The sequence below is a fragment of the Saccostrea cucullata genome, unplaced genomic scaffold, assembly GCF_032062105.1.
Source record: "Saccostrea cucullata isolate Sc308-1 unplaced genomic scaffold, CSIRO_AGI_Scuc_v1 ctg1702, whole genome shotgun sequence".
NCBI classification, from domain to species: domain Eukaryota; kingdom Metazoa; phylum Mollusca; class Bivalvia; order Ostreida; family Ostreidae; genus Saccostrea; species Saccostrea cuccullata.
Window position 1 is genome coordinate 859 of NW_026939103.1, and position 72089 is coordinate 72947.

At 32.7% G+C, this 72089-nt stretch overlaps 2 protein-coding genes across 3 annotated transcripts; one reads left to right on the forward strand and one right to left on the reverse strand.

Moving 5' to 3' along the window:
- Positions 1-5310: 5310 nt before the first annotated feature.
- Positions 5311-29633, reverse strand: LOC134252233 (beta-1,3-galactosyltransferase 5-like). Its single transcript, XM_062734657.1, has 2 exons — positions 29519-29633; positions 5311-6615 (listed from the first exon to the last, which is right to left on the reverse strand). Exon 2 carries the CDS (start codon positions 6613-6615, stop codon positions 5599-5601), a length of 1017 nt encoding a protein of 338 aa, XP_062590641.1. The 5' UTR covers positions 29519-29633; the 3' UTR covers positions 5311-5598.
- A 30665-nt stretch (positions 29634-60298) lies between these two features.
- LOC134252232 (uncharacterized) lies at positions 60299-69404 on the forward strand. Of its 2 annotated transcripts, none has more exons than XM_062734654.1 (2): positions 60299-60450; positions 68205-69404. In XM_062734654.1, the coding sequence occupies exons 1-2, from the start codon at positions 60422-60424 to the stop codon at positions 69277-69279; spliced, it is 1104 nt and encodes a 367-aa protein (XP_062590638.1). In that variant the 5' UTR covers positions 60299-60421; the 3' UTR covers positions 69280-69404. The 2 variants fall into 2 exon arrangements, with proteins under 2 accessions (XP_062590638.1, XP_062590640.1); XM_062734656.1 differs by lacking the exon at positions 60299-60450 and adding an exon at positions 65188-65376.
- Positions 69405-72089: the final 2685 nt, after the last annotated feature.

Here is a 72089-nt window from a genome sequence, read left to right on the forward strand (position 1 = left end):
CAAGTGTATAATTATGATTAGCAATGGTGCCTCTTTCAAAATTTTGAATTTCATGGCCTCTGGTTTAAAACACACATGTACACCAAGTTAAATTGTTGGAAAGTTTTTACATGATAATCAGGTGACCTATAAGGGTCGTGGGCTTCATGTCTTTAAAGGTTGCAGAGGACATCAATTTTCAGTGGAATTTTCTTTCAGAGAATATACACGGCCACCGTCGCCCAAAAAGATTTTGATATACGAGAGGTGATCAAAAAGTTCGCGAACTAATTGAATAACTTCCATAAAAGAAACCATATTTGGTTTCAGTGTTGATTATATTTTAAATTAGTCTTCTCCAATTTTAATGCACATCAGTCACCGTTCTGCGCATGTGCGAATCACCTGATGTTGGCGGTCACGTGACCACCTCCGTAGCGTTCTGTCACAAAAACTGAAAAAAATTTCTGAGTGTTATGTTTCTTTCCATGTACGTTAATTTTCATAACAAGAACCGTTCATCCGAAGGCTCAAGTGAGCTTTTCTGATCACATTTTGTCCGGCGTCTGTCTGTCTGTAAACTTTTTACATTGTCGACTTCTTTTCAAGAACCGCTAAGCAAATTTCAACCAAACTTCCCACAAAGCATCCTTGGGTGAAGGGGATTCAAAGTTGTTCAAATGAAGGGCCAAGCCCTCATTCAAGGGGAGATAATTGGAAATAAATGAAAATTTGGTGGCATGTTTTTAAGGTGGCATGCTTCTCAAGAATAACAAAGCCAAAATTGATCATATTTATGTCTTCAAATGCTCGGCAGGCTCACCACAGCTAGTTTTTGCTTAGTTTGCTAAAGATTAACTCAAACACATTCACAGGGATGAATATGTAAATGACGATTTAAAGAAATTACTTTATACAAAATAATGGGGATCAGACTCACAAGCACCGATTGAAATTACGTAAAATATGAAAAATGTCTGATCCCCAAAAAATGACTAGAAAAAAATTTCTATAAAACAATAAGATCAAACATTTTAAGAAAAATATAGCAAACAGATGGCACATCAAAACAAAAGGGGTGACACATCAAAACCCTTAATACAATTTATCAAAATGCAAGAGGTAGGATTGCAGGGGCGGTGGCGGGTCTTTAAAATATACGTGATTCCAAAATTACTGTGGACAGCGTGGGAATAAAAATACAAGTGATCCGCTCAGCTGCCCACGTGATCATAGCCCGCTAATCATTGGCTGGAATTTCGCATACCACCGGCGTAAAATCCCAGCCTGCAATATATATTACATAAACCATCACACCCATGTAAATACAACGTATTTAATACATAAAGAACGCATTTAATACATAAATTCAATTATAATCATAATTGCTGTTTTATATGGAAGCATTCTCAGGTAGTGTAGATTCAAGTTTGTTCAAATCATGACCCCCGGGGATCTGTCGGGGCCACAATGGCCGACCAAATTTTTAAATATAAATAGATAGGAAAATTCTTCAAAAATTTTTCTATCAAGAATAATAAAGCCATAATTGATCATATTTATCTGGAACCATCCTCAGATAGTGAAGATTCAAAATTGTTCAAATCATGACCCCCCGGGGGTAGGGCGGGGTCACAATGGCCGACCAAAGTTTTACAAAGAAATATAAAGGAAAATTCTTTAAAAATCTTTTTCTCAAGAAAAACAAAGGCCATAATTGATCATATTTATCTGGAAACATCCTCAGATAGTGAAGATTCAAATTTGTTCAAATCATGACCCCCAGGGGAGGGCGGGGCCACAATTGCCGACCAAAGTTTTAATAGGCATATAATAATAGGTAAATTCTTTAAAAAATCATCTCAAGAATAGCATAGCCATAATTGGTCATATTTATATGGAAGCATTTTGATGTAGTATAGATTCAAGTTTGTTTAAATCATGACCCACGAGGGTAGGGCGGGGCCAAAATGGCCGACCAAAGTTTTATATTTCCACAACGGTCCTACTTCATGCCGTATTCTTTAATGATTTATCATATTCATCTACTCAACTTTTGTTAAAGCCAATAAGGCCCAAGCCGTACCTTCTTCTTATATATATATTAGGCATATATGAAAATAATAATTATTTTCTCTCATACATGTACCTTTTTAATTCTCATTAGCAAACATACTGAAGGATTGCTTTTAAAATCAGAATATCAAATTGTTTTCTGTTCTTGTAAAATAATACGCATCCATCAATAAGAGTTATCTTTCCATTATCGCACTTGAATTTTTTTTTATGAAACAAAAGTTGATTACATGTTTATAAACAATTCTGCATCTGGAATTTCTGTAACAATTAAATGACTTATACTATTAGAGATAGAAATACCTCAATTTATACCGTTTAAAGGAACTAAGTATAAATGTAAACTATATTAAGTAATTGAGGGGATTATTGGTGATGAAAAATAAAAATCAACATCTGTACGGTGAAAGAGATTCGATTGAAATGACCATGGAATTGTCCTTAGAACTGAAATCTGTAATATTTTACATGACAATTCATTGAATTTCATGCAAAATGTCTTCAGAAAATTATCTCTCTTATCAGATGGATATTACACCTGAAAGTCATAATTTCGTAAGTTCTATGGTCGATACAATGACCTTGTCCGTAAATAACAATTTATCATTGAGTTAAATTGACGTTTTTCATACTAATTGTTAGTCCATTATTTATACACTGAATTGTCGACGGATTTTTCCGCTATTTCCCGATCATGACAAGGAGCACACGGCGGGTGTGACCGGTCGGCAGGGGATGCTCACTCATCCACGGCACCTGATTTGTTATAGATAGTTTTGAATTTCTTAAATTGCAAAACTTTTATGTAACATATTCATGATTTGTTTCGGCAATGCTTTTGTCCACGAAATTAGGTATCCTCGAAAATGTCTGTTTTACAAAATCCATGAAAATTGATGTCAACAAAAATTGTTGAAACCACAGTATTTTATATTTTTATGGACATTGATATTAAATACTGTTCGTTATCTCCATATCCTTTATCCTTTAAGTTCGTGTATTATACTAGGGTGTATTATACGTGTAAATCAGATCGCGTTATCTGACGTTAGGTCGGACCAAGACCAAAGAGCAAGCATTATGTTTGGATGACTCTTGCTCTGCCATTGTGTGCATAATTATTGAGCAAATCATTGCCAATAACATGAATAATAGGTTAGAATCTTGGACATATGGCAAGGTCACCAGGCAATAAATGTTGAACCTGATGTGCTGCATAATCAAAAAATCTACAAAGCTAAATAAACTAGTGAGGGAAAAAAGACTTCTTTCTTATACCTGTCTTTCTTTCTTAACTATTCAACTTTAGCCAAAATTAAAACATGAAAAAACAAGAAAACATTGATGTAACCATCAAATGTCGCCCGGGAAATATATAAAGTAAACAATGGAAATGAGTCTTGATCATCAACCCGCTTCGATATTTGTGAAAAGGCATGCGTCTAATTGATGGAGACGATAGTCGCGAATACTTTGAAATCTTGTAGTCGGATAAAAATCAAACAAAAACGATACCATTTTAAAACTTGATCAATTCCTCAAGTAAATGTTGGCTGCATAAAATATAAATTGAAGTTAAACACATACATCACCTATATTTCAAAAACGTGTTTAATTTACAATTTTAGAATATAAATTACAAACTATGCATAGTACGTTTTTATGCGTGAAGAAAAATTCGATATTCTAAAAAAAGGGACCTGTCGTTTTTTTGATAGTATATGATAAGCAACTTTACATATTAAATATGAAAAACATAAATATTTTTACAGATTCACTTTATGGAAGTAAATATACTATTTATCTCGTAATTTATAAAGGGAAAGAACATTCTCATTAACAAACTTTTCAATGTTTAGAAAACCTTTAATTCTGAATAACTACTCCCACCCCAATCCCCATACACCTACACTTAAACTTCTATGTATAGAGCAGCCCGGTCCTCCGGGCTGCAATAAAGTTAATGAAATTAAAATAAAAAATAAAACGGAAATTTAAAAAAAAGGTTTTATTATAGATTAAATATTTAAGATTTATCATTTACATTGGTACTTAAACATGAATTATATCTCATTGTGAAATGAGTTCAATAAAAGCATACTAGCCATTTCAGTCTTAACAAAGAGGGCGTACAAGCCGTGGACAACCCCCCGCTCTGAGATAATGTTTCACAATTTTCAAAATCACGGAAAAGTTATATTTTTCTAAAATCATGTTCCCAGTCATGTCATCCTCAAAACAATTTATTATTTTATTTTACAATCTTTATTTCAAAGTTAACAGTTAAGCACATTTAGTGGAAAATGGGTTTATTAGAGCCATACAAAAAAGAATTGTGAACATGAATGGGTCAAGTCTCCATTCTTCGTTAACGCTTAAATGATGGAAAGGTAAATGTCAAATCTATTTCATTTGTCCAAAAAATGGAATCTGAACCCATTCTATATGAAAATTGAACATTTCTGAAAAAAGTACGCTTCAACAAATCCGTTCATTTAAATCACAGACTGACATCGATAATACATATACATGTACTTCTTAGCGTAGTGGTTAACTCGGTGGGTCTTGCGCCATAATTAAACTGCGCTATGGAAAGAGTTCGCATCAAACGTGCAGCCTTTTGTTGTTTTCACATGTCTTAAAAATATGAATGAAAAATAAATTATTAATATAAAAAATATTTAAACAATGAACTACAGAATTAAGTGTGTAAAAGATAATATTAACCATATGATTTTTAAAAATATAGCTTTTTATGAATTTTTAGACTTGAGAAATGTTTTTTCTCTCGGAAGGGGGAGTGTCCTCGCCGTGTACGCCTCCTGTCTTTGATTTTTTTTTAAAGTTCAAATACACATGAACAGTCCCATATCGCTTAAGTAGACTAGTGTACATTTCTATTCTACCATTAATCTTTTTGTGTCTGTTTTTCGTTTTCTGGAATTCTTAGCTATGCATTAGAGACGACCTATTCAACATGACATCGGCTTTCCAATATCCTCCTGAATTTTCATTTGGATCGCAGTAACGTGTTCACTGAAGTTCTTTGCGGAGTTAAAAAATGATAGATCAAAACCAAAATGTTTTGACTTTTATTTAATGAATAAAAATTGAAATATCAAATTATTTTTGGACCATTTAAGTTTACAAAGTTAACAAAATTACCGTATTATTAATCCTCGTACTGTCCACAACACAAATTTCAGATAATTTATCCTCGTATTTTGCTAAGATACATAGTTGTGCACTCTTAAAAAAACACTAAATGGAAACTTTACTGAGAATTATATTTCCCCACAATGCAATAAATTCAACAGGTTTTTCATTGGTTACTTATTTTATTAGAATACAGGATATAAACGATATATTTTTTATGTCATACGACAAACAGGAATGTTACAAATATTGCTTTGATAGTAAAATTCTTTGGGGTTTCTCCATTTGTTGGTGTCCCTAGCATTTTTAGTGTTTGGCAAAGTTGGTCACTTGGTACGAATCATCTTTGTCATTTTAAAAATATGAGTTGAATAGGTTAAATAAGTATTAATTCACTACATCAAAAGCATATGAAACCCAGTAGTTATCAATCAAGCGACAGTCTGACCATCTGTTGTTTAGTTCTTTCCACATCCGGACAAGTTCATCCGGGTAATAATGATTTCCGGTTATAGCGTACCGGAAATTTGAACCACACGGTCCTTTATCACGGTACCCGCAGCTAAAACCCGGATGTCCGACAGCCTCAGCCTTTATATATTCCCTACACAACCCCGTTATATATTTATCCTCGGTAGTAATATTTGAAACATGATGTGTTGCCATGTACATTTTTGAGATTATGTCCCCAGTGATAAGATAAGCTGAACTCTTGACATAGACAGGCTGTTTGCTGCGATCAAATTGTGCAAAAGATACAAGTCTAAATACAGAGTTCAGAATAGTTTTTGAATCATCCACTCTGCAACCAATAACTGCATTTTTTTTATGCGTATGCTGAAGGTCTTTAATTAAGAGATGGATATTGAGGAAGACATCATCATTGATTTTCAATACGTATTGAACCTTTGCACAATTCTTATGTACCCAACCCAACATTGCTATAGATTTGTTGGTTTCATTTTCATCTGTGTCTTCCATATCCATTTGAATTATATCATTAAATATGTTCCCTTCTGTATTTGCAATCTCATTATAAAACGCTGTTTTACTTCGCCCTATAATAAAAAAATGGCGTATTCTTTTATCAGAACTCAACAGGGAAATCCAGGACTCTCTTAAAGCTGTTCTTCTATCAAAATGTGTAGGTCTGCTAGAAATCATAACAAGTAAATTTAGTGGTGTTTTCTGTGGGTCTTGGCATAAGGGTTGTGTTGATTTGAATTGAAATAACCCATTGTCCACGTATGCCTGAACCAAACGGTATGACTTCACTTTCTTTCCCTCATTGCAGTAGACAAACCTATTCAATATTTTGTTGATAAGGACCACACAGATAAACACACAAACTACCAACAAAGGTTTTCGTCCTTTCAATCTGGTAAAGTATTGGCAAACTTTCATCTGAAAGTGAAACAAAGGAAGATATTGTAAAAGGGAAACACTGCGATAGTTGTAATTTCATTATGTGCGCGATCACATAATATTTCGCTAACATTAGGCCATCGTTAATATCGACATATCATTAAAGATTCAATTCCAAACCCTAAGACAGCAACTCCCCATTTAAATAAAATGCCAGACAGGTCACCAACTACAGTCGTTTAAATCTAGTTTTGTACAATATTAAATATTGTTCACCAAATTTGTTTTTGGGATAAATTTTAAAATTACAAATAAATAATGAAAAAAAAAAAAATTAGTGACCATGAAATTAAAACAACCTTATAATAGACTATACAGAAAATCTTGAATTATTGAACACGTGGAATTAGACTTAAATATAATTTTGCTTTAGTTTCTTTCAAAATCAATAAGTCGTTTGAATGTCAAAGTTGCAAATTTACAATCTCATTTGCAAAGTATAAAAAAATCTAGGTAAATAAATTATAATTTAAATGACGCAAAAATAATGCCTTTTCAACTTTTTCAAGTTTATACATGTATCTGGTATCACCTTAACTATGAAATCAAAATCATTGTTACCGGAAGAATTGTTGTCTCCCGTTTGAAAAGTGGGGGATATTAATTTGGGTCTGTCTGTCCGCCCGTCTAGCTGTCCGTCCGTCCGTATTTCTGTCTGTCTGTAACGCTTTCGTTTTCACACGATATCTCGAGAACCCTATGAGCTTCCGCAATGAAATTTTGTATATCAACTCCCTATAAACTAAAGAAGAACTCTTTTGATTTTGAGGTCAAGGTCAAGGTCATAAATTCGCAAATTCTGTCTGTTTTAAACACTTTCGTTTCCGCGCGATATCTTGAGAACCCTTTTAGCTTTTGCAATGAAATTTTACATAACAACTCCCTGTGGCCCAAAAAAGACCCATTTAATTTGAGGTCAAAAGGTCAAAGTTCAAGGTCGTAAATTTATACATTATGTCTATGTGTAACACTATCCTTCCCGTCGATATTTCAAGAGGAATTTGAGCTATTGCAATGTAATTTTATACCAAAAGTCCCTAATACCTCTCTCACCCCTCTCAAAGTGTCCCGCCTTGTTTGTTTTATTAGCTCTACTGGTCAGAGACCAGAAGAGCTTATGCGATAGTAATGCGTCCGTCGTCCGTCCGTCTGTCTGTCCGTCTGTCTGTAAACAATTTTTCAAAATGCTACTCCTCCTACAGTTTTGCTCTGATTTCAATATTACTTGGCACACAAGTAGATTATACTAAGATACATAATTCTGTGTATCGGTTTTTGATTTCGATAAACGGTGTTGCCGTGGTAACTAAAAATAGAAATTTCTGTGAAATTCTTTCAAAATGCTACTTCTCCTACAGTTTTGGTCTGATTTCAATATAATTTGACACACAAGTAGACTACACTAAGATACATAATTCTGTGTATCGGTTTTTGGTTTCGATAAACGGTGTTGCCGTGGTAACTAAAAATAGAAATTTCTGTGAAATTTCTTTTAAAATGCTACTCCTCCTACAGTTTTGGTCTGATTTCAATATAACTTGGCAAACAAGTAGATTACACTAAGATACATAATTCTGTGTATCGGTTTTTGATTTCGAAAAACGATGTTGCCGTGGTTACTAAAAATAGAAATTGCTGTGAAATTCTTTCAAAATGCTCCTACTCCTCCTACAGTTTTGCTCTGATTTCAGAATAACTTGGCACACAAGTAAACTACACTAAGATACATAATTCTGTGTATCGATTTTTGATTTCGATAAACGGTGTTGTCGTGGTTACTAAAAATAGAAATTTCTGTAAAATTCATTCAAAATGCTACTTCTCCTACAGTTTTGGTCTGATTTCAATATAACTTGGCACACAAGTAGACTACACTAAGATACATAATTCTTTATATCGGTTTTTAATTTCGATAAAAGGTGTTGCCGTGGTAACTAAAAATAGAAATTTCAAATGCTACTCCTCCTACAGTTTTGGTCTGATTTCAATATAACTTGGCACACAAGTCGATTACACTAAGATACATAATTCTGTGTATCGGTTTTTATACGCCCGTCTTAAGACAGGACGTATTATGTTATAGGCTTCGTGTCCGTCCGTCTGTCAGTCTGTCCATTCCTGTCCGGCTCATAACTTGAATACTATTAGGCCTAGGATAATCAAACTTTGTCAACTTATACTTCTTGGGTAGACGGTGTGTTGCTCACATAAAGTAGGTCGCTCTGACCTTTAATAAAGATGCTATAGCCAAATATGGAAAAATCCTGTCCGGCTCATAACTAGAAAACTATTAGACCTAGAGCTTTCAAACTTGACAAAAGTATACATCTAAAGTAGAAGATGTGTCGGGGCCTATTTCAAGGTCACTGTGACCTTTAATTACATTGAATTTTTTAAAAAACTAAGTCTTTTAAATTCTAAATTTCATAATCCTAAAAAATGTAAAAATATAGTTATATGTTTATTAAAAAACATTAAATTATGTAAAAAGTTGTTTTTTCATTATATACTTTACAGCAATCTGTAACAAATGTTTATGCTTTGAGAGGAATTCAGTTTGTCCCATGGGCTTAATTATCAAGCACTGGTCAAGAAGAATTTTGATAGCAGAAATTTGCATGTCAAATTAGAGAGAAATTAATGAGTTTATTGTCAGGAGCTAAGAGCATCTCTAGATCTGGTGCAGATGCTATCTTAATTTATCTCTTGGGAGTTGGGCAAAAAGAAATGGCCTCATAGTTGCTTTTGCTAATTAAGAGTTCATGATGGCTAGTCCAGATAAAGATCTTTCAATAGGTGTAATGAAATTAAAACAAATTGATGTTTTAGTGTATGATTAAAACTAAATTAGTATTGTATAATATGATTAAAACTAATTATATATGTGTTCATTTAAAAAAAGAAAAATTATATTTCAATTTTTATATATTTGCAGCAAAGATGCTATAGCAAAATATGGAAAAATCCTGTCCGGCTCATAACCAGAAAACTATTAGACCTAGAGCTTTCAAACTTGGCAAAAGTATACATGAAAAGTAAAAGGTGTGTCACGGCCTATTTCAAGGTCACTGTGACCTATAATTAAAATGATTTTTTTTAAAAACTATGTCTTTTAAATTCTAAATTTCATAATCCTAAAAAATGTAAAAATATAGTTGTATCCTTATTAAAAAACGTTAAATTAAGTAAAAACTTTTTTTTTCATTATATACTTTACAGTTATCTGTAACAAATGTTTATGCTTTGAGAGGAATTCAGTTTGTCCAATGGGCTTAATCATCAAGCACTGGTCAAGAAGAATTTTGATAGCAGAGATTTGCATGTCAAATTAGAGAGAAATTAATGAGTTTATTGTCAGGAGCTAAGAGCATCTCTAGATCTGGTGCAGATGCTATCTTAATTTATCTCTTGGGAGTTGGGCAAAAAGAAATGGCCTCATAGTTGTTGTGTTAATTAAGAGTTCTTGATGGCTAGTCCAGATAAAGATCTTTCAATTGGTGTAATTAATTAAAACAAATTGATGTTTTAGTGTATGATTAAAACTAAATTGGTATTGTACAATATGATTAAAACTAATTATACCTGTGTTAATTAAAAAAAAACACATTATATTTCAATTTTTATATATTTGCGACAAATTACAGTCATGTCTCACTAGTATTATTTGTTATAATCAATCCCTACACTGTAAGTCTCTTAGAGATGTATAATAAGAAATGGAAAATAGATAATTGAAATCTGTGTCAATCTGTTAATCAAGGCTACCTGATTTTCTTGCATCCTAACCAATTTATGATTATTGAACAATATTTGACGGGCGTATCATGCTGTGGCGGGGCACTTTATTAATTTCCATGAACGCTGTTGTCATGGTTACTAAAAATAGAAATTTCATTAAAATGGTTTCAAAATGCTACTCCTCCTACAGTTTTGGTTTGATTTCAGTATAACTTGGCACATAAGTAGACTGCACCAAGATACATAATTAGATGTATCGGTTTTTGATTTCCTTGAAAGGTGTTGTCGTGGTTACTAAAAATAGAAATTTCTGTAAAATTGTTTCAAAATGCTACTCCTCCTACAGTTTTGGTCTGATTTCAATATAACTTGGCACACAAGTAGACTGCACTAAGATACATAATTAGCTTCATCGGTTTTTGATTTCCATGAACGGTGTTGCCGTGGTTACTAAAAATAGAAATTTTTGTAAAATTGTTTCGAAATGCTACTCCTCCTACAGTTTTGGTCTGGTTTCAATATAACTTGGCACACAAGTAGACTACACTAAGAACATAAAGAGACTTTATCAAGGATCATTATTCTATTTATTGCTGTTGTAAAGTTTCAATTCCCAATTGCTTAAGTACTTTTCTCTTCCTTTGCTATAAGTACAAACCAGTAGAGCTTCAGTCTCGACAGAGACTTCTGGTTAGTATTTATTGCATTACATGTCGCTATTTTTAGCACAGGGGCATGAGAAGAGTTATTACGTATGAAACAGGTTCTCGGCGGACTTTATATTCTTATTACATTAGATCTGTTTAATAAAGGTTAAATTAGACACCATGCATTGTGTAAAATTTTGACAATATCAAACGTGAATATATAAATACACTGTACATGCCATGTAAGTGACTTCATCTTTGCATATAATTTTCGCCAGTGGAAAGTAGTTCCGTGGTCTAGTGGTATGTCTCTCGCTTCACATGTGAGAGGTCCGGGGTTTGAATCCCGGATGATCCATTTTCTTTATTTTTCGAAATACTTTTTTAGCTCACCTGAGCCGAAGGCTCAAGTGAGCTTTTCTGATCACATTTTGTCCGTCCGTCTGTCTGTCCGTCTGTAAACTTTTCACATTTTCGACTTCTTCTCAAGAACCACTGTGCCAATTTTGACCAAACTTAGTACAAAGCATCCTTGGGTGAAGGGGATTTTAAATTGTTAAAATGAAGGGACATATCCCCTCGCAAGGGGAGATAATCAAGAAAAGACCAAAATAGGGTGGGGTCATTAAAAAATCTTCTTCTCAAGAACCCTGGGCCAGAAAAACTGAAACTTATGTGAAAGCATCCTAGGGTAGTGTAGATATTAAATTATTCAAATCATGACCCCCGGGGGAAGGGCGGGGCCACAATGGGGAATCAAAGTTTTACATAGAAATATATAGGAAAAATCTTTGAAAATCTTCTTCTCAAGAACTACTGGGCCAGAAAAGCTGAAACTTATGTGAAAGCATCATAGGGCAGTGTAGATATTAAATTGTTCAAATCATGACCCCCGGGGGAAGGGCGGGGCCACAATAGGGAATCAAAGTTTTACATAGAAATATATAGGAAAATTCTTTGAAAATCTTCTTCTCAAGAACCACTGGGCCAGAAAAGCTGAAACTTAAGTGGAAGCATCCTGGTATAGTGTAGATTCTAAATTAAATCATGACCCCCGGGGGAAGGGTGGGGCCAGAATTGATATTCAAAGTTTTACATAGAAATATATTGGAAAAATCTTTGAAAATCTTCTTCTCAAGAACCACCGGGCCAGAAAAGTTGAAACTTATGTGGAAGCATTCTTGGGTAATGTAGATTTTAAATTGTTTAAATCATGACCCCCAGGGGAAGGGTGGAGCCACAAAGGGGGATCAAAGTTTTACATAAAAATATATAGGAAAATTCTTTGAAAATCTTCTTCTCAAGAACCACTGGGCCAGAAAAGCTGAAACTTATTTGCACATGGAAGGATCCTGGGGTAGTTGATTTCAAAATGTCTTAATTATGATCAGTGGGGTAGGGTGGGGATACATAATGTATTACAAGGGGGAAATCTGGTAAAGAACAGAATGGTCAAAGCTTCTCAGGTGAGCTATGTGGCCCATGGGCCTCTTGTTTTTTTCCCAGCTTGAAAATTGGGGGATATTAATTTGGGTTTGTCCGTCCGTCTTTCTGTCTGTCTGTAACGTTTTCATTTCCACACGATATCTCGAGAACCCTTTGAGTTTTTGCAATGAAATTTCGCATAGCAACTCCCTATGGACTAAAGAAAAACCCTATTGATTTTGAGGTCAAAAAGTCAAAGGTCAAGGTCATAAAAAAGCAAATTCTGTCTGAGGAAGACCCCTATTGATTTTGAGGTCAAAAGGTCAAAGTTCAAGGTCGTAAATTTATACATTCTGTCTGTTTGTAACAATCATTTCCGGGCGATATTTCAAGAAGATTTTGAGCTTATGCAATGTAATTTTATACCAAAACTCCCTAGGACCTCTCTCATCCATCTCAAAGTGCCCCGCCCCGTTTGTTTTATCAGTACTTATAGTATTACATGTCGCTATTTTTAGAACAGGGGCCGGCATGAGGAGAGTTATTGCTTATAAAACAGGTTCTCGGCGGACTCTATGTTCTTATTACATGTAAATCTATTAGAACTGTTTAATAAAGGCTAAATAAATCAAACACCATGGATTGTGTAAAATTTTGACAATACCGAACATGAATATATACATGTATGTGACTTCACTTCTGCATATACTTGGCTCCACGTGAAGCGATTCCGTGGTCTAGTGGTATGACTCTCGCTTCGCATGCGAAAGGTTCCGGGATCGAATCTCGGACGATCCTTCTTTTCTTTTTTAAATACTTTTCTTCTTTTTTTACTAAATGATAGTTTTTAGCATGTGAAATGAAAAATTTATGAGGTTACAAAATCATCATTACAGTGTGATAAATATTCCATATAAAAAGAATCTTCTATACACATAATAAAGAATAAGCAATCAAATCTTTATATGCATATTGACATACATGTATTTTATTTGCTTCAGTATACATATATACATTTAATATTCTACAAATTCAGTCAGGGGGGTCCGACTTTTTCCCTAAGCGGAGGACACGAATTCTCTGAATTAGCTTGTTTACTAAATGATAGTATTCAGCATGTGAAATGAAAAATTTACGAGGTCTGGCTTGTACAAACTCGATCATGAAATCATTATTACAGTGTGATAAATATTCCATATAAAAAGAATCTTCTATACACATAATAAAGAATAAGCAACCAAATCTTTATTTGCATAGCGACATACATGTATACATTTAATAATTCTACAACTACAGTCAGGGGATCCGACTTTTTCCCTAAGCGGGGGACACGAATTCTCTGAATTGGCTTGTTCTTGGATTTATCAAGGATTGAAATATAACGTGGTCTTATTTATACGTACTGCAGCCGTTTATTTACTTGAATCCAAAGGGTGAAGGACCTCCCGGCTTATGATTTTAGTTTTTTTTTTCCTTGTCAATTTCACATTTATCGAAAGTTCGCTTGAAAATGAGACAAGTTCAAAGAACAGATGAAAAAGAGTTTTAGGTCGTTTTAACTAATGACTAGTGAGGTTATTCAAGTTCAAAATCTGTGGAACTTTTAACAGAATGTAATTAACATAATTATCTCATGTATTTCTACACTTCTCGTTTTATTATTTTTTTCAGCTCTGAACAGCATACATGTACATGTATTAATCTTTAAAATTTCACAGTAATTTCACAGGTCCCTGTAACTCCGATATAAGCGAGTTTTAATTTATCATTTTAATATTGTACATAGGTATATTTTTAACTTACAATTCATTTGTACTTTAAAGAGAGTTTGTTCCAATACATAAGTAACCAGGAGTCTCTGTCGAGACTGTAGCTCAACTGGTTAATACTTAAAACAAAGGAAGAGAATAAAGTAACAATTAAAACTTTAAAACAGCTATAAATAGGAAAATGATCCTTGCCGCTCATCAAAATAAAAACCGATGCACAGAATTATGTATCTTAGTATAGTCTACTTGTGTGCCAAGTTATATTGAAATCGGAGCAAATTAAAACTGTAGGAGGAGTAGCATTTTGAAAGAATTTCACAAAAAATTCTATTTTTAGTAACCACGGCAACTCCGTTCATCGAAATCAAAAACCGATGCATAGAATTATGTATCTTAATGTAGTCTTCTTGTGTGCCAGGTTATACTGAAATCGGACCAAACCTGTAGGAGGAGTAGCATTTTGAAAGAATTTCACAGAAATTTCTATTTTTAGTAACTACGGCATCACCGTTCATTGAAATCAAAAACCGATGCTTAGAATTATATTTCAGAAAACATCATAAAATATATCATTGCAATGCCTTCAAATTTAGCTCAAAAATCAGCTGTTTAAAGTGACCACCCCTATGAAAGTTTTTTAGACTCGTCCATTTACAGGTGAATGACACACCTGAGTGACCACTAAACAATGCTTTGAATTTTAGCTCTACAAGTGAGTGGACGTAAGTTTATCGCTCCACGTTTCGCATGTTTTATAGGCATTGCGGACGTTTAGAATTGCGCAAAGTCAGCTTTTCTCCCCAGATGCCTTAGGGAGAAGAACACCGTCTTCAGATAGACTGCAGGTTACGAGCATATTTCCGACGATGCAGAAAGTGATTATGAGCAAACGCCATTTCAGGGCAATAAAGACAAAAACACGCCAATAAGGGGCACAAGATATACGCCGATACGGGGCACTAACAATGCTGGTACGCCGATTCAGGGCACTAATGAAGAACCTCACTCTGATGAGGGTTCGGAAAGAGAATGGAGAAACGAACGAGTTAATGCATCCAAAAGTGAAAGTAGAAAGAGAAAGTGTGAGGAGAGCGATAGTGATTCAGAAGAATCAAGTTCAGATGTACTAGTAGTTCAAATGATTCCGAGTCAGATTCAGATATACATTGTATTCAATCCTTCACAGGTTTTGAAGATGAAGGGAAGTGAGAAATTACCAAAGAAAATAACGAAATACATTGAGAAGTATGCTAACAATGGCATTACCAAAGCTACTCCACAAGAAATAACAAAGAACTGTAAAAACACCAAACACAAAAAGATTAAAATCAAAAGAAACTGACAGATTCATTAAAAACTTGTTAGGAAAACACCGTTCATCGAAATCAAAAACCGATGCTACTCCTCCTACAGTTTAAGTCCGATTTCAATATGACTTGGCACATAAGTATACCTCACCCACTAGTGATAAACAACTCACTCCAGTTAGTCGGATGGGTTGTCTCAGGAGATCCATGCAAACAATGCACTTATCGCAAGAGACTGAAGATCTCATCTGTAACTCATGGGGAAAGGGCACAACATCTTACAATTCAGCCTGGAAAAAGTGGGTTAGCTGGTGTGTCAGAAGGGAGGTTGATCCATTTTCATCCCCTATAAGCTTTGTATTAGATTTTTTAAGCTATTTGTATTATGAGGGGTTTCAATAAAGAACAATCAATGTTCACAAATCTGCTCTTTCCTTTGTGATGCCTCATGTCAATAATTTGCCCATTGGTCAGCATTCCATGGTAAAACTTCTAATGAGAGGTATTTTAAGAGGAAATCCCCCTTTACCAAGATATAAAGAGACATGGGATGTAGATGAGGTTTTGAATTATTTTATTTCTCTCCCAAGTAATGAAGAACTCTCTCTAAAACTTTTGTCAAAAAAGTTGGCTATGCTTTTAGCTATTGCTGCCCCCAAAAGAGTTTCAGAAATAGCAAGATTAGATAAGGGTTTCATGCAAGTTATACCACCAGGTGTTAAATTTCTTTTGTCAGGGTTGTCAAAGACGCAAAGAGATTGCCGTTCAAAAGAAGTGTTTTATGCACGTTTTCCAGATCATAAAAAACTGTGTGTAGTTGAATGTTTACTTGAGTATTTACACAAAACAAAGACGTTTAGGACTCTTAATGAGCATTCAGGTGATCAAATAGTACGGTCGGTTATTAAGCCACATAAAGGTTTAACAGCTAATACAGTTTCAAATTGGATAAGGGATGTTATGGCCATGGCAGGTATTGATACTGCTAAATTTAAGCCTCATTCAGCTCGTAGTACATCAACCAGTAAGGCCTTTAAAAAAGGTACATCTGTAAATGAGGTATTAGAAATGGCAGACTGGTCACATGCAGAAACCTTTTATAAATTTTATTGTAGGTCTACATGCTTAGATAAATCAGATTGATTTTCCAAAGCAGTTTTGACTTTAGGTTAGTTTGAGCTTTGAACCTGCAATGTTATATCTTATGATGTTTTCTGAAATATAATTGAAAGATTTTTGAGGGCATATTGCCCGAAATGAAATTGATTATATGAAGAAAACTCATAAGATATAACTTTGCAATCCCTCCACAACCCACCCATAATCAGATTTTTTATAATACAAAGAAAAAGAAAAAAAATTATTTTGACTTTAATTCATGCATTTTTCTTTTACTGAGTTACACTGATATATAATTATAATTCTAATATATTTCAGAGTGAAGAGACCCTGTGAGACAGAGAGCTGCACAGAAATGTCCTGGAAAAAATGATATACCAGTATTAAAATTATGAAAGGATTGAAATAAGTAATATTGTGTTGTTATAAATCACAATTGCAAATTTGAAAGCATTGTTTAGTGGTCACTCAGGTGTGTCATTCACCTGTAAATGGACGAGTCTAAAAAACTTTCAAAGGGGTGGTCACTTTAAACAGCTGATTTTTGAGCTAAAGTTGAAGACATTGAAATGTTATATCTTATAAGTTTTCTTCATATAATCAATATTTCATTTCGGGCAATATGCCCTCTTAAACTCTTCAATTATGTACCTTAATGTAGTCTTCTTGTATGGCAGGTTATACTGAAATCGGACCAAAACTGTAGGAGGAGTAGCATTTTGAAAGAATTTTACAGAAATTTTTATTTTTAGTAACCGCGGTAACACCGTTCATTGAAATCAAAAATCAATGCACAGAATTATGTATCTTAGCGTAGTCTACATGTGTGCCAAGTCATACTGAAATCGGACTTAAACTGTAGGAGGAGTAGCATTTTGAAAGCATTTCACAGAAATTTCTATTTTTAGTAACCATGGCAACACCGTTCATTGAAATAAAAAACCGATGCACAGAAATATGTTTCTTAGTATAGTCTACTTGTGTGCCAAGTTATATTGACATTGGACTTAAACTGTAGAAGGAGTGGCATTTTGAAAACATTTCACAGAAATTTCTATTTTTATTAATCATGGCAACAACGTTCATCGAAATCAAAAACCGATGCACAGAATTATGTATGTTAGTGTAATCTATTTGTGTGCCAAGTTATATTGAAATCGGATTAAAACTGTAGGAGGAGTAGCATTTTGAAAAATTGTTTACAGACAGACGGACAGCTAGACAGACGGACGGACGCCGGACGCATTACTATCGCATAAGCTCTTCTGGTCTCTGACCAGTAGAGCTAAAAATCATATCTCATTTCATAAATTTAATTTACTTTTATCTTATGTGGAATCATCCTCAGGTGGTGTAGATTCTACATTGTAGTTTGTGCAAATCTCGACCACCGGCGGTCGGTTGGGTGAGGCAACAATGGACAATCGGAATTTTACATAGGAATGTAAAGGAAAAATCTTTAAAGATGTTCTTCTCAAGAACCACTGAACCAGGAGAGATGAAACTCATGTTGAATCTTTCTCAGGTGGGAGGATTCCAGTTCGTTCAAATCATGACACCGGGGTCGAGTAGGATCACAATGGACGATCAGAGTTTTACAAAGGTTTTAAAAAATATATTTAGAAAAATCTCCTCAAGAACAGTAAATTTTGGAAGCATCCTCGGATATAATGTAGATTCAAGATTGTTCAAATCGGATCTCCGGGGGGTAAGGTGGGGACACAATGAAGGATCAATTTTAACATGGAAATAGGAATTCAAATGTATATACTAAACGATCTTATAAAAATTTCTGGAGATCTTTTAAATAGAAATAATTGAAGCATCCCCAGGTGGTTTAAATTTAGGTTTGTTCTCATAACCCAAGGTAATGGTGTGGCCACAATGAGGAATCAAAGTTTTACATAAGTTGCATTCTTTTCTGTGGTTATCATTGGTGTTAAATGAAAATGTTTATTAATGGTGGTTTGGCTCACCTTAAATTAGCTTTTCTGATCACCTTTTAACAATCTAACCGTCTGTCCGTCCCTCTGTAAACTTTTAACATTGGAACCACTGGACTAGTTTAAAACAAAGTTTGTACAAAGCATCCTTGGGTTAAAGGGAGTTAATATTGTGAAAGGGAAGGGCCAGGCTCCTTTCCTAGGGGAGACAATTAAGAACCACAGGGGAAGAATAGCTGAAACTTATATGTAGGTATCCTGGGGTTTGTTGTTGTTGAACATCTCGAGAGAGAGGTCTCACTCATATGGAGATGCCACCATTCACCGATGGAGGGTTTCAAATTTTGATCTTTGGATAGGACAAAAATTACAGGACAAAATTTGTAGCCCTCCACCGCCTCCATATGAGTGAAAAATTCTCGAGAGGGACGTTAAACAACGTACAATCAATAAATCAATCTATGGTCTTTACTAAATTTTTATGTAAAAGTTTGACTTTGACTTTTAAATGATTGGATCAAGGTCATAAATTTTGCTGACATTTACCTGTCCTCTATGTGTCCTCTGCATGTTCCAAGTTTGAAGTCTAAATATCAAAGATTCTCAAGTTATGATCAAATCATTTTTTTTTTCTCTATTTGTCCCTAGCCTGAACAAAGACAGGGGTCAATGTCAAAGATTTAGTGCAGTGCATCTTGTACTTAATGTATTCTTTCTCTGTTACAAGTTTGATTGATTGATTATTGATTGATTATTGTTTTTTAACGCCGAGTCGGGAATATTTCAGCCATATTTCGGCGGGTTACAAGTTTGAAGTTCAAATATTAAAGGGTACTTAAGCTACGGGTGTTGCTAAAACGCGGAACGGAAAACTTAAACGGAATATATTATTTCAGATTAAATCACTTTAAATACACAAATTTTGTCATAAGTAATATATTTTAAACACTTAGATCCCCGATTATCAAAAATAAGTTGATTTAGTCATGTTAAGCCTCTTTTTTTATTAACAAACAAGCTGATGCAACAAGAATATCATTAGTCTCGTTTAAAGTCATCATTTCGTAAGTTCTATGGTCGATACAATGACTTTATCAGCAAATACAATTTATCATTGAGTCAAATGCTGACTGACGTTTTTCATACTAATTGTTGCATGTAGTTCATTATCTATACACTGAATTGACGACGGATTTCCCCGATCATGACAAAGAGCACACGGCGGCCGTGACCGGTCACAGGAGATGGCATCTGATCCCCATCTGATGTTTTGGAGGTCCGTGTTTGCTCTCTTCATAATATTTTGTATTGTTTATAGACATTTGATATTGAATACTGTTCGTTATCTCCATATTATTCATTCACTAAAATTGCTGACGTACGTAGCAGTGACATAGAATTGAATTTGAAAGTTTTTGTGTGCGTGTATGTATGTGTGTGGGGGGGGGGGTTAAACTTATCTGAAAAGAACTTGTCAAGCGAAAAAACCCACAAATTTATGATTCGGGAGGGGGAATCAGTTCCTACTCCAATGCCTTTCAATACATTTTTTGTACACTTGCTTACTACTTACTACTATTTAACAAAGTGTTGAGTTTTCAATAAACATTTCTATAGTAAAAAGGTTATGTCTGAAAGGGGGGATATTTGAAATATAGACGTACCATGTTTATAGAGAATGAAAATGTTTAAAAAAAAATTCCTAAGATTACGATTAGAGCAGACCTTTCCGGTAAGCTCGGATAAACACCTCTAATATGTTAAGTTCGTTTGTTCTTTAAATTTTATACAAAATCTTCCTATATATTAAAATTCTGGATAAATATAGTTGGAAAACTTTTCTGTGTTAAAATTGTAGGATCTTTACATTTTGTGAAGTTATAGTCATACGTGTTGGTGATACAGGCCGTTGGATAAACTTATGCTTTATCAACGGGTAGATGCTTTATCAATAGCACTTCCGGTTTTGACACGATCCCTCGCTTCAAGATTCAATTTTATTGAAATTTTTATTTGTGAAAATTGTTGCCCTTATAAAATGAATGATAAAGGGCAATAATATCGTTAAAAGCAAAAAAATACTGGTATATGTCAAAGAAATGTCTTATTTTATCAAGGAACCTGTATTGGCTACTTGATGACAGATGTTACCCCCCCCCCCTCCCTTAAATCGTTTTCGGAGAAAGTAAAGTCTACCAGTAAAGTTGACGTTATAAGACTCCTTTGACATCTTCAACAATGTTTCTTATATTATACTACGTATGCCTGCCTAGTAATGTAGGTGTAATTTACCATGGATCGGCAATGAATCTAGACAACTATAGGCCCCTAGCCTTGCCTATATAAACACGTTTTGTACTTCCATCGCAAAAAGAGTTGATTTTCACGATCCCCATATTCCTAACAACTTTCAGTCAGAAGTTCGTTTGATGTAAAGCTCCAGCATTTGTCACATGATGTTTTTAAAGACGCAGAAAGCAAAAATTCTAAATTTTGAACAGATCTACTTTCTTTCGAGGAATGTAAACATCAACGGTGCTACGTCATCAAGTTTACGTCATCAATTTGAATTAGCAATCATTCATGTAGTTTCGCAGGGGAAGTCTACAAGTTTTGTTAAAACGAAAGCCGTATGAGATAAATAAAACATCTATAAATGTGTGATTTGAATCGCCTCGCGAATATATACACCATTTCAACTCGTTGGATAAAGCCAATATCAAATCACACAATATAGATATCCTCTATATATCTTATTCTTAGAAGCTTTAATGAAACTTTGTCCGTAAGTAAATTTTGCTTTATCTCCGCGTCCAAGGTGTCAGCAAATCTAGCCATTTTTTCCTGTTTGTATATTTGACTTCAACGACGAGCCTATTGTGACGTCACATTGTTTTTGGAGTTGTAATCGATTATAATCTGGTTTGAGCCAGTTTACACTTTTTTATAATCCGCTTAGAGTCATTCCTTATAATTTAATTTTACAATAATTAAACAACTGTGGGTGTAAAATTGTGCAGTTCAAATTTGCCGCTCAATAATACATTCCTAGTAACGGAAGTGATATGAAACAAGGGGAGGTAATAACTGAAACACAGATCTAGCAGCCATGATGTTTGTTTACACGAGGAAAGATCGAGATAATGTTTGAAGTTAAAGGTACATTTATTAAATCTCGAATTTTCATGAATCCCAAGGACTGGAAATGAGGGGATTGCATGGATACAGATGATTCAGCTGGTTGTCAAGGGGATGTGTCCCCATACCAAACCAGGTTATTGAGAAATATTTTGCGTTCCTTTTTGGAAATCAACCAATGAGAGACTAGAATACAAACAAAATTAAATTATAATGAATTTAACAGAAAAGGTGGGAATATTCCCTATGCATTATTCCTAGCCAGTAATTAGAGAAAAAAATATTGACGGTCAATATTTTTCGGGTGAACTAATATTTCAATTATCTACTATTCGTCTATATAGAGTTATATACTGAGAATATCTCACTGAATAAAACAATACAAAATATTTACCGTTAAAGAGTTTAAGATGAAAAACTTTTGACCCCTCTTAGCCCCTAATTTGAGAGATCAGCCCCCTTTTTTTATATCAAATGTAATTACTTGTGATTTTGAAGAACACATTTTGTTCAACATCTATTCTGAGATTTTTTTTCCTTGTGAAATATGATGAATGGAAATATTTATGGGCCACCCTTAAAAGTCCCTTACTAAATTTAAAGTATGCATATTGTTTCGAACATTATTCTGACCATCTTTTGTTCAAATACAGTAACTGCTTATCAAAATAGCCCCCCTTTTCGAGACATTAAGCGTCAAAGTTTTAGCTTTCTGGCCACTTCTGACCCCTATATATACGAAACATAGGATCTAAATTCTTTAATGTATATTTATATATTGTTGCAAATCGTTTAGATAAAGATTTTTGCTTCAGTAATATATATAAAATATTGATTATTAAAGAGATAATTATGAACGACGTTTGGCTCCTCTGGGCCCCTAATTTGAGGGAATAGCCCCTTTTTTCATGATATCACATAAAAGCTCTTTTCATTCTGCACAACTTTTTTCCCTATGCTTAAACAAATTATGAAGAGGTACGAAGATATGAAATAAAAGGTGTCAAATTTTGTGAAATGTTTCGGAGACATGTTTTCGGGCCCAACCGAGCTTCGGCGCCTTTTGCGCTAGAAAGATTTGGACACCTGCTTGCAACTCAGCAAACCTTCCTTTACTCTCACTTAAAATCTTGGCTCAGTATCTTAAGTCATTTTGGGGGAGCCGACCCTCTGAAAATCAGAAAATCGTCCATATCTAACGACCGAAACTGACCTAATTAAAAAACCTTTAACAGTATGACATTTAACTCTTGACACGACATAGTCTAGACTTTTTACTACCATTTCTAATTATGATAACCAAAATATTTTTATATCACTTGGTGGGATTTCTTAGCAGTATTCCAGGGTCTTATGTTGGACTCAAGAACATCTCTACTACTAAAGATATGAAGTCCTAAAACTCAGAATCCCATGGGAGAATGGTGGGATTTTCAGTCCCACCAACTATCCCACCATTCTCCCATGGGAGAAAAAATGTCAGACGGGATATTTTCTCCTAGGGGATTTTTTCTCCCATGAATTTGTTCAAATGGGATAAATCCCACGGATATTGACATTCAATGAATTTCTCCCATACATTGTGAAACATGGAATATATCCCATACATTATGACGATGACAAATTTCTCATCATAATGTATAGAATATATTCCATGTTTCACAATGTATAGGAGAAATTCAATGAATTATGACGATGACAAATTTCTCAACATAATATATAGAATATATTCCATGTTTCACAATATATAGGAGAAATTCAGTGAATGTCAATATCCGTGGGATTTATCCCATTTGAACAAATTCATGGGAGAAAAAATCCCCTAGGAGAAAATATCCCATCTGACATTTTTTCTCCCATACCTTTTACATCTGAAAGTTTTATATTAATCGGTCAAATTGTTTCTGAGTAATCGCTTGTACAAAATCGGTTTACGTTGGAAGAAAAGTAATAATAATAGGGAAAAAGAAATCTAACAAAACAATAAAGTCTTCCGTTTGAAACGAAAGGCCTTAATAAGAAAATCGACAAAAACAATATGTCTTCCTTGGAAGGGGAGACATAAATATATAGTACCAGAGGTCTCTGACGAGACTATATCGGTTTATACTTATATCGAGGGAAAAGAAAGTTAGCATTTGAAATTGAAATTTTGCAACAGCGATAAATTGAAAATTCATCATTATACCCCACGCAACTAGTTGCGGGAGGTATAATGTTTTTGACTGGTCCGTCCGTCAGTCAGTCCGTCAGTCAGTCCTCTTTTTTTGTCAGCGCAACTCCTCATAAACCGCTGCACAGAATTTCGTCAAACTTTGCAGGTATTTAGGACACAATGTGTAGATGTGCATATTACCAGGAAATTCCGATTCCTTTATTTTTTCCGGGAATTTCCGCACTTTTTAACTTAGGCATTTGGCCATACCTTGAATATAGAGATGAACAGTTTGTCAGCACAACTCCTCATAAACCGCTGCACAGAATTTCGTCAAACTTTGCAGGTATTAAGAACACAATGTGAAGATATGCATATTACCAGGAAATTCCGATTCCATTATTTTTTCCGGGAATTTCCACACTTTTAACTTAGGCATTTGGCCATACCTTGAATATAGAGATGAACAGTTTGTCAGCGCAACTCCTCATAAACCGCTGCACAGAATTTCGTCAAACTTTGCAGATATTTAGGACACAATGTGTAGATGTGCATATTACTAGGAAATTCCGATTCCTTTATTTTTCCGGGAATTTCCGCACTTTTAACTTAGGCATTTGGCCATACCTTGAATATAGAGATGAACAGTTTGTCAGCGCAACTCCTAATACACCGCTGCACAGAATTTCGTCAAACTTTGCAGATATTTAGGACACAATGTGTAGATGTGCATATTACCAGGAAATTCCGATTCCTTTATTTTTTCGGGAATTTCCGCACTTTTAACTTAGGCATTTGACCATACCTTGAATACAGAGATGAACAGTTTGTCAGCACAACTCCTCATAAACCGCTGCATAGAATTTTGTCAAACTTTGCAGGTATTTAGGACACAATGTGTAGATGTGCATATTACCAGGAAATTCCGATTCCATTATTTTTTCCGGGAATTTCCGCACTTTTAACTTAGGCATTTGGCCATACCTTGAATATAGAGATGAACAATTTGTCAGCGCAACTCCTCATAAACCGCTGCACAGAATTTCGTCAAATTTTGCAGATATTTAGGACACAATGTGTAGATGTGCATATTACCAGGAAATTCCGATTCTTTTATTTTTCCGGGAATTTCCGCACCTTTAACTTAGGCATTTGGCCATACCTTGAATATAGAGATGAACAGTTTGTCAGCGCAACTCCTCATAAACGGCTGCACAGAATTTCGTTAAACTTTGCAGATATTTAGGACACAATGTGTAGATGTGCATATTACCAGGAAATTCCGATTCCTTTATTTTTCCGGGAATTTCCACACTTTTCAACTTAGACTTTTTTGCCATATTTTGAATATAGAGATGAACAGTTTGTTAGCACCACTCCTCTTAAACTGTTGTACATAGTTTCGTCAACCTATGCTGATATTTAAGACATATTCCATTATTTTATCCCAAAGAGTTTTGCCTATTATTCAAGAAAATTTCTCACCCCTCTCCCCCCACTTCAAATTAATGTGTGGATTTGTATATTTTCAAGAAATTTTGATTCCATAATTTATCTAGAAACTTCATTCCACATTTAAATGTCCTCATATGCAAGACATTTTGATGTGAAGATTTTTTGCAATTATTGCTCTTTTTGATCTATACTATGTACATGTATTTAAAGTGCACTGTGCCTTTCATTAAATGTGTTTCACCGTCAAGTTATGGGGGAGCGTGGGGTATGTGAGCTAGCTCACTTTTTCTTTTTTCATTTTAGTCATTTCCTGGCAAGTTTCATTGAAATCAGAACAAAACTGTAGGTGGAGAACTACAGGTATTTGGAAAATATATCTAAGAAATATTTATTTTCAGTAACCATGGTTGCATCGTTCATCGAAATCAAACACCAATATACAGAATTATGTATCAGAGTGTAGTCTACTTGTGTGCCAAAGTATACATTGAAATCAGACCAAGTTGTACATTGTAAAAGCATTTTGAAAATATTTCAAAGAAATTACTATTTTAAGTAAAAATGGCCACAACCTTCATCGAAATAAAAAACGGATTCACAGAATCTTGTATGATTGTGTAGTCTACTAGTGTGTTACGCTGAATTCGGACCAAAACTCTAAGATTTGTTACTAAAGTATTTTGAAAATATTTCAGAGAAATGTATTTTTTTAATAACGATTACATCGCTCAACGAAGTAAAAAAAACAAGCTAATTCAGAGAATTCGTGTCCCCCGCTTAGGGAAAAAGTCGGCTCCCCCTGACTGAATTTGTAGAATTATTAAATGTATACATGTATACTGAAGCAAATAAAATACATGTATGTCAATATGCATATAAAGATTTGATTGCTTATTCTTTATTATGTGTATAGAAGATTTTTTTATATGGAATATTTATCACACTGTAATGATGATTTTATAACCTCATAAATTTTTCATTTCACATGCTGAATACTATCATTTAGTAAAAAAAAAAGTATTTAAAAAAAAAAAAAAAAAGAAAGGGTCGGCCGAGATTCGATCCCGGGACCTCTCACATTTGAAGCGAGAGACATAACCACAAGACCACGGAGTCGCTTTACTCGGAGTGAAGTATATGCAGAACTGAAGTCACATACTATTAGTTATCCAGGTCCAATCAAGGGTGTACGGGGATTTACCCCGGGTTTTATTCCATACACCGACTTTGTAACCAATCAAAGCTCGTGTTACAAGCTAGATAGGAAATAAATATATATATTCATGTTTTCATGTTCGGTATTCTCAAAATTTTACACAATCCATGGTGTTTGATTTATTTAGCCTTTATTAAACACTTCTAATAGATGTAATAAGAACATAAAGTCCGCCGAGAACCTGTTTTATACGCAATAACTCTCCTCATGCCCCTGCGCTAAAAATAGCGACATGTAATACTATAAATACTAATAAACCAAACGGGGCGGGGCACTTTGAGAGGGGCGAGAGACGTCCTAGGGAGTTTTGGTATAAAATTACATTGCATAAGCTCAAAATCTTCTTGAAATATCGCCCGGAAATGATAGTGTTACACACAGACAGAATGTATAAATTTACGACCTTGAACTTTGACCTTTTGACCTCAAAATCAATAGGGGTGTTCTTTAGGTCACAGGGAGTTGTTATGTAAAATTTCATTGCGATAGCTCAAATGGTTCTAGAGATATCGTGTGGAAACGAAAGTGTTTTAACAGACAGAATTTGCTTATTTATGACCTTGACCTTTGACCTTTTGACCTCAAAATCAATAGGGGTCTTCTTTAGTCCATAGGGAGTTGCTATGCTAAATTTCATTGCAAAAGCTCAAAGGGTTCGCGAGATATCGTGTGGAAACGAAAGCGTTACAGACAGACAGAAAGACGGACGGACGGACGGACGGACAAACCCAAATTAATATCCCCCACTTTACAAGCGGGGGACAAAAAACATATACATAATATAAGAGAATTGTGTAACATATAGTGTGTCTACTAGTGTTCCAATTTATTCATTTGTTCATTTTGCATAGAAAAATACTATAAATTTTAGTTTTGAACTGAAAGTCCAAAATATCAACGAAAATAGACATCCGATTTAGAAGAAATCATGAAAAACACTACTTTCATAAACACTGTTTATCAAGGGAGATAATTTAACACTGGTTTTAAAACCCCATGTTGTCCTTTAAATAGGTCACAGGTATCCAATGATAAAAAAGATAGTTGTTCCATGTACATTTTAAAAAAAATCTTTGATGAGTAAAACAATATGCGTTTCTTTTTTTGTTGAGTAAATATAAAGACACGGTGAACTGCAAGCGTGAGATAAACAAATTTACGATGACCAAATATATTATTCAATCATTTTATATTTCATTTTGCATTATTCGTTCTTAAGTTATTTTTTTGGTCGGACTTTGAAAATCTCTTATTATATAAATTGTTTCTTATATTTTAACCACTCTAATTATCTTCTTTTCTTTTATATTATTGGATGAAACAGCACGCGAGCGAACATTAATTTACGGTAAATACACACAGAAAAATACACCCCTTCGTTTATTAAGGGAGAGCTGAGACAAAAATAAGGAAGAATAGATACATGTATTTGTTGGAACAAAAGTTTGACAAGGAAAAGAAGGAAACTAATCCAAACTGGAAAAAAAATCGATCATGTAGGAGGAGGGGGTCAATTCAATCTATTTTGACTAGAAAAATGAAACATTAATTAACAGGTACACTGTACATGTATTAATTAAGGTTTGTATAAACATATCATAAAACCGTAAGGAAAGGATTTTGAAAAACATTTTTCAAACACACCCTCCCGGTACTACTGCATGACATGTATAATATGTAATTCTGAATTTCACTCTAAAGGCTGCATAAATATTCAAACTTACTTATCGATAATTAAATACATGTCGTGTACAAATACAAGTACATGTCATATGCAATTTCTATACACTTCAAAAACAGTTGGAATGATAGAAACTTATACCGGGTACTTTAAACAAGGAATCATTCTTTCTTTTAAGAAATATTACAAGATTGGAAAATGAAATCCCAACTCTTTGGCTATATAATATGTATACATACTTCTTCGTTGCATTATCACATTCGAAGGATTTTTCAGAGTTTATTGTCATGTTGTTAAGAAGATGGGGGAACAAGGCGTGCAGAATGCCTACAGCTTCAGATATTAAGAAATCACATTCATTTTATGAATTAAGTATTTAATTTAAGTTTGCATTATTAAAATTTATGACAAAAAAAGTTTTCCGAGAAAAACTCCATCCGCGTGTCATGTAAATTCTTACAAATTCCTGTTGAACTATTTAGTCATCAACTTACAAAATGTTAGTGTGTGTTTGACAGAGACTTGCTGTAACAGTGAAAGACAATAGAAAGATACCGGGTATATACACATTTGAAAAAAGTCTCTCTTTTGAAAAAGAGATTTAGAAAACGATGAAGATCAAGAAATCTAAAAAAAGGAATATAAAAAATATTGCAATGCTCGCCTAACCGCTTTACACATACAGAAACTGTTGTGCAATCTGATTTATTATACCTCTACTAATGTATTCCTATATAAAAGTAAGGCAGTAAAATGTGAATAATTCCATAAAAATCTCAGTGAATGGACTAATTCCCCGTGCTTTAGTTAAATGAGCTAATTCTTGCTTCGGAAGCTAATTCCCCGGTTATCCGTAACCATCTATATATTACTTTTGTGTTTATCTAATAAGTTAATAAAATTAATTACCCGTGCTTTTAGTCTTGAAGCTAATTCGTAATCCTCTATTTGTATCGGTATAATATAACAGTTAAAAAGTATATCATTGAGGGAGTTAGCAAGATTCCAGTTCCCCTAGACCAGGACTATTTCCCTCGGCGAGCTTCGTCTCAATTGGGGAACTGGAATCTTGCTAACTCCCTCAATGATACATGTATACCCAGTACTTTAATTGTATATTGTTAACAGTATTGTAGGAAAAATGTTATACAATGTATATATTGAAAAATACTTTTACTATGAAGCAGAATCGATCATTAATCAAAACGTGCAACGACAATTTAAAATAAAAAGTTAACGAGAGTAAGATGAGTAAGAATCTCGTAAGATGAGTAAGATTAAGAGATTACCTTCACTGCTCTGAAAGTTTTCCTGGCTATCTGTTCACGTAAATTAGAATGGCTCAAACGGAGAATCTCAGAATTTCTTGGAAATAACCAGAAAGTAAAGTCCACAAGAATTTTTTTTTTATCTTAGCAGTAAAATGTCCCGAATGTTTTCACTTTTTCATATCAGTAATATTTAAAACCTCAATTTGTCCATGTATGATATCAAAGTTTCGTAGGCTTAAAAGCAGACGCATAACTGGATGTATGATAAGAAATTTTAAACCGTCAAGTGTCTGCAGTAACCTGTCTTCATTGATTTTATTTTTTTAAATAAAGATTAAGATGGATACGGAAGAGCATTTCAGTTCAAAACATATTCAAACAATACAAACCATACTGACCTCCAAAAACATCAGAAGATCAGGTACCATGGTGGAGTAACCATCCACCGTCGACTGATTTTTGTGTAAACGAAAATATCTGAATAAATTTCAGTGTGTAAAATAATGACCTTACAATAAGTATTTACTAGATGATACCTCGCGCAAGTGCGGGAAAAAATAGTTTCTATTTTTTTTTAAAATACGAACTGGATTTATTCCAAAGAGCATCTTTCAGTGTCTACCGACACTTTTAAAAATATACGTCAGGTTTATAGCATGACGAATAAACACCGCAGTTAGTTTAAGAAACAGGAATAAAGAATTGTAAGATATGTACACTCATTTATTTACCTTAACCTTAAAAATTGGCATTTTCTCCTTACAAGTTATAAATCACATTTATTTTAACATCTGTTGTACTATGTTTTACATCATGTACTATACTGCTGTTCATTGACATTTTTTGTTTACATATTCAAAAATTTACTTAATATCTGTAAAACTATTTTATTGCCTTTTTTACTTAGGATACTCTGTTTAAAGAATATCAAAGATAAAAGAAGCAAACGTGCACATTCGTTTTTCAGCATTTAAAAAAAAAAAAGAAAGAAAGAGGGCGTACGAGGCGTGGAATACCAATGCTCTGAGATATTCAATATATTCATGGAAGAGTTATATTTTTCTAAAATAATTATAATGTTCTCAGTATTGTCATCCTCAAAACATTTTATTATTTAATTTTACTGAACGACTTATCATTTGACAATCTTTTTCAGAGTTGACAGTTACAAATGTAAGCATATTTAGTGGAAAATGGGTTTATTTGAGCCATAAAAATGAATTTTTAACATAAATGGGTCAAATCTCCATTTTTCGGTAACGCTTAAGGAGGCTCATTACACCACGTTTTGATGACGTACAACACACAAAAAAAAGTTTCATTGTTTCCACCGTTTTTCTCTGGGGACGAGTTGTAAAGGCACCTTTATAATGATGACCCTGACCTTAAAACGCTTTTAAAAAATAGACGAAACATGCGATGGTTGTTAACAGTGAAAACAATCTAACGGATTCATTATGCATAAACCAAGATGGATTGCTTTTAAGCATGCACAGAAACAAAAGAAAACAACAGCCAAATCTTCGCCAAACAAGTAACTTGCTATATCATTAGCAAAACAGTGAGCTCTATCAATCAATGACATGTTTGTATTGAGGAAATTCGAGTTCAAATCTACAACCTTGTTTAAATAAAATAAATGTTATTTACTTGGAATGCACTATTTACTGTGCTGGTGTTGATTTATATACTTGCTTTATTGATTTAAACATATACTCTTGAAATTTAAAGCTTTCTTCTGAATTTTAGATGTAATGTTCAAACGTTCCTTAGTGTTTTGAGGCCTGGGTAATTATGAAGGATAACTGTTGAAAGTGGACTTGTTTACCAAATATTTTTTTAAATTGGAATTATCATTTCGTTAAAACATTCTTCATTTAATTTCTCGCACGCAATTCATTGAAATACATTCCTTGTCTCTTTAGAGCTCATTTTCCTAATATTTTATGCACCGATTAAAAAGATAATGACATTTATTGTTTTTTTTTTTTGTTTTTTTTGGAGAAAACTTTTTTCTAATAAAATCAATTTTAGGTATTAGATGTTCATCATTTGACACTAACTAAAGTTCTGAAATTCTGAAAATAATAAACTTGAAATAAAACATTCACTTAAATTAGAAAAAGTCTTAAAAATTTCATTAAGAATATTCATGAAATCAATACATCCATTTGAATATTTGACATCTACATTATAAGTGGTTCTGTAATGAAATCTAAAATAAACTGTGGATGTTACGAATCACCTTAAATAATAGAAACGTAAATGTGCAATCTCTTTCATTTGTCCAAAAAAAAAAAAAAAAAAAAAAAAAAAAGTCTGAACCCATTCTGTATGAAAATCGAACATTCATGAAAAAATGTACGCTTCAACTCGTTCATCTAAATCACACTGACAGACATCGATGATGCATATACTTAGTAGCGTAGTGGTTAATGCAGTTAAGGTATACCTTTACTCTGATGACAAAAAAAAAAAAAAAAACACTGATAAGAACGAACAACCACTTATTGAACATTGTACATCTATGATTCTTGTGTTAAATTTCAATTTTTAAATAACTAGGTCAATGACCTACTTTTCATGCTAGTGGTCCATGAGTATTTCTCGGAAAATACCTCGATTTTTCACACTATAGCCATTTTGTTCTCACAAAATATTACAAGCAACAAAACTCTTCAAATAATAAAATATTATAGCAATGGAACAGCTTTGCTTTATATAGATAAATCGTATGGGCCTTGGGCCATAAACTTTTCATTATTTGCAGACAATATTTCCTCTGTCATATTTCTATTTTTTCCAATTCTTAATCGAATATAACAAAAATCTGAATGATAGGATTTTTAAATTATTTTTAGCCTCAGGTTATTTTTGTTGTCCTACTTCTAATGGTATTAATATTATATGGGGTCAATGATCAAATTATTGAGATATGTTGTCTGGAATGGTTTTTGTTAATATTTTTGAATTTCTTAATTTGATAGCATTCAATAATTTGAAATAATTTATGAGCTTTAACACATATAATATTTGCAAAATGATGTTTAAAAATACATGTAACCTTGCATTGTTATTAATATTGCAAGAAATATTTTTTTTTTTTAATTTAGCCCGAATTTTCTCTGCATTACCATACATTGACTTTTGTTCCTGGATATTTTCTTCAAATAATAAAATATTTAATTTTTAAATTGATATTGAGTTAAGACTTGGTTATTTTATGCATTTAGAACAACTTTTGATTTGACATAGTACACTTTATAAAATTTCCTTTCTGTCTTCTGAAACCTGAGTAAACGTCATCCTTAAGGAGACTTCCGGTTTGCTTATCGTAATGAGCACGAAGGAATTTGGCATCGCATAAATTGGCCTTTTGTGTCAACTATTAGTAGTGAAAGTTTGCCTTCTACGTTCTAGTGAGAGGCAAAGTGTATATATGTTTATATTTTGTAAGTTTTTGATTTTGAACATTGTACAATGTAAATAATTGAACAATTAAAGGGTGTTCGAGATACCTGTCACGTCCAGTGGCGGCCATCTTGGCGGATCAAATATTTTATTCAAGGACAGGAAGTATTGTAGAGAGAATACCGTTATCATGCAAATGGTGGTATTGTGTCTCTTTACGCATGTGTGCCAAAGTCTGGTAATTTGTTTGAGATAACTCTCGACGGAAAAGCACCAACACATTATCTGTTAGAAGGAATAAAGGTTTTTAAATTTATACTGACATATATAGTAGTGTAAATGTAACGGATTTTAACTAGATATTTTCCAGTCAAAAATTCAGTGAGACAAGGTCTGCTTTGTTATATGTTTTATCAGCAGAATCCTAAGCTTTGTTGTTAAACAGAACGAATTAATAAAGGGTATTCCAATTCCAATGTCAGAAAAGACAGGACTTACGTTTTCAACAGCATGCAGATGATACAACATTGACATTTGAAGTTTTAAAATTTTTTTGATTTGTATGGAAAAGCATCCGGGGCCAAAATTAATGTTCAGAAATCTGAAATAATGTGCATAGGAATATTGGAGATATTTTTGAACATGAAAAAATATCACTTAATATTTCTCAAACAAATTTCATGAAAATATTTGGTATTTATTTTGGTAAAAATAGAATATAATGTGATTATTTGAATTGGGGTGAAAAGTGCAAACAATCAAACAAATTATCAATTTATGGAGACAAATACGTTTATTAATTTAAGAGGTATTGTAATCAATTGTTTACTTATGTCTAAATTATGGTACACCTTGACGGTTATTTCAGTCCTTCAGTGGACAAGAGAAATTATTCAAAATCAGTGTTCTAATTTTGTCTTGAATTTTGAAGCTCACTTAGTTTCTTATAAAACTATAATTGGTGAGAAACATTAATGTGGACTGAAAATAAGTGATATTCATTTAAAAATGTTATTATTTAGACTAAAAGTTTTACTCAAATATTTTTGTCACACAAAAGAATGTTTATGGAAAGATAAATTCAATTATTTTTTTACTAAGATAGGTAATTTAAAAGTAGGTATGGAAACATTTTACTACAGTTTAACAAAAATGATTTTAAAAGCTTACCTTGTTTTTATGTAGAATTATTTAGTGCGTAGTATGTTGTAAAAGCCCGAAAAAGGGAACGATATTTTTAATTACTGTTTATTTTGAAATCCGGAAATAATGAATGGTAACAAAATCTTATATTGGAAACATTTTATTAAATAAATGCTGGTATAACTCATGTGAAGAGATATATCATACGAAGTTATTCCTGGTTTTTTACCATTGTCTAGCATTGTTGAAATAACACATGAAGACAATTCAGAAATACGTGAATCATTTATTTAGGAAAATAACACAAATTAACTCTCTATTTTACCAGATGATTGGAAAGAATATGTTTTGAAAAATGAGTACAGGAGAGATGTCTTTAATTCTGAGTTTCTTACTTTACGTATTTAAGCAAGAATAAAGTGTGTTCAATTCATGCACAACCAACATATTTTATAAAATATTGGTTGAACAACTCTTTCAAATGCCTTTATCTGATACATACTGGAACCAGAAGTCTCTGTCGAGACTGGAGCTCTACTGGTTTTTACGTTTAGCAAAGGACGAGAAAAGTAGCAGTTTGGAATTGAAACTTTACAACAGCAATAAATAGAACAATAATCCTTGAATAAGTCTCTTTATGTTCTTAGTGTAGTCTACTTGCATGCAACATTATATCATAATCAGCAGTGGTGGATTTAAGGGGGAGGGGCGCCCCCGGCGCGCCCCCCCTAAAATTGTCAAAATTAACGTAGAAATTTCTTTGAAATTGTTTCAAAATGCTACTCTTCCTACAGTTTTGGTCTGATTTCAATATAACTTGGCACACAAATAGACCACACTAAGATACATAATTCTGTGTTTAGAAATTTCTGTGAAATTGATTCAAAATGCTACTCATCCTACAGTTTCGGTCTGATTTCAATATAACTTGGCACACAAGTAGACATAATTCTGTGTATCGGTTTTTGATTTCGATGAACGGTGTTGCCGTGGTTACTAAAAATAGAAATTTCTGTGAAATTCTTTCAAAATGCTACTCCTCCTATAGTTTTGCTCAGATTGCAGTATTACTTGGCACACAAGTAGAATACACTAAGATACACAATTCTATTTATCAGTTTTTGACTTTGATGAACATTATTGCCGTGATTACTAAAAATAGAAATTTTTGTGAAATTCTTTCAAAATGCTACTCCGAATACAGTTTTTGTCTGATTACATCATAATGTGGCATGCACGTAGACTACACTAAGAACATAAAGAGACTTAATCAAGGATCATTATTCTATTTATTGCTGTTGTAAAGTTCCAATTCCCAAGTGCTTAAGTACTTTTCTCTTCCTTTGCTATAAGTACAAACCAGTAGAGCTTCAGTCTCGACAGAGACTTCTGGTTCTACATATGAGAAATTATTTAAAATTGAAAAATCAGAAACAAATTTATTTCCAATTTGTAGATATGCAAATAAAGACAATTTACATTTGTTTTTAACATGTAATGCATTTAGTAGAATTTAAAAACAATTTTGTGATTTATCATTTAGAGTCACTTTTAAAAGACGTTGATATTGATGTGTACATAAAGTATATTTATGGGAACATTCCCACGTGAGGTAAAGAATGTTAATATATTTTTTTGTGATTTTTTTATAATTTATATCCATTTGTAGATTTTGTATTTTTAAAGGACGACAAATATTTTTACGAACTTCTAATAAATTGGACTTGATAAGGCTTTGTAAGTACATATTAAAGCATTACATGTTAGGTCTCATATCAACATTATCAATCAATAATTTTCAAAAATATAGCTTTCATGAAGTTTAAGCATTGAGAAATGTCTTATCTCAGATTGGGGAATTGACATCGCCTTGTACGCCTCCATTCTTTGGCATATTCACTTGATATGTATGCTTTGAAACTCATAATATGGGGAAATATTAGTAGCATAGACAAGATGACGTGGTTAAAATAGCAACATTTCACGCGCATGCACGCTCTGATTGGCTGAAACTAAAGTATCAATATCTTGTTGGTTTTTTTTTTTTTATAAAATCCTTTGAAATTTTGAACACAGCCATATATTAGGGAGATCTACAGCTTTATATATAAGAATTATAATGAAAGCATGCAAATGCACGTGTGCTTACAAGAGCGCGCACAAGCAACACGAGAAAATTTATGTCCAATATAACTGACATAGATATAACTTTTAAACATTTTTATGAAATGCTTTGAAATTCATAATATAGGGATTTATTAGAAGCATAAACAAGAGGATATAGTCAAAATAGCAAGACTTCACGCGCATGCACGTGCACTTCTCTCTGATTGGCTGAAACTAAAGTCTCAATATATTTCTTGCTTTTCGACAGAATTCTTTGAAATTTTCAACATGCTTATACATTATGAAGATCTACAGCATGATATAGAAGAATTATCATGAAGGCATGCGCATGCATGTGTGCTGCAATCTGATTGGCTGAAACTTTAAATGCCTATAACTTTCTTAGTTTTCAACAAAACGGGATATGATTAGGTATAATGGATTTCTACATTATGGTACTATCAAAATTGAATGCATAACATGCATGTATGCACGTGTGCGCGCGAAATACGCAAAATGACCAATATACTTGAAAAACAGTAGCGTGTAAATTTTAAAGATTTTTTAAATAGAAACTCATAGCAAGTTTGGTTGAAATTTGCTCAGTGGTTCTTGAGAAGAAAATGTAAAAAATTTACACCGACAACAACGAATACGACGACAACGACAGATAACGGACAAATTTTGATCAGAAAAGCTCACTTGAGCCTTCGGCTCAGGTAAGCTAAAAAAATCGGAGAGGGCTTCATTATTGCAGCTACTTCTTAAGGTAAGATTCTTCTCTGGTTTTTGACTATATGGAATATTCAATGTACGTACATGTATATCTGCATATATCTCGTACGTATTTAGATGTAAGAGATTTAAAAAGATCATATTTTTCTTTTCTTTTCTCATCCCAATTGTTTAACTTAATATTGATATGGTAACTAATTTTGAATTCTATCAGAGACTACATTTTTGGCGAACTAGTTGCGTATGAAAATACCTTTTAAAATTTCTGATTCTCAAAATTCGTGAAGGAACAATGAATTTAGTTATAATTTTTACACAATCTAAGACTTGAAGAATTTTTTTAAATGTCAAATGAATAATAAGTAACTAAAGTTTAAAAATATATCATATAAATATGATTTTCCAAACTAACTACAATTATATTACTTTTAAAAGCTTCCAATCTAAGTACAGATATGAGCAAAAATTCGTAGAAAGTATTTTTCCCTCTTTCTAAAGTAAACGATCATAAATTTTTGGGTTTTTTTTTAAATCTCTCTAAGACTTCTTTATCATATTTGAAAATAAGAAAAATTTGAATATAGGACACATAGAAAATTAACTAGTATTTCCTAAAAAATATTTGAAAATTGAAAAAAACTCGGAATAGCCAAAACCCATTTCTGTGAAACCACCCTTGTCAATTTGGTAATATAATCTTATAGAACCTATATGGTAATACCTTTTTATGCAAAAAGAAAACATTTATTTTTTGAAATAGGAGAAAGTATCGCATGATTAGATGCAGTAATATGTTATGTCCACGGAACAGGTAGTGACCTTGCCTCTGATCTAAAACAGTCAGACCTAATCTGATACCATCACTTACATATATTGTCTTTTTGATTCTGTGAAAATTTTATTAATATTTAAATACAAGAAATAGATATATTTTAGATATATTAATTCAGTATTATCATTTCACTCAACAGGGTAAGAAGTTATTTTTGTTGGATTCTGAGCCACATCGGCATCCCTGGAAACGCTAAGGCTGAGTGCAGCAAAACAGCACTTCAACATGAAATTACTTTATTCAAACTTCCTTACACCGATTTGATTGATTGATTGATTATTGTTTTTTTACGCCGAGTCGGCAATATTTCAGCCATATTTCGGCGGAGAAATTTAAATACTGTATGAACGGTTTCGAAAGTTTTGGGTTTCTCTGGCGGCCCCCAGTGAGCCTACTCTTTTTCGAACACCGATTTGAAATATCTCGTTTAAATTTATGTTGATTCTCTTTGGCAGATTTATTGGAATTTTTATGATGAAAGTAAGCTTTATGCTATTGAAAACAAAGTTAACAAATCATGTGGCTTCGGTCAGAAACGTTAAGACGAAGTAATTATATCAAGAATACGTGTTGGTCACTCTAAAATTACGCATGAATCGGGAGTCTCAGCCGGAATGTATATCCTGTGACTGTCCGATAACTATAAATCATATTTTTTTGGAATGTTCTGATTTTTCGCCTATTTGAAGTAGACTTTTTGGTAAAGCAAAAACGATATATGAACATTTTTACATTAATTAGGTACATGCAATTTTTGAATATTTACATGAAACTGAATTGTAGAATAAAATATAGAAATGATTAGGGCAATTTTTATGAGAAATATTTAGATCATTTTGTTTATAACAGTTTATAACAGTCCGTCGGATGGGACATTAAATGGTGCTCGTGTCAAGGAAAAAAAAAAAACCTTGTCACGTAAATGATCGTTTCTCTGGAGTTCGAAAAAAAGTAGGCTCATTGGGGGCCGCCAGAGACACCAAAAACTTTCAAAAACCGGTCAGTAAACAAACTTATCCGCCGAAATATGGCTGAAATATTGCCGACTCAGTGGTAAACATTATACAATCAATCAATCAACCAAGATTTTTGTATGAGGAGAATCCCTTCATATCAATTTCAGACAAATTGTGTTTACAAACAATCAGATTTTAAAAACTTTTTTTGTCAAAATGACAAGGAGACTTTAATTTAAAGAAAAATAGCTATCTATGATATCAGAAAAACCAGATTTAGGAGATTAATTTATCGTTGGGAATTTTTGAAGTGTTGAAAAGTCGTACGTTTTGATATTATTATTACTCTTAGTTATATTTTATTATTTTAAAATTTTTGTTGGGAAAATTAAGTTCATACGCAAGAAAAAGAATAGCGGGTATACTTTTAAACATTTTTCTGAGTTTAAAAGTATACCCGCTATTCTTTTTCTTGCGTATGAACTTAATTTCTGAATTAAAAGAAATGGTTTGTCCGCACGAGCGATGGGAAACTTTGAAATACTTAATAAAAGAATTTTTAATAGACTTCTCTAAGCAAAAAAGCAGCGCCTTGAAACAAAAACTTCAAATGATAGAAAGAAAAATCAAAGACATTGAAAATCGACCCTTTCATGAAATACAGCTGTAAATAACCAAGAAAAGCAAAACCTTGAAAACGAATGAATCGAGATTTATGAGAGAAAATCACAAGGTGCAAACATCAGATCTAGAGCTAATTGGATCAAACAAGGTAAGAAATTAACATCATATTTCTTGCATTTAGAACATAAGCTGCAACAAAATAACGTAATTGAAAAAATAACTGAATAGGGAAAAACGTCATATAACAACAATGAAATTTTATGATCACTGTTATTTTTATGAAAATCTTCATACATCTAAAAACCCTCAAAAAGAAGAAATCACAAACTACATTTCGGAAACAGAAATTTCATCAAAATTGACAGACAGTGAAAATAGTTATTGTGATGATATTCCCACTTTGAAAGAATGTGAAGAAGCTATCAGAAATATGAAAAATAATAAATCACCAGGGCTAGACGGGATACCAGTAGAGTTTTATAAATTACTTTGGAATGATATACATGTAAAAACATACTATTACGATACCTTATTAAAATCATTTGATGCTGAAGAGTTGGCTACGACAAAAAAAGTTGTAAATCATAAGTCTCATTCATAAAAAAGGTGATTAGTCTATTCTAAAACATTATAGACCTATAAGCTTCATGCGCGGATCTAGAGGGGGGGGGGTCGGGGGGGGGGGCAGGACCCCCCTGGAATTTACCAGGTTAAAAAATGTATATACTAAAACAAAGAAAAAAGTTACCATGGACCCCCCCTGGCAAACGCTGACCCCCCCTGGTAAACGTGAATATGTGTGAAATGGGTATTAAAAGTGAAAGATTTGAGGCAATAAAAGTCACCACTACCCCCCCCCCCCCTTAAATAGGTTTTTGACGTTTGGGCGAGTTTGTTTGTTTTTTTTTTGCTTGTCAAGAAATTTCTGGGATTGTATTTTTTTTTGACTGGGCTGGACCCCCCCCCCCCCTGGAAAAAATTTTTGGATCCGCGCCTGAGTCTGACTAACTGTGAATATAAGATATTAGCATTTGTACTAGCCAGAAGACTACAAATAGATATTTCAAAACTCATCAACAATTACCAATCAGCTTATATAAAAGTAAGATATACTGGATGTAACGCCAGATTAATTCAGGATATTTTTGATTATTGTGAAGATCAAAATGAAAACGGAATTCTTCTTTTCTTAGACTTTGAAAAAGCTATCGACACTATTTAATGGTCCTTTATATTTGAAACATTAAAAGCTCTGAATTTTGGACCAAAATTTTATCAAATGGATAAAAATATTATATAAAAACCCCCAAATTTAGAGTAAAAATAATGGAGTTATTTCTAAAACATGTAGTATGATTAGAGGCATACGACAAGGCTGCCCAATATCTGCTTTACTATTTATTATAACAGTTGAAATATTAGCTTTACGCATCAAATCTTCGATGGTTTTAAAATTGAAAATAATAATAAAATTAAGATGCTACAACATGCAGACGATTCTACAAATCCTCTTAGAGATATAGAATCTGTAAAACATGTAATTAAAGTGGTACAAAATTTTTCAAAAGTAGCAGGACCAAATCTTAACATTAATAAATCAGAACGTTTATTACTAGGACCCCTGAGAAATTCGTGCAATATATAGAAAGGATAAAAGTGACCAACGATCCAGTAAAAACATTATGGATATTTGTATGAAACCAAAAAAAATTATATTTAGAAAAAAATTGGCAAGATAAAAAAATAAAATAAAATGGCACAGATATTAGAATCATGGGAAAAAGAGAAAATTACAATTTTTGGAAAAAAAAAGAAATAGTTAACACATTGTGTATTTCAAAATTGCAATATAATGCAACCATTCTTCCCAATCCAACCGGAGAAATTATTAAACAAATAAATAAAATAAGCTTTAACTTTGTATAGAACAATAAAGACCGTATAAAAAGAAAAACAGTTATTGGGGATGAAAAACAAGGAGGTATTAACATTATAGACATTGAATCTAAACTCAAGGCATCCAAGGCATCTTGGATTCCAAGGTTACTAAATACAAATTCTAGTCTTGTATCATTCTTAAACTACCAATTAAATAGAGAAACATTGTCATTAGAATACATTTTAAAATCTAATCTAATAAATGTAGATGACAACAAAGAGCTAAAAAACATTCCCATCTTTTATAAAGAATCAATTTGTGCATTCAATACATGTAAAATGATTGAAGATTTTCCAAAATTATCCACAGATGAATTTCTATCTGTACCAATATGGAAAAACAAACTTTTTACGCATAAAAACAAATCAATTTATTTTGAAAATTTGATTAAATCAGGAATTTTGTTCATAAGACACCTGTATGATGCAGATGGAATATTCCGTGATATTAGGTATTTCAATAATAAAAAAATCTTATACAAAAATAATATCTTATCTTGTGTGAATACATCATTATGAAGACTATTTTTAATAAATTTTCAAAAACATATGTGTGTGAAAAGGTACAGTATATTAATATAAGACGCAGTACTACTGTACTATTAAAAGGAAACAGGTATGAACAAATGAATAAAATAAAATAATCTTTTTTTATATAATATTCATCGAAAAAAATTTTGAGACCAATAACCAATAACGGAAAATTACTGGAGTGAATTGTTTGATACTCCCAGTTATTTATGGGCTTCCATTTATCATGTGAAAATCTCGAAAATGTCTGATAAGCATATAGCAGAATTTAATTATAAATTATTTCATAAATTATTAAACAATAACCTGAGTGTAAGTAAGTGGAATCCAAATGTACAAAAATGTTGTGCTAACTGTGGAGATATGGAAAATATAATACATCTTTTATTTAACTGTAATGACTCAAATTTTATATGATACAAAATAAGTACAATTTTAGGTTTCAAAATAAGTTGGAAGCCTATTGTAATAGGTTTTTATGAAAACACAGATTTTATCAACGGCATGAATAGATTGATCTCTTTCATTGCCTTAATTTTTTTAAAAATATATGATGAAGTGTAGATTGACACGTACAACTTGTAACAAAGATTCCTTGTTTAATTTTGTTAAATCATCTTTAAATACATATCAGTGTATTGCACAATTTTTATATGACAATGTACAGATTCACAAATTGCTGAAAAAAGTTTGTATTAATTTGTAAATATAAGTATATGTTACCAGCAGGTTCACAAAATCAGTTGTGGAGTCTGTGTGTTAGCATGAAGTCATTATGGACTCTTGAAAGTGTGAAAGGTGGCCTATCATGCTAACATAGGAACATATTGTATTTTTTTTTAAATTCCATTATACATGTATTTATCACATTGTCATAGCTTCTTATATCTATTATTATCATCATTATTATTATAAATACCGGTATTATTTTTATTATTGTCTCAAATTGATTATAGCTTTTCTTTTTTCTTTATATTGTGTAAAAATAATCATCAAATGTCAATGTGTAATGTAAATTATCTTTGTGTTAGTTACTTTAGTATACTTTTTAACAAAAATTAAAGTGCGTAGTATCTTGGCCGGGGGGAGGGGGGCATAACATGCATACGTAACTGGACAGTTTCCCTTATTCCTAGCAGAAACATGTCACATATGCTCGGATCACGTGATGTAGTCTGTCACGTGACATGCTCTGTCGCGTTCTATCACAGAAGCCTAAAGATTTTTCACTCATATTTCTTATCATGCAATTTTTTTTAATAACAAAAACAGTCCATTTGTTAGAAATGGCCAAATTTTGGCAATAGCATGGGTGGAAAATGTCCTTCAATTTCTAGAATGAGCATTGTAACCATCAAAACCCAAGTCCACTGTCTTTGGAGCGCCGTTTACATGTATTCAATGTGGATAAAAAGTATGGATCCCTTCTTTGTATCATATCTGATGTGTTTAAAGTCTAAAGTAAACAATGTTTTAAGGATTTAATAATTATATTATCATTAAGATATTCAACTATTTTTCAAAATGTAATTGGCGATCTTTCATATAAATTTCTTAACAAAGGATATATCTCTACCCCAGCTTGCTTTCACTTGGCAATAGAATATTTTTAAACCTCTCCCTTCACTAAAACAATCAATCCATTTTTTGACTAAACTTCTGACAAGTCTTATGTTTTCTTTTCGATCTGACACTTCTGTCGGGTCTTTCAGAGAAAATCATGGACTTTGCCATTATATTAATTATATAGGGGGTAGGGGTTTCATCTAGTGAGCTCAGTGCTCATAGTACCTCTAGTTCATTAAGTTTAGCTTATAGTTTGTCATCAAGGTCTTTTGTAGTTAACCATTAAAATATGAAATAGATGTTCGATTGGATACATAGCCTAAATGAAAGAATTAAACCTAATTATAATAAATTGATTGAAAGTCATCATTTAAACTGAAAGTCGAATAAAAAGTCTCTGCTTCATTACGTTATGAAAACGGGTAATCTGGTGACTATTTATTATAAACAAAATTAATGTAATATTAAATGGATTCTGGAGTTCCTTATTGAAAATATAACCATGTTCTCGGAGGCCAGGGGCCTGCTTTACACTTGCGACTACGAATAAAATTTAGTTCTCCTTATAATTTTCTAATTTAAATTCAATTGGATACAATTTTGATGTTTTTTAAAAGAAATAAAGAGAGATGTTTTTAAGCTAAAGATTTTAAACAAGAGGCCCATTGGCCTTATATGTCACCTGCGTATCATGTAACAACTTTCCAACAAATGAATTTGGTTCTTGTTTTAAACTAGAGGCCATAAAATTCACAATTTTGAAAATGACACCACTGCTCATTATAACTATACACTTGGCATGCTTACTTTGATTACTTAATACCCAGAGAGAGAGAGAGAGAGAGAAAGAGAGAGGAACAAAGAAAATATGCATTTCTACTATATAATCAGAAGTGCCCCGCCCCACAGGAACCCCTTACACTGGGGCCACAGGTTTCAAAATTTTGAAAAAAGGCTCCCTTGCTCACCATAAATGTTTGATTAATACCAACAAAAAGCAGATTTAAAAGCATTGGTTCATTTTCAATATATAACCAGTTGAGCCCAAGCATCCCTGCCCATGGGCCTTGAAATTTACAATTTTGGATAAAGCACCCTTAAGCTTACTCATCATTACCATGTACTTAAATCATAAGCATAATACCCAGGAACAAAGGAGATTTTCAAAAAATTAATGCATTTTCGCTACATGATTATTGGAGCTCGCCCTCTAGACCCCTGATCCAGGGTCCATGAAATTCACAATATTGGAAGAGGCACCTTTTTTCATCATACCTATGTAAATAGTTTATTGGTTTAATACCCAGGAGCAGAGAAGATTTTCAAAGAATTGATGCATTTTCACTATGTAAGCAAAGAAGCCCTGCCCTAACACCAGAACCACTGACCCAGGGGCCATGAAATTCACAATTTTGGAAGATGGAAGATGCAGCCTTCCTCATCATAACTATGTACATATACGTAGTTCATTGGTTTAATATATTAATACTAAAGAGCCAGAAGAGATGATTTTCAAAGAATTAATGCATTTACACTATATTATCAATAGAGCCCCTCCCTAACACCAGAACCCCTGACCCAGAGGCCATGAAATTCACAATTTTGGTAGAAGCAACCTTCCACATCATGACTATGTACATAGTTTATCGGCTGGATACCCAGGAGCAGAAGAGAAGATTTCAAAGAATTATTTAATGCATTTTCACTGCAAATTCATTGGAGCCCCACCCTAATACTAGAACCCCTGACCTAGGGGTCATGAAATTCACAATTTCGGAAGAGTCATTCTTCCTCAACATAACTATTCATCTATTTTTTTTTATAATACCCAGGAGCAGAAGAGAAGATTTTTAAAGAATTATTGCATTTTCACTCTATGATCATTAGAGCCCCGTCCTAACATCAGAACACCTGGCCCAGGGGTCATGAATTTCACATTTTTAGTAGAGGGCTCAATGCTGATTACAATCATGCTAAAAGTTTGGCTGCTTGATGTCCATTAGTAAAAAAGAAGATTTTTTAAGACTGCATTAACTTTAGTGGTTTTTGTCCCACTCCTTAGGCCCCAGGGGGGCAGGGGCCATGAAATTCAATTTTATTCTAACCTTCACCCATAGATGCTATATGCCAAAACTGGTTGAAATTGGTTTAGTGGTTTCAGAGAAGAAGCTGAAAATTTTTAAATGTTAACACACGACGAGGTACGAAAACAGATAGCAAAAGGTCACCTGAGTAAACTCAGGTGACCTTATTATCTCACTTATTTTGCAACGTTTCACAATAAATCTTGGTCGTATTCGTAAGTTCTTTAAATTTGTAAAACGTGCCCCATGCCTCGAAACCATATTGTCAAAATTTTGATTTTGAATAGCTTTTTATTTATAATATAAAAGTTTTTAATTATAAGATTTTGCAGGTTTGTTACAAAAAAATCCGACGTGTAAGCCATACGGTAAAAATTTTTTTTCGTTATAAAAATTATTTTGATTTGAAATTTTGACTTAAGGCTGATCTCAGTTTATGGTCTTTGGACCATCTACCGACAAACTGTTAAAATCTTTTGTTGCCATGACTGCCAGCTTATGTTTGTTCGTCAGGAAAGTAAGAATTAAAATCTGACGTTTCGAGATTTCATTGTGTATATGGAATCATTATCATATTGAAAATTATTTTCCCTTTCCGTAAGGCCATATTTTATGCAATAGTTTATTTTTTCTTTGCCAGTCGTTCCAAGGAAAATAAGGCTCGCTTCATTTTACTATTCAAAGTTTTTAAACACAAGGAAACTGAATTTAGTTTTCCTCTTAGTAATACCTTCATTTTCTCATTGAAATACACGTGTATAGGAAAAACTTTAAAAATCTTTTTTTGCAGCACTGGGCCAGAAAAGCTGAAAAGTTCGTGAAAGCATCTGGGGTAGTGTAGATTCTATTTAATTGTTCAAATCATGACCCAAGGGGGTAAGGTGGGGCCAGAATAGTAAATCCAAGTTTTACATAGAAATACATGTATATATTAAAAAATCTTTACAAATCTTCTTCTCAAGAACTGAGCCATAAAATCTGAAACTAATGTAAAAGCATTCTGGCCTAGTGTAGATTCTAAGTTGTTCAAAACATGAACCCCGGGGGAAGGGTGGGGCCACAATAGGAAATCCAAGTTTTACATTGAACTATTTTACGTAAAATCTTTAAAAATCCTCTTCCCAAGAACCACTGGGCCAAAAATCTGAAACTTATGTGCAAGCATCATGGGGTAGTGTACATGTATATTCTAAATTGTTCAAATCATGACCCTTGAGGGTAAGGTGGGATCACAAAAAGTATTGCAAGGGTGAAATCTGGTATATCACTGAATGGCCAAATTTACTCAGGTGAGCGATGTGGCTCATGGGCCTTTCGTTAAGCTTTTTCTGTTAAAATTTAAAAATGTTCCAAGTTAAGGTCGCCATATTTTAAGGTCATAATAAACAACAAAAACGCAACCACTCTACTTTTTCTCATTTTGTTCAGCTGTTTGATTATGCAGCTCAGCGATAAGAACTGCATGGTGACCTAGGCATTCAGTATTTAGCTGCACGTCGCTGTAGTCAAATAAATTGAATGTCATACGTCTGGTACAGAGCTCTGAAAATCTTTTTGACCTGTAGGTTATCAATGTCTGTAAAACTTTTTTTGAGTCTGTTTGTTGTACTTGTGCAAACATTGTATAATACGCATTTTGGGGGGGTACTTAGGAATGGCCCTTAATTCATAAGACAATGACATGAATGTCTGAATATCCTATATAATTGTATAACTCTACCGGTCAGAGACTGGAGGCAGTATTCTTAGGTCTATTTTCAATGCTCGTGAACCAAATTAAATGTCAAATTAAAAACTTATCAATATTGCAATACTTTTAGTACTCACCAACATTTTTTAATGTTCGATTTTAAAATATACAATCCGATGAACATATTTAATCTGACTGTCGAATTTTGTCTTCAACTCGTGCATTTTAGTTGTGCTATTGATAAATTGTGAGTTCAACAATTAATTCAGTAAGTATCGAAAATCAATTCTGGATCAAGACGGCGAAATTTATGTTTTCGTTATGGTACCGATTCTAACCCAATATCCTTATTTCCTGTCATTGATATTGGCTTCCATATTCTTTTTTTAAAATAGAAAATTAAACTTGAATTGCTGAATAATTTCTATCAGAATTAATTTTATACACATGTAATTACAGAGCAAGACCGATTCCCATATTATACTCTGAAGGCACTTTTCCTAAGGGGCTTTTAAAAAAATCTTTGTTATTTGTGTCGAGTATTATTTTTCAGTCATAATTTATTTCACTTACATGTCAATTAATTTCTCATCATATGTAGTTTCGCTATGTAATAGAAAACTATAACACTCAGTTTTAAGTGTTTTATTATAAAAACGTTCGAATACATACATGTATAAAAAAAAAAAAATACACACATGTAAATCCCACAATAATTGTTCACGTCGTGTATGTGACGAAAGAATGGTACCTGTAACATAGTTTTATTTCATGGTCATTTTTAAAAAAAATTTTACATTTGAGGGTTGCATGGAATGCTCTTTTTTGCAGAATACTTACTAGCTTTTTTAATTAAGTAATTCTTAGATCTTACTGTAATGAAAAGTTTTTTTGGTGCTAATGCAAATTTGTTCATGATTTTACAACATATATCAATTAAATAGGACTAAATATTTATTTTTCAAAAACCTGTAGGTTAATTTAAGGGATAAAAATCATCTCCTGACTTCAATATTTTTAATAAAGAAATTCTAGACAGCATTTGTGTAAATTTACAGGACATGAAGACAATAAGTAAGTATAATCATCTCAACTTATTAAAAAGAGCTAAAGCCATGTACGAACTATCAATATCTGCCTTTAATTTAGACAAAACTTAAGTTTGAAATATCAAAGCCTACCATATGTTATTTTGTTGAGCACGATGTCATGGTACGCTACATATAATTTTTTTGCACACAGGCCACCGTCCTCAGCACATGCGCAGGAACAAATATACCTATGAAGTTGAAGACTGCTTAAAAAAGCCGATTTTGCAGCATATAGTTCGAAATTTAAATGTGGCTACACTCAAGTACCCCTTCTAAACTTTGCATACATAAAAATATTACATATATGCACCTTTATGCAAAATATCTTAGAGGTACTCTCGTGTGGCTAATATGAATTTTACACTTTATGACCATTGAGCTTTCAGAAATTTAGGCAAGGTCCTCCATTTTATTAGTAATTATATGTCCATCATATACCCTAAATTAGTTATTAGTATATCAGATTTATTCTTGACAATTATATAATCCCTAGTTTGACAATAATTTTGTGATAGAATGTCTTAAATTGATTTTTGTCATGTGTTATTTTATAATATCTACATTTGCAAACGTTTTTCCTTTATATCACACTATAGCTGCAGAACTGTACCTCTCCGGAAAAAAAAATATATTGACAGACCGGAGAGCTACAGTGCCACCCATTGAAAAAACTGTATAATTTATTGCGCACAAAAAAGTGTGCTGTTTATCGATTTACTTCTCCATGTTTTTAAACTATCATCTCAAAATATTACTAACCGTGTGCACCGCAAGTTTAAAGTCACAAATGTAAATATAAGTACATGTAATAAGGTATCATTTTAAAACATCTATCAGGCTATAAATACGGGTCGGTACGAGATTAAATTCATCATAAAGCCCTTCGGGTTCTGTAATTTCTCTGTGACGTCATAAAGGGTCGACGCGCGTTCAGTCGATTACATACATGCCATTGGGTTTGAAAAATAACACATTTTATACGTTGAAAGTCACAATCAGGCAAATATAAAGTATGAATAAGTCACAAATGTAAATATAAGTAATAAGGTATCATTTTAAAACATCTATCGGGCTATAAATACGGGTTGGTACGAGATTAAATTCATCATAAAGCCTTTCGGGCTTTATGGAATTTAATGTCGTGACCAACCCATATTTATATCCCGATATGTTTAAAGTGATACCTTATTTCTTAAATAAAATTTAAAATTACGCTCGTTTTCTTCATGCTTACGTTCATCAATGATGACGTCATAATGTGACATTCATACGTCTATTGCATCTGAGCAAAAATAATTTATAGAAGTTTGTCAAAGTAATTTTATTAGAAAAAAGTGACTGTTGAAAATTGATTTGTGTAGAGTTTCCAATTTGTTGCCAGCACTAGATGTTGAACGTAAAACCTTGTTTCGAATCTTTTTATTAAGAATAAAAAAAAAAGCCTAATCCGAAGTTGATATCTAAAATACACGCAACAATTAGATGATCTATGCGCATTCTAGGATACATAAAAAGTAAATAGTTTGGTTTGTTTACACACTGATATTTCAATTGAAGAAATATATTTATGAATATTATGCATTCAAGATTGTGTTTTCAATCTTATTTACAGTAAATGTAAGTTAACTTATTTTAAAACACTAAGATCTAAACGCTCTCTCTCTCTTTCTCTCTCTCTCCCCGTAGCTTTTCCCTTCTTTAGTAGCCTTTTACGTCTCGGAACCTTTTTTGGACTTTCTATTTTACAAAATCAGCTTACATATTTTACGATGTCCTTTAATGAAGTGTAAGAACCATTTCATGAATACTAAATGTATCTAGGCTTCTACACATTTTAAAAAGGAGCTTATTTATAGAGGCAGTTTTATTTTAAGTTTATGCAGAAGGGGGAGTGGGAGGACATACCTTTAAAAATAGATTTTTTCCCCGAACAAACTAAAAGAAGAAAGTCTATTGGTAATCCAATAACTCTGAAATTGAGTGGCTGCGGATGATCTATCCGCAAACACGTATACATCTATAGAAATACATACGTCTCGTTAAGTACCGTATACTTTAGAAACTGGTCAAATATATCCGAAATTCTGTAACATCTGAATGCATTTTGAGGTAAATGCCGAGGTTATCCGATTAAAATAAAAAAGTGTCCTATTTAAAATGTGCACCTTAAATTCATAAAAATACACATGGATTTTGGACCCTAATTTACTTTTAGTAGTAAGTGGTTTGCCTACCGTCTTTCTCAATCACATTTAGGGTGATGAGGCAGAGCATGAATCGGAGAGATGTAACGGAAACTGGATAAAGTTCTGATATCTATAAATAGGAGAAGAGAATCCTCCCTGCGGTTGGAAATAACAATTATTAAAAGTAAATAATTAAATACATTTAAGCTTTAATTTTCATTCCGTTATATATATATACATGCCACCTAATTCAAGTCTACAGTGAACGCGAATTGGGACATATATTGTTACATGGAATGTCCCTCCACTATATGACTGGTAGTTTAGTTAGTTTCGCTTCAAATATTGAAAAGATGTGGCAGGGTAGTGATTTTGACGGATAAAGGAACAGGAAAAGAACAACAGCGATAAAAAAAAAATCAAATGAAAAAAGTAGAAGTAATCGAAGTGTAATATGTCCCATTCCCGGGTAGCACTATTCTAACACCATGCTGACTGTGCATGGCAATTTTAAAAATAATTTTATGATACATACAAGAGTGTAATATTGGACACAAACAACAATCCTTTGCCGATTAAAATGTATTACTTGATTTTTCAACAATATATTAAAAAATAAACACAGGCGCATTTTTTTAAAGCAAAACACAATGATTATGTTTAAAGATTAAAACGCATGTCTTTTACACGTCAGCCCCCATCCCCCCCCTCGAAAAAATGTAAACGATAGCGATATAGAACATAAGAATAAAAAATAAATAAATACATTGTATAATTCTGCTCTATCTAAGTCTTGAAAAGGGGGAGGGGGGTCATGTTGAAAACTAAGAACTTATGTGTATTCAAAAACATGCACGAATAAATCGGGGTTCATCAAATACACAAAACATACTCACTCTGGTAATTCTATTTCTTTATTACAAGCCCAGATTCTTGCTAAGAAAAATATTTAACAATTGCTGCATCGGGCTTCACTTTGCGTTAAGGGGGGAAATTAATTAATTTTGTAGTTACATGTACATTTCTTAAGATTTAAGAATTATATTTATACAGTCACAAAATTTAAAAAATTTTCAGAATTTATTACATCAGATAATAAAGCCATATAATGCAGTGACATTTATATGTCTAGAGTATTAAATTATTTATTAAAAAATACACGTACAGAAAAAGAAGTACTGAAAGGCTCAGGTGTACAAAGGTAAGCAGTTACTGTAGAATGTTCTATTGCAAAGGATTTTTAAGACGTTACGATGTAATGACGTTACGTTACAGAAAATGACGTTTCTCAATTAAATTTCGTTCAAAACAATGCCATAATGTCAAGTCTCTTCTTAAAAAAGTATTATAGATATCTAAAAATAACAAGAGGCCCCTGGGCCTTATAGGTCACCTGAGCATTATTCAACAACTTCCCAGTGACTGAATTTGATCCATGTTTTAAGCCAGATGCTATAGCATTTACAATCTGGTCATCATAACTATACACTTAGCAGTTCCTTAGTTTGGTTACTTTATACCCATAGGCAGGGTAGGGGAACAAAAAATGCATTTCAACTAATCAGTAATATTCAGCAGTAATCAGTAGTGCCGCTACCACACATGAACCCTTGACTCTTAGGCCTAGATCCACACATTGCACTATTTTTGGAAAGGCATACTTGCTTTTCAAAAATATTTGATTAATACCAAAGAGCACATTTCAAACAATTCATTCATTTTCAGTACATAAGTACAGCCTTCCCCCCCCCCCCCACCACTATGGTACAACTGACCCTGGGGCCTTGAAATTTACAATTCTTGAAGATTAGGGATTGCTCATAACTATATAGGTAATTCATCTGCTTAAAACCTAGGAGCAAAGAAGAAAATATTCAAAGATTTAATGTTTTTTCACTATACATGTATAATCAATACAGCCCCGCCCTAACACCAGAATCCCTGACCCTGGGGCCATAAAATTCACAATTTTGGCAGAGGCACTCTTGTTCATCATAACTATGTACTTAGTTAGTTTATTTAATACCCAGGAGTAAAGAAGAAGATTTTCAAAGAATTCATGTATTTCCTCTATATAATCAATAGAGCCCCACCCTGACACCAGAACCCCTGACCCTGGGGCCATAAAATTCACAATTTTGGTTGTCGCACTCTTGCTCATCATAACTATGTACTTGGTTAGTTTATATAAAACCTAGGAGCAGAGAAGAAGATTTTCAAAGAATTCATGTATTTTCACTATATAATCAATAGAGCCCCGCCCTAAAACCAGAACCCCTGACCCTGGGGCCATAAAATTCACAATTTTGGTAGAGGCACTCTTGCTCATCATAACTATGTACTTAGTTAAATTATATAAAATCTAGGAGCAGAGAAGATTTTCAAAGAATTCATGTATTTTCACTACATAATCAATAGAGCCCCACCCTAACACCAGAACCCCTGACCCTGGGGCCATAAAATTCACAATTTTGGTAGAGGCACTCTTGCTCATCATAACTATATACTTAGTTAGTTTATTTAATACCCAGGAGTAAAGAAGAAGATTTTCAAAGAATTCATGTATTTCCTCTATATAATCAATAGAGCCCCGCCCTGACACCAGAACCCCTGACCCTGGGGCCATAAAATTCACAATTTTGGTAGAGGCACTCTTGCTCATCATAACTATGTACTTAGTTAGTTTATTTAATACCCAGGAGCAGAGAAGAAGATTTTCAAAGACATAATGCATTTTCACTATATACTTATTTAGCCCCGCCCTAGTACAAGAACCCCTGACCCCAGGGCCATGAATTTCACAATTTTGGTAAAGGACTCAATGCTGATTACAATCATGCAAACAGTTTGACTGCTTGATGTCCAGGAGTAAAGAAGAATATTTTTGAAGATTGCATTAATTTTAGTGGTTTTGGCCCCACCCCCCCAGGCCCCAGGGGGGCAGGGATCATGAAATTCACAATTTTTGTTCCCCTTCACCCATAGATGCTTTGTGCCAAATTTGGTTGAAATTGGTTCAGTGGTTACAGAGAAGAAGCTGAAAATGTTCAAAAGTTTACGACCGATTGACGACGAACGACGAACGACGTACGACGAACGACGGACGACGACGGACAAAAACAGATAGCAATAGGTCACCTGAGTGACTCAGGTGACCTAAAAAGTTATGAAAAGCTACAAGTCTACACTATCTATATTGAAATTCTCATTAATTTTTTGTTAAGGCGCATTTCGATGGTTCGTGGCTTTAGCTATTTGTAAGAAATCCTACATTTTAGAATAATTTAAACACCTCTCTGCTGAAAGTAAACAAAACAACAAGAGGGAGCCTGCAAATTCAGAAGAAACAGGAGCAAAACTATCATGAATATATGCGTTGACCAATGGATTTCACTAAATAACCGGTCCACTTGACCAGTGAATATTTAAATTTCAAAAACTCTAGATCTGCTATTCGATTAGGGTAAAGTTTTTTCGTGCCTAGTGTAAAGTAATCCACTTTTCACTAATTGTACACTAAGCAACTGCTTTATACAATTGATGAAGTTAGAAAAAGCTTTCTGGAAAATATTCAAGAACTGGTACATGTACTTCCGCAAAGAAGTCATAACGATTGGTCTTTGTTTTCAATAACCAGAGTTTGCATATTACTCAAATTTTGAACAATAAATTTCACATACATAAACATATTATTTTAGGAAGCGTCTTGGGCGAAGCTAGTTGTACACATGTACTTTTTAAATTCTTTTTGCAATACAATTACAATGGATTCTTAGCATTTTCCTACTTTTGTTATATCAAACTTACATAGAAAACAAATTTGAAAAAAAAAATACTGAGCTATGCAAATTGTTTGAGTAACATGGCATATCGTGAAGTCCGCATTGTAAACTTTGAAATTTAAGTAATTTAATGTAAATGAACATTTTCTGACAAATATATAGCAGTTGGAAAGATGAAAATTCGCCAGCTTTTAGGTTGCGCCTTTAGACCCCTACCAGGTAAAAAATAAAAGATGTCACAATTAAATTAGGATTATCTGGACACTCACAGTTACCGTTAAAAATGCTTAAACTTCACAAGCTTCCATGGGCTTTTGTCTTGGACCTACTTGGGGCATCTCAGCGGACCCAAAACCACAGGATCTTCATTTCATTAGCTTTCGCATCAAAGATCCCCTAACTAAGCCCCTATTTTTGCTTAATACATAATGTCAATATCTTTTTGGGACGTATCGAATCATGCAACGTTTTAATGAAAATGAATATTGTTACTAATATAAATGAAACATCAATAAATGTATGTTTTTAAAAATATCAAATTGAGGGTCACATTACTTTTTTAGGCATCTATTTCCTGCATTGAAAGAATGGAAGCAATATTAATCGTTTTACATATCTTTCTAAAATAAATTAGATAAAAGTATTGTAAAACATATATAGACAATGTTCACTGATGGACGTAAATATGTAGCTGTATCAATATCCACGAATTAATTCATTGTAATGACTTGAAAGGACAAGATAGGGTAGGATCCCTTTTTGGTCCCTGGTTTGGGTGTTGTTGTTTTTTTAGAATGATGCAACATCTTAAAAATTCAAAACTACTTATCACCCCCTGCCACAAAATGAGTATTAATTTCAAGTTATTGGATACACAGGGGATAAAGGAAAGGTAAGAAAATATGTCAAATTTCTAAATTTTCTCATTTTCTGCAGATTTTAATCAATTTTACAGCGCATTTTCTTTAAGAAAACATAGAGCACATGCTTGCCTATCTACCAAATGTATTAGATGTATGTTGTCTATAGAAATGAAATGTATCTCAAATTTGCCTCAGTGTAATCTTTGAATCAAAATTAGTGCTGGTTCTAAAACCATCATCATTTTAAGTTCTTAATCACAACCTAACACAGTTTTAACTGTGTTCGGACACCTTATCATCGCATAAGCTCTTCTGATATCTGACCAGTAGAACTAAAAACGAGAAAGTCTCTTTCAAAGTTAACCAAAAGGGAGAATGACAGAAAAGCAAGAAATGATCTATCTAAACTCTTGGCACTCTTCCTATCCTCCCAATAAACAACGCGCTGTAGAGAGCGCTGAAGAAGACGATTAAATATAATAATAAATTCTGACGTAACCGTTTTGTAAAATGCATTTTGATTAGCAAATACACTAATATCCGAGGCACTAAAAAGCGCATTAACGAGAATAAAAAAAATATTCCGCCTCGGGAAATATAGTTTCTTCCCTCGGAAAACCATTTGCTATTTCTCCCATGCTATTTCATAACTGTTCAATAAATTCTAGAGAGGTCATAAAAATGCTTTTAAAAATTTGAATTTTTTATCTAGTTTTGCAAGTTTAGGGGAGAAAAAATGAAGCACAAACCATAAGAAAACTTGTTCCAAAAATGATCAATTAGACAATTTTAAATTTACCTTTTCAAATCATAGGGAATTAAAACTGGTCACAGTTGTGTCTTAAGTTTTTACCCAAGGTTCATTTGATAAAAGTTTTCTCAGTGAGATACTTTGACAGTTTGATATATTTGTCTAGTCTTGATTTTATACATGTATTTTATTCATATATTCTTGTTATTCTCAATTTACGTTTTCTTTGACACTCTATTTACTACAGTTATTATTACATCTACTTAGCGTATGAGTGCCACGTAATATTTTTTAAAGTTGGAAATTCCAACTTTAAATTTGGTAATTCCAACTTAAAAGTTGGTGATTTTAACTTTAATTTTGGCTTTTCCAACTTTAATCTTGAATTTTCCAACTTTAATTTTGAATTTTCCAATTTTGGATCGAAGTACCTTAAAGTAGGTAATTCCGACTTTAACCTTGGCTTTGTTATACAGGCACCTCTGATGTTTTATAATAGAATACACGATTTCTTAAAGTTATTGCTAGCGCTCTCGAGCGCTTGCTAGCAACTACGTTAGTGCATATAAATTTCTGGAATACGCATGCACGGCTTCACGGTCGGGCATTCTGGGAAAACTACTGCAGATAGACTGTACGATAACAATTTCATTGTGTCATTAAATGACACTATTTTTATTCTGAAGTTTGTTTATTCATTGTGTAATTTACACGATAAAGTTAACTACACAACAAAAACTCATACAAAGCCAAAATTTTACACATCTTCTAGCGTTCGAGTTTTACCACCTTCCTGGATAATGTCGTCAATTTCAGAAAAAAAATAATCTCTTCTTCTTTTCAGAGTTTGTCGAAAAGACACGATAAGGGATTGATTCAACGCTGTTTCACATGAATATAATTTTAATTCTTTAATTTTCCCCTTTTTTACGGAAAAGCCCGAGTAAGGATCTGATTGTGCTTAACAAAGAAACGGATTTTTTTTTTTTACATAGTTATTGCCTTGGCAAATATGAGCCAGAGAACCAGGCTACTTTGCAACATTTTCACATTCGAAACTCTCTGGATTTGTTCGGAAAATATATGCTTATAGTTTGAGTTATTTTCCATATTTCTTTTAACTCTCCTGCCAATACACAAGAATTCATTTTATCGTTAAACCAGCTTCACAATTCCTAAAACGGCAGCTTTACCCTATTGTATATTGAGCCTCTCCCTCCTCAGTAAAGGTCATAAATGTACTGTTGCGCAAAAACTCCACTAGGAAAATAAGCCCAACAGCCCCCAATTGTTTCTTAACCTTTGTATCTGTAACATACACTTTATAAAAATTATAATTCTAACTATCAGACTCAGTCTTGTTAAACATTAAAGAATCAAGCACTGTGCGATCACGAGAATTTCTTTCTGTACATGTGTTTAAATATTGCTACGGTGCTAGCTCACCTATTTTTTAAAAAGATAAACTAGTATGTTATGTCTCCATCATTTTCTCCTTTTTTCAATATATCTATATAAAGTATCTAATTATGCTTGTAAATGAAGTTATGTGAAATAATTAAGAAAGAAAGATGCCTTACCTTATAGCGTAGTGCCGTCAAAAATTATTGCAAAAAGGCCTTATCTAAACCATTGCTGGTAACATGTACCTTAAACACTTAACACGTTATGTTATCAAATTTTGTCTGGTGCCACCACGCAAAATCTCATTGAATAAAAACATGTTGAATTGATTTGTTAACGTTAAAAACCACACTTATTATATACATGTGTAATCAATTTGTTAACATGAAGGACCTTATTATACAGTTTGAGAAAAACATTAAATTTTTCAAATGAAATGCCATCATAAAACAAGCAATGTCAGACCAGTGTCCGGAAGCTTTTCCCTAAGAAAAAAACAAATTATTTAGCTTATACATTTTAGAATTGTTTACTATTGACCTCTATATCTAAAAAAGACCCTACTTAATACGTTGATGCTTTACTTGAACTTTTGAAATTATATAGGTAAATGACAATTATTTTGTACGTTGAAGTTTAGGAATAATTCTATAGCTTACGGTTTTTTTTAAATTAAGTGTTGATATACACTAAATTTAGTTTTACAGGGGAGTCATTGCTATTATTGGATCATTTAACAAAATATTAGAGCTGTGTAAGTTAGAAAAAGATAAGAGATTGGAAATGAAAACACGCGAAGAAAGAAGGAAGTGAATGTTTATCCTTATCTCCGGTCGATACTTTTTGGGGTCAATGACCATTATCTATTGGCCAACTTTATATAATCGTGAAGGTATATCATAAATTATGTTTATATTTAACTTTTATGTTTACTGCACTCAAATGTCATTCCCACAGGCTTACGAATAAATAATTGCCGAAAATTTACGATCGATCCAATCTTTTAACCTATATATAGCCCCCGATAAAGCTGAGAAATGAACAAAAAACATAATTAACCTGGTTGTAGGACATCTTCAAATGTAGGTGGAGCTGTGTCCTTCTACCAGGTTATCAGCCTTTAATAACAAAGTTACCTCACTGGAAAATGCTTTAAGTACAGTGTAAATTATTTCATATACGTATTATTATTTTCCTTCAATAAACTCCCACTGATCAATGGAATAAGTTCTATATATGTAAATTCTTGTGAAATAATCGAAAACACAATACTTCATTAAGTATCATTCCAGTAACCGCGTGTTAATTTATTTAATGGAGCGTGTGCAACTTTTCAATGTTATTCACCTTTTTGCCTGATTGTATGATTAATATCAGTAAAAAGAATGCAACTTTGCGTATGAACAGAAGTCAATTATGGATTTAGACTGACCACGTGCTACTGCTTACATGTATAACCAATGCCGTACTCGTTAACAATTATTTAATGCGATTAATCTGTATTATATGTGCATTGCTTGGTTCTCTGTTTCTTATGCAAAGTTGTATTTGTGTATGTGTGTTTATTTCATTGAAATCAAACACCAAATCGATTAAGTTCTATTAAATATCACAACATTTTTAACAAAATGTAAAGGACTAAAGCATATAAAATTTTGACTTGTCAACTATGCACGCAACACTTCCCATTGATAAATTAAAGATCATTCTAACATCATTCACTGCTGCTTATTCATGAAAAAAATGAGCTCATGAATTTTCTCATGTCATTGGTCTTTTGCAAAATTATTTTGTAAAAAACATTGATTTCTGAGTTTACACACTAGTATCCCGAAGTTGAACTTTAAAGGATTCGTCAATTTCTGATTGACAACGTCTTTGTGGTTTATGTAGACCAGGCCTTCCAACAATCTACTGGAATATCCATGGGTACCAATTGCGCCCCGTTAATTGCAGTCCTATTTTTGTATTTATAAGTAGAAGTTATTCAAATTTAAGAAAAAATACTTTTTTGAATTTTGTGTCCTTCAACTCGACATTTATACATACTGTGTATATTAACAAATTAAAGTTATTTCCATTCATATGTCGACAAGAGTTATATTCCAGTTAGCTTGAAATTGAAAGTGTCGCAGTCTGACCAATTTTTTTCATACTTGGATATTTACTACAGATTGACGTTAATTTTTGATAATTGTAATGACTTAAACTTTTCAATCATCAAGTACCCTTACTAATGCGGCAATATACCTTTGCCACCTGTTCACAGAGTATATACATGTACGTGTATCTCCCAGTTGAGATTCGATACGCGAGAGCATGCTCTACCCATGAACAATCTCTATAATGAGGAATTTATAGAAAAATAAGTTGAAGAAAAAAAGAATGTAACATTATACTTACCCTTAGTAGAAATCAAAGTGTACTGCAGGAGTATATTTACAATGATAATTTTTTTTCTTTTTTCTTTCTTTTAATTAATATTTTTGAAATACAACAGAGATTTATTCAATCGAATTTAGGTTGTATCGAACCAACCTGCTAACATTCATAAAAAAAAAATGACGCCCTCTGGCAGGTGTTCTTCCTTAGAGATTATTTGAATAGAACAAAGAGTACTCAGTAGTATTTATTGCAGTATACCCAGGTATCAAAATACCCCTGAATCAAAATCAGTTGTCGGTACCAAAAGTCAAATGTTGAGAGTCAGCAAGATTCAAGTTCCCCCAAAGCAAGCCTATTTTCCGAGGCACAGCAGTCATAGTTTTTTCCCTTTCTAATTCAAGTTTTACACTGAAGTATTATCATTCAAAAACAAAAAAAATTGCATGAATTGATGTAAATTTTTAACTAAATATACAAAGTAGAAACAACGTTTTTTTTTGTACAGTAAATAAATTTTGGACTTTTTCAACGCATCAAAGATGTTTGCGTAATAAGCGCTATATGGTAAAATCAATAGAAAGAAGTTTTCACAGCTGAAATTTAAGCAGGGATATATGACGAGGAAACCTTTCTTATCATGCAACAGCATATGCGTCTGCTCAGTGAAGTTTTTTAAAACATACTTTAAGCGATGTACTACAGTCTACTTTAAGCTTGTTTTGAGAAATAATCACTCACCTCTTGAAAATTACGGTTTTTCAAAATCGTATATAGTCCTTTATTCCACGTTATTTCTAGTTTATATAAAGTTTGGACTATTTTCATGTGCCCGTTCCACTTTTGATGGGAAATAACACGGGAATGCAGTTAAGGTAAATGTATATACATTTCACTCTTCTCAAACTATTCAGATAATGTAAAATTTAGATGAAATGAATATGCCGGAAAATTCTATCTGTAAAAATGTTTGAGTCCCGTTAAAACTCTTGGCTTATATCATATCGTACTTAAAATATCGCCCTTTAACTAATTTATGTTACATTCTTTGATTAACCTGAGACAGTCTTATATACACGGTGACGGAAGGCCGTACCAGTATCTTTTATAGATTTGTTTTAACAACTTACTAATTTTTAAAATAACGAATTGGTAATTTTTATAACAAGTTACCTATTTGTTTTTACAGATTAGTAATCTGTTAAAATAAATTACTAATTTGCTATAACAAATTATGAATATGATATACCTAATTAATAATTTGTTATAACAGATTAATAATATGTTATAGCAAATAAATAATTTGATTTAGCAAGTTAATGATTTGATAAAACAAATCAATTATTTGATAAAAAAAATTTTTTTAAACAATTTTAAAAATTTGATACAACGAATTAATAAATTGTTATAATAAATGAGTAATTTGACGTAACAAATTAATAATTTATTATAACAAAGTAATAGATCATACACATACATAAAAAGTAAATTTATAACACATATTTAACGTAACATTTTACAAAGTACTTCCCACTCAAGGATATTGTTTATTTTCGTTTTCAGAGAAAGGTTGTTACAGGATGTTTGTTTTATTACTTCGTGATAATTTATTTACAAATGTTACCTTTCTTGCTGCCAAGCGTTACAGGGGACCAAAGAGGTTCACCCCAGGAACACAGCCAGGTGTTTTTTTTTGTTTTTTTTGTTTTTTGCATTTGGAACTGGGATTTAGATCAAAGAAGTACGTACGCTAACTCTTGATTCCCGCCTAGATTTTACACCTATTTAATTCAATATTAATGACAATTTGGCCATAAAATCTTTGTTGAATAAAATATCTGTTCAATTATAATTGATTAATAAATTTAATACCAGTGTAAAATAGTTAATTATCCCTTATTCTACCTCTCTAAAAAAGGGGGGTAGACGATATTTTCCGTTGAAACCGGGCTTTACACCATCACCGTATTTTAAAATATTTTTGAATGTGAATCAATGTTCCTTACTTCTTTTCTTATGTTTTAAGCTTATGAAATTAAACATAAATATCATTAATAAATACTGTGTTTTAGTTGTAAACCCCTTTGAAATTGGTGAAAAATTAAAACCTTTGTCATTTTTTTGTCAGTAAACATATGTCCCCCCCCCCCCCCCCTCGTGAAACACATAAAGCTTTGGTATGAATTTGTGAAATGACAGTCTATATTACCCGTGTAAAGGAATTTTTGTTTCACGGGGGGGGGGGATGTTTTAAAAATATTTTCCGTTTTCCGTTGATTTCTATAGTGAAAAACGCGAGTTTTATCAAAATTATAGGGTTATCTCTTCTTTGTTTTCCCAAATAAATAATGTTTTATGGAAATTCATGTAAATATGAATATAAATATGGAAAATCATTCAAATATATTAACTTTTGAAAATTGACTTGGAGGTAGGCGGGAGAACAATTATACGTTAGTTCTTAGTTTTATTTTTTAATCTGAATTGGATAAACAGTACAGTGTAGGTATAAATGCCTGTCGAAAACCAGTATGTAAAGTAGATCATGGTGCATGTGTAGAATGAATCCAGAGAGAAAGAGAGGGTAAAACAAAATTAAAAAGAATAAAAACAAATCACAAAACATAATTTATTGAAGCATTTTTTGACCGTGGAAAAAATCCCTCTGAACGTAGCATGCCTAAAATTAATTATTTCCTCTCCCGGACAGCACTGGCAGGTGGTACATGTAGCATGGACGGACAAAGTTTCATTGGAGCTCTTAAGAATAAGCTACATGTAATTGGAATGGAACCAACGATTTTGATACATTGTTTCGTACGTACAGAGTATATGGGAGCGTATTAGGGCCGTAGCAGTATCTTTTACAAAATTGTTTATCTGTGATAACAAATTATCTGTTGTTAAAACAAGCTAATAATTTGTCATAACAAATTACTATTTTTGGACATTTGAAGGTGTATACAGATCTATGGAATCCAGTTGAAAAAGTGTAGCAATATGCTGCAGCATTGCAGAGCTTTTGACCAATGTGTTTCTTTTGGCAAATTAGAGATTTCACTGTCAAGCATCAATGCCATGAAACAATTATAATGCCTTTATGAAAAATGTATTTTTAGAAAATCCTTAACAAAAAATACTATAGTGAACTATAGTCAACCATAGTTTACTTTTAATTAATTAACTATAGTACCAAAGTAAAAACTTTGATTAACCGTAGTAAAAACTTTGTAACTTTGATCTACTATAGCAAAAACTTTGATTAAAGTAAAAACTTTGGAGCTTTGATTTTTATAGTAAAAACGCTGGACTGTTAACATAGCATGCAACAGAAAACTAAAGTTTTCTATAAGCGTTTTAGTTCTCTAATTAAATGGTAAACAAAATATTATAGTGTTAAATTGAACTTATATTGCACGAGTGCATTGGTACAGCCAATGAGTGCCAATATTCACCAAAATAAGTACAATAACTTGTTTACTTTACAACTAAGACATCACCCATTGATTTATATACATTACTTAGTATTTCAATAAAATTACCCGAATTCATGAGAAATTTTTATTGTGTATAGGTATTCCATTCCTAATAGCAACAGATGTGTACATATGTAGGTGGTAAATACTCAGTATACATAGACATAATTCCCATTTATTACATGTACTAGATGAAATCCCGCGCAAGCACGGGAGAAATTACATGTATTATGTTTTTAACGATAACAAAACTATTTCAAAAAGTATCTACAAACTCTACAAACAGTTCGATCAATAAACAGACTTATAGAATAACGAAATACAGTCACTTCAAAATCCCGCAGGTAGTTTAGGAACAGAAATACATGAAGATACTTAAAAGGTATAAATTCAACCCTTATTTTTTGCACTTAAAAAATAGGCTTTTACTCCTTACGTAGAATAAAGCAATTTTTGGATACCTGTTGTATTAAATTGTTTACATGCCTAATAAATATATTAGATATATATGTATTTAATTCAAAAGAATGTATGTAGAAAAAACACTGAATTGTATGAATCAAAACACACATTTTTAAAAGTTTTAGTAAAATACGAAAAAAATTAAACACACTTCAATACTTTATTTTATATATTCCTTAGCCATTAATTGACAATTATTTGTAAGTTTTTAGCACAACTTACTTTCAATATATTGATATATTCATTGTATTACCGAATGCTTTACAATTATTTTCATTCATTACAATTATCTCAATTTTTGTTTCTTTTTAACATCGGGTTCGATGTCATCCGACTTTCTAAAATTTTCAATAAAGAGTGAGATCGGTTATAAACGGAAAGGATTTGCACAATTTGTATCTTAATCAGTTATCATAGATTATTCCTTTTGAATCACTCAAATAAAATTTTGGTTACATAATTCAGTAATGATGTTTAATGAAATAATTAAATGCTTGCTTGATGTCAGTTTCATTAAAAAATGATTCGTTGGGACGGATACCTTAAAAAAGCCTTTGCTGATTTTTTTTTTATTGTTGTTGTTATTTGTTTTTACATGCCTTTTATTAATTTTCAATCTTAAGTTGAAAATGACTACATGACAATTTTATTTTAAAGATGACCCTGCCAGGAAACCTATATTTAACTACTTAAGTGCGAAAACTTGTGATGTATGATCTTAAATTATTTTACGAAATCATACACCTCAGACCAAACTGCGACGCTAGTTTTCTGTATTCAAAAATGTCTATTTGGTCTGCAGAAACAAGAAGGATGAAGAAAAACGGACATTCAGTCATCAAACTGATAATTTTGTCCTTGAAATTCCATTTGAATTACCACCAATGATTTTTTGTTACTGATATAAAAACAAGTATTTTCTGATTTTTGTAGAAATAATTATTTTTAAAAATACATAATTTGCAGATTTTCATACCTTATGAAAATAATAAATTAAATAGCTAATCATTGTATTTTAAGGGCAAGAGATCAGATACATGTAGATGCCTCATTAAAAAAAGAATTTAGTAAATTTTATTGTAATTTGTAAGAAACCTTCGACTTTTGCGAATTAAAAACAAATAACACGATGTTCAATATGAATCATATCGTCAACCGTAATAAATATAATACTAGTAGTTACTGTCTAATACAAGAGTTTAAAAAAAAAATAATTTATACACATGTACCTTTTGTTTAATCTTTAAATATTTAGTGTTTTCAAATAAACACAGATCAATAACATTAAATTTTTAATTAAATGGCAATTATGATGTTTTAGTGAGTATGTCTTAATATAAAAATTCATCACTTTTCATCTGCTTACTGGATTCAATCCTTTCAAATACATTCGCATATACAGTGTATAAAGGATTTAGCTGTCGTAGGCGAAATCTAAGTAATATTTTTTTTTCATTTACTGATAAAAATGTCATGCATTTTTATTTAAGTTATACTAGTAATATGACTTTTTCTTTGGGTGTGTTCTTTTGATTATCTGTAAATAATGAATACATGCTAGCAGTAAGGATATTGGTACCACAAATCTTGATCATGCAGAATGTCTATACACATGATTATATGTTATCTCAAGATGACTGACTCAAAGGTTTTTCACACGCATGTATAAGGAATGTTTTGAATTCGTCACCATTCTGTGCACTCTATTTGCATAGTTCAATTTCTCCACTTTAGTTTAAAATATTCTCCACTTTGACCGGGTAGCCATGTTGATATTGACTGCATATTACGTTTAACAAGGATTTTCATTTGGCAACATTTGATTTTTTTGTTGAAGGAGATAATGAGTGGTAGAACATCAAGGTATTTAATATAAGATTTTATTCTATTATTCTTACCAATTCTGAAATATGCTTTTGCTTAGAAAATCCTATGAAAATAAGTATTCTGAGCAGTTTAAATGCTGTTCCAGGGAAACTGTTCATTATTTATTTATTGATTGTAAATAAGGTAATCTAAATGTTCGCTTGCAAAAGTTTCACTCGCACCTGGTTGTTCATGTGTAATACCAATTCTTAGAAATATCCAATTTTTTAGTGATCTCCACACCCTTGCAAATTGAATCTTCACTCAATTTTCTGCTTAAACGGTTTTAAACAAGTAATCCTAATATTATCAACACATGTTTGAAAGGATACTATTATGATAATAGTAAATTATGGTAATACTACCTTTTTAAAACTCTTTTCATTGAACATTTGATTTTCTTTTGGTAATTCATAAAATTAAAGAAACCTCTGCGTTGCCTTATCAATGATAGTTAAGTTCCAGTAGACAACCAGTCCTTGATTTTTCCTCTATTATTAATCAATCGTTCTACTTTATAAAGCATGCCTAAAATGTATCACGCGTCTAACTAAAAAGATATACAGCGAATCTCAATAAAAACGTGTTTAATCAGAATATTTTGGATACAAGTAAACTTAGGATGACAACCAAAAATATTTAGAGGAAGGAAAGATTAAATGCATCTAGCAATAGCTAAGAGAATTGAATCTCTTACATTTAAAATATAAGCATTTTTTAAAAAGAATTCTTCTCGATGAGTATTTTTTTTAAAATTGGTTTTCAACTTACTTTCTATCTGCTAGTCAATGTTATCCGTAAAACTTTTTACTTTATACCACACACAGTTTTTGAGCTATTATAAAAACAAAATGTTGGACATCTTGACCTTTGGCAAAAGCTTATTAAGATGGGCGTATTTGGCATGCCATCTACAGGAATAGTACCTACTAAATATATTAATAGTTTAATGTCTACGATTTTGACGGCTGACCACAGGTTGACAGACTTTCAAAAGATTTGCATATGGAAGGATTTCACATTTAAGGTATTCAATGTATAGCGACCATATTTTGTATTTAATTCACTGGTCCGATATTTTTGATCATGGTAGCAATTTGAAGGTGTTATTATATAAAACTGCTCCACCAGAGGATTTCGCGAAATTATTTTTGTCCAATAAATTGCACCTTGAATTTAACATTGAAGTCTACGGGCAGCGCATGTTTTTTTTTAAGATATTGTAAACAGTAATTTGAATTTCAAAAAAAAATCTCTTGGTGAAAATATGCATAAACTCTCTCTTTATTAAACTCTGAAAAAAATGATTCATTTTTCACGTATATTTTGACAAATTAAAAGTTTCTCCTTTTCATCAAGGACAGATAACTTTTCAAAAACGTTGAAGGTGCAAAATGACCGGCTTTTTACATGTTATCAGCCATTTCGTTTATTTTACTTTTATCGTTATCTAGCAATGTATTTTTACCTAGTTTAAAATCATTCAAAATTGTTCAATATCTCTGCATTATACCTTGAATACCTTGAGGGCTGGGTGGTCGTGGCCACTTTCAGACTATGTTGATCTTTAGACGAAGAGCTCCATATAAAGATATACAAAAATGATCCAATCTTAAAACTAAAATGTACGAGATATGTCTTTGCAATATGATAGATGACAGCTTAAGATATCTTAAAAATTAAGTTATATCTGATAGAAAATTTGTTGACCCCCCCCCCCCCCAGCCTCCTTTGAAATGCCTAGTCGAATTTACCGGGTAATATTTCAATACACATATCTTAATAATTGCGGCATGTATAACTTAGTAACGCTTCACTTAAAACACCAAAGTTGATAGGGTATAGTTCAAATGCAAATTCAAGTCCATATGTATTTTAAAGTATCAGCAGGTTCGATAAAGTAATTGATTGTATGTTGTTAAACGTCCCTCTCGAGAATTTTTAACTCATATGGAGACGCCACCACTTGCCGGTGGAGAGCTACAAATTTTGTCCTATACTCGGCACTTAGGGCCATTGAGCAGTGAGGGATCTTTTTCGTGCCGGCACCTGTTGCGGCACTCGACCTCAGTTTATACTGTCTTATCAGAAGGACGGCAGTCGGCAGGTTCGAAGAATTGCTTTCGCTCTCAGTGCAACAGAACCAGAATTAATCTAATTTAAAACAAATCACAACATTAATTTTTTTAGAAAATGAATTTATTCTTTGTATTGAAAAAGTAACGCTCCATGCTAGGATCGAACCAATTTTGTTAACTGGGTAACGCACGCAAATGAGCTATATAATATCGCAACACACTCCATGTCATTTTTATAACGACAATGAAACACAGCATCTATATATTGGATTTTTTAAAAGGGAAAAGTTAATTTTTTATCGACTCTGGGTTTTCTCTCCATTTTTAAATGTTTTTTTAGTTTCTTAACTTAAATGCACACAAATAATGTTTCAAAATCATGGATAGATGGCCCAAGGATAACAAATTTTGAGAAAAACTTGTTTGAAAATGTAACATATTGTATCGAATGATTCATCTTGCCAACTTTGAAGTTCATATTTGGCAAATCAAAATACGTACAATATCGGGATAATACTTCTCTTTGTGTTTCACATATTGCTAAATTTTCATTGACAGATCGATGAAATTTTCACATTTCAAGTGCGCCGAATGCCAATCAAAAAGGCCATTTTTCTTTCAGAAATACAATACAAATAAGGAAAACCTGTTTGCAGCGGATCAATGCAGTTGTATTTTTAATATTTGAAAATGCATTCAATGTCTTCAATATATTTTGTTAAAAGATTCATTTCTTTTTATTTGCAGAAGGTTAACTTATGTAAGTGGTTCATGCCATAAATACAGCTTAGCTGCTGTTCTTCTGGTGGTAGCCGGACTCTTATTTTTTGTGCCACAATATCATTGGAGACTAAATGTTAGATCCTCACCCGACTCAAATGCTATTCCAAAGTCGATACTTTATAGAAAGTATCTTCATTCAATGAATCTTCCTAAAAGTTCTGATGGTATACCATATGCTGAAATAGAAATAATCCGCCGTGACTGTGGGCAACTTTGTAATACTTCGCGACCTGGTTCACCAGGCCCATATTTTAATCATGTAACAGCACCAGTGAACTGTGAAGCAATCTTTAAAAATACTTACATAGATAAAGGTCATGGCTTAAAGGAAGCTCCCAGATATATTCCAAATAAGCTTCTTAAAGACTTTACAATGAATTTTCAATTGCCAGTATCAGAATGGTACTTTGATATGCCATACCTTAATACAAAAAGTAAAACACCTGTATGGACAAAAGAAAGTGTAGAGCACCAGATCTCGCTGGCAAAAAAAGGAATTTTAGATGGAACATATGACAGTTCTGAAACTAACGCGTTAAGAGATGGGCTAAAGCATGCTCCTGGCGTCAAAGATGGGCGTGTCTTGGTCATAGGTTCTGAGAATCCATGGGTTGAGGCATGTGTACTAGAGGCTGGGGCAAAGGAAGTTGTTACTCTTGAGTACGGAGAAATTCGATCATTGCATCCGAAAATAAAAACTTTCATTCCTCAAGCATTTAGGATGGCTTACTTGAATAAGACTCTTGGTGAATTTGACGCTGTGGTAACGTTTAGCTCGGTTGAACATTCAGGACTAGGTAGGTATGGCGATGGACTTAATCCTTGGGGTGATATCATAGCAATTGCAAGAGCTTGGTGTGTAACAAAGAAAGGTGGATCATTGACAATTGGAGTAATGTTTGATAATGAAAAAGATTATATTCAATTTAATGCTGCACGATACTATGGGAAAATTAGATATCCCTATCTCGCCACTAACTGGAAACAACACTATAGGGGACATGGAAGTCAAAAAATCCACGTATTCGTAAAACCATAAGTCGGATAATGGATACTACACTTGTTGAGCATAATAATTTTTGTAAACGTAATGTGTTTATAATTTACTAGTATATTAGTAAAGTATTAAAATATCTCTCTCTATTGTTTCTTAGTTAGTTCAAATCATGTAATTGTAATGTGTTTTGTAATTAACTAGTATATTAGTAATGTAATAAATCTTTCTCTCTCTCTTGTATCTCAGTTTGTTCAAATCATGACCATGAGGGTTTTGGTAAGGCTACGTCTATACCTAGGAACGGTCAGCTTTTAATCTGCTACAACACAGCATATAGTTCATGCCACAAAAATTAACTAAAATAACAAGAGACCCACGGGCAACTATAGGTCACCTGAGCAACTTTCCAACAATTGAATATGGTTCGTGTTTTAAACCAAGGGCCATGAAATTCATAATTTTGAAAGAGGCACCACTGCTTATCATTATATACACTAAGCATGCTTACTCTAGTTACTTAATACCCAGAGGTAGATCAGAGTAACAAAGAGAAAATGCATTTCGACCGTATAACCAGTTGTGCACCCCACCCCAAAGAAACCACTGAACCTGCAGCTGGGGCCACATATTTCAAAATATTGGAAATTTTATCATAAATTTTATTTCATCATAAATGGTTGATTAATCTCAAAGAGCAAATTTCAAAGCATTTATTTATTTTCAGACTATGCCCCCCCCCCCGCTCCTGACCCAGGGGGCATGAAATGATCCATTTTGCTTGATGCACCTTTCTTCATCTTAAATATATTTACTTAAATCATTGTCACAATACCAATTAAGGAGCAAAGGAAAAAATTTTCAAAGAAATCATGCATTTTCACTGTATAATCATTAGAGCCCCACCCTAATACCTTAACCCCCGACTCAGGGGCCATGAAATTCAAAATTTATGGAGGGATCCTTTCTCATCAAAACTGCGAGGGTTGTCCAAAAAGTTCGTGGACAATGACGTTTTTGTTAAATAAATGGTTCTATATATGTCTACTGTAAATCAAAATATTTCTTATGAAAAAACAAGTCAGAATAATTTAATTTTAGTTGATGAAACTAAATATTTTTGTAAACGTCGAGGTCTTTAAAGATCGCAGATAGTGCAATCTGACCAAGGTTAAAATGTCATAAACTCTGATAAAAATGTTTGGATTAAAATGATTATTTTCTTTACAAAACAAGTCAAAACTTCATCAAAACAAGAGATTTTTGTAAAACGTGTATGCCCCCCTTCCCCAAATTTGAATTTTGAAAAGTCCGAGGGGAATAAATCTTTGCAAAAATGGCGCGATCGTATCCAAAACAGAACATGATCTAGATATTCATCTGATAATTCTGTATACTAAATTTCATTTCAGTATGTGCACCCTTTGCAAAAAAAAACAGAAACTACAAATAATTGGAATTTTTCTAAGTCCAAAAGGGCATAACTCTGTCAAAATGGCGTGATCATACCCATAACAGAACTTGACCTAGATATTTATCTGATAAATCCGTATGTCAAATAAATTTCTGTATGTGCAACCTCTGCGAAGAAAATAATCGGAAACGCAAATAATTGGAAATTTTCTTAGTCCAAGGCGCATAACTCTATCAAATATGGCGCGATCATACCCAAAACAAAAATTGACCTAGATATTCATCTGATAAATCCAAATATTGAATTTCATTTCCATATGTGCAACTTCTGCGAAGAAAATGAACGGAAACTGCAAATAACTAGAATTTTTCTAAGTCCAAGGGGCATAACACTGTCAAAATGGCGCGATCGTACCCCAAACAAAACTTGGCATACATATTTATCTGATAAATCTGTATACCAAATTTCATTTCCGTATGTGCAACAGTTGTGTAGGAAATGAACGGAAACTAAGTGGACCGACAGACAGCAGCAAAGCAATATGCCCCTCCCTTCTTCGAAGGGGTGCATAATTATACGTAACACAAATAAAAACGCTATATCTAAAGTATCGCTAACTATATAGACAGTGAAATTACTAAACAAAATCCCTAATAAATATGTGTCAAAGATTGACAGAGTAAGCAACGTCCGCCGTCTGAAGGGGACAGCGTACAATAAAAAAATGTTTTAATACGGTAGAAACGACATAAGAGACAACATATTTATTTAAACAACTCAAAGTTATTGAAATATATTTAGTTTATTGATTTGAGATTGGTTTTATACGATTTTTCAACGATGTGTACAAATTTGAATACACTACAAGAATTTAACGAGAGCAGGCCGATGGGCCATATAGGTCACCTGAGTGTTATGCAACAACTTTCAAATGATTGCATTTGATTCGTGTTTTAGGCTAGATTCTATGGCATTCACAATTTTGAAAGAACCACCATTGCTAATCATAATTATACACTTAGCAATTGCTTAGTTTAGTTACTTAATACCCATAGGTAGGGTAGGGGAACAAAAAATGCATTTCAACTAATCAATAATATTCAGCAATAATCAGAAGTGCCCTTACTACACATGAACCCCTGACACTAGGTCCACACATTGCACAATGTTTTAAAAGGTACACTTGCTTTTCAAAAATGTTTGATTAATGCAAAGGAGCAGATTTCAAACAATTCATATTCGGTATATAGTAGAGCCCCCCCCCCCCCGGTATCCCAAACCCAGGGGCCTTGAAAGTCACAATCCCGGAAAAAGAGCCTTTGCACATCATAACTATATGGGTAATTTATCTGCTTAATACCCAGGAGCAGAGAAGAACATTTTCCAAGATGTAATTTATTTTAACTATATTATCATTAGAGAGCCCCACCCTAACACCAGA

Coding starts and splice junctions, on each gene's coding strand:
- LOC134252232 (XM_062734654.1), top strand. CDS start 60,422: ATGGGAAATAACACGGGAATGCAGTTAAG. Junction 60,451..68,204: donor AACACGGGAATGCAGTTAAG/GTAAATGTATAT, acceptor TTTTATTTGCAG/AAGGTTAACTTATGTAAGTG.
- LOC134252233 (XM_062734657.1), bottom strand. CDS start 6,615: ATGAAAGTTTGCCAATACTTTACCAGATTGAAAGGACGAAAACCTTTG.